Below are 61699 nucleotides of genomic sequence, written 5' to 3'. Positions count from 1 at the left end.
ATCAGAGAAAAACAATGCAATTAAATAATGCAACTAACCGTATAATCACGCAGAGCTAAACACAACAACACACTCAACGATTCAAACGCAGGAGAAAACACTTCTCATTGTCCATCACTGAGGAAACAAGCCTGAGGGAAAGTTGCTCGTTTGAATATTAATGTAATAATATAATAAATGACAATAATTTATTTTAGTGCTATAAACTATTTTGATAATGTGTTGGGCTTCCAATCAGATCTGGTTTCTAAAGTTATTTTACTAAAATATTTCTGTTCATCTGTTCATATTTGACTCTAGTGGGCGTGGCCTTGGACGACAACAAGCCCAGTGCATTATGGGTGTTGTAGTTTTCCTGTCTATTTGGCAAACCGATCTAGATTGTTTTCACCTTTCTACTGTATAGGTCGTCACGTTTTATTAATAAAATAGATTAATAAAAGAGTGTTTGTGCTGCATTTGACACACATGATGACACACATATTCCATAAATGATTTCCATTAAGCTATAAAAACATTATTTATGAACATAATTTTTTTTTTTTTAAAGTTCTTGGTTGTGTGAACGTTATGTTTGTTACATTAAGGGAACGTTACATTGTATCGTTCTTCAAACATTATGGAACATTACATTATGATATGAAAAAAATCTGTAAATAATGTTTTTGTGCTAAACATTATTAAAGACCAGATAACTTTGCATTAATAGAACGTCAGTTCAGTGTATTAATGAAGAACGTTAGTTTCATGGCTTCGAGAAACCCTTGGCAGAGCGTTAGTGCTGACGCTGAGAAGAAAGCATCAGTTTGTGGGCCGTGGAACACGAGCGAATCACAGCGTCCGAATTAGTGGACAGAGAACAGCCGAATCCCCCAGACAGCCAATCAGAACAGACGGAATCCCCACGGGCCAATCAGCACCCACGGAATCCCCACGGGCCAATCACACGTCTCAATGATCTGAACAAAGCTGCAGCTGATTAACAAAACAAACATTTACTTATAAACACACTTATACAGCTTAAAAAGAAGCAAATGTCCATATAGTTACAAAGTCAAACTGAAACATTATTATTGTTCAGGTGTGTGCTCGTGTAAAGGCAGCTCGGCAACGTCTCCACGACAGTTTATAAAAATAATACAATGTCCAGTAGAATATTATCATATTCCATTTGATGATGAATGAGATTTCCATAGCTCATGGTCCCTGTGGTGCAGCTGCCTCACGGGACACTGGGCCCCCTGGCGCAGCTCTGCCACAGAGCAGTAGGTCCCCTGATGGAGCTGCGTGGAAGGAACTCTCAGAGGATCTCCAGGGACCATCTCTGATTCATTTTGTGTGGGTTGAATTCATTGAGAATAATCTGGCTTTTGTCGAACTGCTGACCTCCTGTAGAGAGAGAACGAGGGTGTCTTTTTAAAATGTGCATTTCGGCTTACATTAGTAATACTGGTTTAAAACTTTCAAGAAAGTCGTATATCACACCGACATCAAAACCAGCGTTTGCTTCTCTAATTTTACAACACTTTTTTTTTTACACATTTTGATACCGCTAATGATGTATTATTTAAATGACGAATCCTTAACTTAATTGAAATGCATTTTTATTATTATTATTATTATTTCACTGTAAAAAATTATGTTCTCCTTCAATATTTCTTGTTTTCCAGCACAAATATCTCAACTTTCTTAAATCAAGATATATTTACTGGAGAAGCAAAATTACGTTTATTAAGATGTGAAAAATGCATGAAAATGAAGTGAGTTATGTTTTCTCTATGAATTCAGTTTATATTTCTGACTCCATTGTCAGATAGTTGTTCTAGTTTTAAACACAAACTCATTTTCATGCATTTTTCACATCTTAATATCTTCAGTCATTCTACTTCTCCAGTAAATGCATCTTGATTTCAGAATGCCTAGATATGTGTTTTTCTCAATAAGATAATAATTTTAATAAAAAAGTTATGATTTTTATCATGCTATTACAATTTAAATATGACTTTCTTTTGCATTGAGTGCTTAAATGACAAATGTCAATCATAATGGCACTACAAATCATTTCCTTTATGCAAAGTCTCTGAATTATGAATGATGACGAGCATTTCTTCATGAGATTCTGTTAAATGTTTAATCATTTGTAGTTACGTTAGTTTCTCTCATTGTTCATTACTTTCCGAAGCGCCTGTCATCTGTTGATCTCAACATGTCACACACACACACACACACACACACACACACACACACACACACACACACACACACACACACACACACACACACACACACACACACACACACACACACATCTCTGAATAAGAGCATCTGCCGCATGAATATTAAAGCGCTCGTTCTGTGTGTATCCAGCAGGTGGCGCTACACGCTCATCTATTTATTCATCTACTGATGCAAACACACATTTCTGAGGTTAGCATAACTCATGTGGATTTATGAGAGCACTATATTAAGAGTAATCTCTTCCAGCAGAAACTCACCCGTTTTTTTATTTTCCATAGTGTCATTTAAGGAAGTTACACAGAATATTTACTGAGTTAATGCCAGAAATCACACGGATGTCTCTGTCAAAGGAATGTAAAACTACTTAAACCTGATTAACACAAGAAATGCTTTCTCACTAATTTCTCGGTTATTAAAAACAAAGGAGTTTACAGTAAAGCTCTTTCAATGGAAGTGTATGTGGAACCGGTTACGCTGAAATAATTCAAATACTAGTAACGAAAATATGAAAAGTTGCATTGGCACTAAACTTATTAACTGGAAACTAAACGCTTGTGGAAGTTTTCTGGCCCCGGTGTGAGATGGTGTTGAGCGCTCTCTGACTGACCTTTGACCTCCAGCACGAGGTTCGGTGCGCTGTGACTCCGAATGACCCCGTCGCTCGTGATGCTCCAGATCTGATGAGGTTTGCCGAACTCTGAAGACAGAACCGCTCGCGACCCGGGCATCAGAACACCAGACGCCACGGACACACAGCAGTCCAGCAGCCACTGAGACACACACATCCATGTATATATTTTAAAAATATTTACATGTTTATATACATTTTTATTAGGGCTGTCAAAAAATTAATCGCGATTAATCGCATCCAAAATAAAAGTTTGTGCTTGCATAATATATGTGTGTGTACTGTGTATAATTATTATGTATAAATACACACACATTCATGTATATATTTAAGAAATATTTGCATTTATATACTGTATATACATTTATATAATTTATATTATATATAAATATTTTATATATAAATATAACCAATTTTTCTTAAATATATACATGATTGTGTGTGTTTTTATATGTATAAATAATTATACACAGTACACACACATATATTATGTAAACACAAACTTTTATTTTGGATGCGATTAATCGCAATTAATCTTTTGACAGCCCTACTTTATATTTAAATATAATTTATATTATATATAATTATAAATACTTAATATATAAATATATTTTTTCTTAAAAGTATACATGCATGTGTGTGTATTTATATATACAGAATTATTATACACAGTACACACACATATATGATGTAAACAAAAACTTTTATTCTGCAAACGATTAGTTGCGATTAATCGCTGTGCATCCCTAAATAAAATATGAGCAGAACTCAGTGGATATTTGACAGGTTTTATCCATCCTTCTGTTAGACTGTCTCACACACACACACACACACACACACAGGTTTTGTCCGTCCTTCTGTTAGACTGTCTCACACACACACACACACACACACACACACACACACACACACACACACACACACACACAGGTTTTGTCCGTCCTTCTGTTAGACTGTCTCACACACACACACACACACACACACACACACACACACACACACACACACACACACACACACACACACACACACACACACACACACACACACAGGTTTTGTCCATCCTTCTGTTAGACTGTCTCTCTCACACACACACACACACACACACACACACACACACACAGGTTTTGTCCGTCCTTCTGTTAGACTGTCTCTCTCACACACACACACACACACACACACACACACACACACACACACACACACACACACACACACACACAGGTTTTGTCCATCCTTCTGTTAGACTGTCTCTCACACACACACACACACAGGTTTTGTCCATCCTTCTGTTAGACTGTCTCACACACACACACACACACACACACACACACACACACACACACACACACACAGGTTTTGTCCATCCTTCTGTTAGACTGTCTCTCACACACACACACACACACACACACACAGGTTTTGTCCGTCCTTCTGTTAGACTGTCTCACACACACACACACACACACACACACACACACACACACACACACACACAGGTTTTGTCCGTCCTTCTGTTAGACTGTCTCACACACACACACACACACACACACAGGTTTTGTCCGTCCTTCTGTTAGACTGTCTCTCTCACACACACACACACACACACACACACACACACAGGTTTTGTCCATCCTTCTGTTAGACTGTCTCACACACACACACACACACACACACACACACACACACACACACACACACACACACACACACACACACACACACACACACACAGGTTTTGTCCATCCTTCTGTTAGACTGTCTCTCACACACACACACACACACACACACACACACACAGGTTTTGTCCGTCCTTCTGTTAGACTGTCTCACACACACACACACACACACACACACACACACACACACACAGGTTTTGTCCGTCCTTCTGTTAGACTGTCTCACACACACACACACACACACACACACACACACACAGGTTTTGTCCGTCCTTCTGTTAGACTGTCTCACACACACACACACACACACACACACACACACACACACACACAGGTTTTGTCCATCCTTCTGTTAGACTGTCTCTCACACACACACACACACACACACACACACACACACACAGGTTTTGTCCGTCCTTCTGTTAGACTGTCTCACACACACACACACACACACACACACACACACACACACACAGGTTTTGTCCGTCCTTCTGTTAGACTGTCTCACACACACACACACACACACACAGGTTTTGTCCGTCCTTCTGTTAGACTGTCTCACACACACACACACACACACACACACACACACACACACACACACACACAGGTTTTGTCCGTCCTTCTGTTAGACTGTGTCTCACACACACACACACACACACACACACACACACACACACACACACACACACACACACACTTCTGTCAGACTGTCTCACACACACACCTTCTGTCAGACTGTCTCACACACACACCTTCTGTCAGACTGTCTCACACACACACACACACACACACTTCTGTTAGACTGTGTCTCACACACACACACACACACACACACACACACACACACACACACACACACACACACACACACACACTTCTGTCAGACTGTCTCACACATGAATTATGTTGAATATCTGTCAGCTGGTAAATTTAACTACACGATTAGATAATACCAGTTTAGCTCAACCAGTGACCAAGCAAAGCTTCATTGTGTTCAGTGTGTGTGTGAAAAGAGCATTCGCAGTTACAGACAAAACATGATCAGCTCAAAGTGGCCCGATCAGTTCTGCTCCCAAATTTGTATTAATTTTACACAACATGAAGAATTATTGGGTATAATATGTCTCAGTTTACTTTAGTGTCCTGCACACAATAGTGAAAAATGATATCTGGTGTCTGAATAATTTTAGGTGTGCCTGTATGCTGTATATATATATATATATATATCTCTACCTTGCACTGCAAGCGACCGTCCTGATAGGCCCAGATCTGATCGGCTCCGCCCCTCTCCTCGCTCCCCTGGATACGCATCAGTTTGATGTCATCGAGTGACCCGGTGACTGACATCATAAGCCCCGCCTCTTCGTTACGCAAGCGGAACAGCGGCTGCTTCTGAACGGGAGAAACTGTGTGTGAGTGTGTTTACATCAAACCAGTCAAGTCAAGACTCCTCATCTCTACAGCGCTGTAACAATATAGAGTCTCACACACACTCTCAGTCACGTCAGCTTCATCTCTACAGCGCTGTAACAATATAGAGTTTCACACACACTCTCAGTCACGTCAGCTTCATCTCTACAGCGCTGTCACAATATAGAGTCTCACACACACTCTCAGTCACGTCAGCTTCATCTCTACAGCGCTGTCACAATATAGAGTCTCACACACACTCTCAGTCACGTCAGCTTCATCTCTACAGCGCTGTCACAATATAGAGTCTCACACACACTCTCAGTCACGTCAGCTTCATCTCTACAGCGCTGTAACAATATAGAGTCTCACACACACTCTCAGTCACGTCAGCTTCATCTCTACAGCGCTGTAACAATACAGAGTCTCACACACACTCTCAGTCACGTCAGCTTCATCTCTACAGCGCTGTCACAATATAGAGTCTCACACACACTCTCAGTCACGTCAGCTTCATCTCTACAGCGCTGTAACAATACAGAGTCTCACACACACTCTCAGTCACGTCAGCTTCATCTCTACAGCGCTGTAACAATACAGAGTCTCACACACACTCTCAGTCACGTCAGCTTCATCTCTACAGCGCTGTCACAATATAGAGTCTCACACACACTCTCAGTCACGTCAGCTTCATCTCTACAGCGCTGTCACAATATAGAGTCTCACACACACTCTCAGTCACGTCAGCTTCATCTCTACAGCGCTGTAACAATATAGAGTCTCACACACACTCTCAGTCACGTCAGCTTCATCTCTACAGCGCTGTCACAATATAGAGTCTCACACACACTCTCAGTCACGTCAGCTTCATCTCTACAGCGCTGTCACACTATAGAGTCTCACAGCAGATCTAGAATAAAGTTATTGTCCAGATAAAGTTAGTTTTGATCGATTCACTTCCGTTGTAAAGATCATCAGTGATTAACTTAGCGGCCGCTAACACGACACCGATCAGAAAACAGAAACTTTAATGCGTTCTGGACGTTTATCCGCACAATAACAGTCAACCAGTGCCTGAGCCTCGAGAACACACACCTTGAAATAGGATCCACGGTTCAAGCGTTGAATAATTATAAAATGAAAAGTTATAATCTCCGCGTAAACTTCAAAAACGTGAATCTGTCAAAACGCTAATGGCACATGCGCATTATGCTGGGTTGTTTCAACCCAATTTTGGGTCAAATATGGACAAAAATTTAATTTAAAAATGTAACCCAACGGTTGGGTTTGTCCATATTTGACCCAAAATTGGGTTGAAACAACCCAGCATTTTTTAGAGTGGAGCGTTTTAATATATATATATGTGCGCAGGCGTGTAGTCTTTCTTTACAAATTGACCTCAACAAATTACTTGTTTACTTGTTTCAACCCAATTTTGGGTCAAATTTGGACAAACCCAGCCGTTGGGTTACATTTTTTTATTAAATTTTTAACCCAACGTTTGGGTTTGTCCATATTTGACCCAAAATTGGGTTGAAACAACCCAGCATTTTTTAGAGTGATGTCTGGCCCTAAAAATGTATAATACAGAATTATTTATTACATATATATATATATTATATACAGAACTGTAATTATTTTGATATCGTTTCATCTGTACTGGGGTAAAGGGGAGGAGGCCTTCAGGGGATTTTTATAAACTATAGTGAATAAACTGATAATGTGAGAAATGTTGAAGGAGTCGGAGTACTTTTTGGTTTGTCTGTACATCATAATGATAAGCAGACACTTTTCTAGTCCCGCCCCCTAATGTGTCATCACTGCGGTGGGCGGAGCCTCTCACCTGCATGAGTGGGCGGAGCGATCCGATTCGACGCCAGGAGGAGAGTTTGGGCCAATCAGGAACAGCGCCAGGCTTCAGCAGGAACTGAGAACCTCTGAAGTTACTGGCCTCGTACAGAACCCACCTGTCAATCAACACACACACACACACACACACACACACACAGGGTCAAACACACGTTTGCTAACGGATGGTGAACACTGACACACACTGTACGCCCGTCTCTAAGCACACACTCGGGTTATTTTGAGGTTGTGGTCAGTTCAGGCTAAATATACAGTACGTCCTCACATGCTCTTTCTTTTCTGGAAAGAATTTGGCAGTTCTGGAAAAAGTTTGTAACGCTTAGCGAGTCTGACGTCTGCAAAAGTGGATATTAGAGCTTGACATTACCATGTTGTGAAGCTAAAGGCACAAAACACACTAGTAAACAACATTATAACACACAAATATCAAGTACAATAGTTCTGGTTATTATTGTGTGTCAGTTTAGCGTCCCTGTTGTTCAGCTAGTGACTCCGCGAGCGGACGGTTCTGCTGTCGGAGAGAGAGCGCAGGTTCACGCGCCGGCGCTGAATGTCACACGCGGCTGAAGTGTTTCACACACACTGAATGTGTTTAGAGACTCCATAACTGACAGGTTTCCCGCTCGCCCGCGGGTCAGGCCGTATATAAACACTGGATCACTGTGGTCATGGAAACCAGTAAACATGCGATGAGTGGAGAAACACACACACACACACACACACACACACACACACGTTCAGAAACCGCTGGACGGAGCGAGACAGAGAGGAACCGAAGGCAGGAGTCTCAGTGTTTTAAAGTGAAGCAAAAAACTAAAGCTAGTGTGTGTGTGTGTGAGAGGGTGAGTGTGTGTTTGTGTGTGAGAGAGAGTGAGTGTGTGTTTGTGTGCGTGTATGTGTGTGCATATGTGTGTGTGTGTGTGCTTGCTTGTGTGTGTGTGTGTGTGTGTGTGGGTGTGTGGGTGTGTGTGTGTATGCGTGCGTGCGTGTGTATGCGTGCGTGCGTGTGTATGCGTGCGTGTATGCGTGCGTGTATGCGTTCATGTGTGTCTGTGTGTGTGTGTGCGTGTGTGTGTGTGTCTGTGTGTGTGTGTTTGTGTGTGCGTGCGTGCGTGTGTGAGTGTGCGTGCGTGCGTGTGTGTGTGTGCATGTGTGATTGTGTCTGTGTGTGTGTGTGTGTATGCGTGAGTGTGCGTGTCTGTGTGCGTGTGTGAGAGTGTGTGTGCGTGTGTGTGTGAGTGTGTGTGCGTGTGTGAGTGTGTCTGTGTGTGTGCGTGCGTGTGTGTGTGTGTGTCTGTGCGTGCGTGCGTGCGTGCGTGTGTGTGCGTGCGCGTGTGTGTGTGTGTGTGTGTGTGTCTCACATGCCGCCCTCCACCAGTATCGAGGAGACTCGGGTCCAGCTCTCCGTCAGCTGCAGGTTCACAGAGCTCGACTTCAGGACAGTTCTCCGTCCTCTGAGTCCCGGACGCTCGAACAGGGCGATAGACGGCAGAGAAAACTCCTGACACACAGAACAACAAGTTATTATTTCAGGAACATTTCTACAGTCTTATTTGAGATGTTGGTACATAAAAGCTCCAAATATTATCGAGGGCCTATTATGGGTCTCGCTGTAGTTCTCAGGCTCGACTAGAACATGTTCTCCTGCTGGAATGTTGATTATTCTCCTCATATTCTCCAGTGTTGCGGCTCCTCTCTTCCCAGTCTGTCAGTAACGCTCTGTTTACTTCCTGTCTCTATGAAGCCCCGCCTTCTGTAAAGCACACTGTGCTCTGATTGGTCGGCTGGAGCAGTGTGTTGTGATTGGTCGAGCGCTTCGAGTGTGTTTGGGAAATGTCCCGCCCCTTACCATAACCGGCAGTTTAACACACTACTGACTAACTCAACCAGGCCCCGCCCCTTTATTCTGCATATTAATTATTATAATGAGGAATATTGTGACGTGTTCGTTCCCGGAAGAAACTCGAGACTACAGTGGAGGCGTTTCAGGAGTTCAGAAACACTGACTCTGATATAGAGAAGAACTGGAGCTTTCTCATGATCAACAGCAACACACACACTGAACACAGATGAATATGTGCTCTTCAACTCTTCAACTCAAATATGACTTTAGATGTATTTTAGACTCACATGTCCAATGTGTTGGACAGACAGCACTGATGCGTCGGGTTGTGTGAAGCCCATCGTCCTCAGATCTGGATACACACCTTCTTCCAGAACACACTGATGTCCAGAGAAAAACTTACAGCCAAACGCCAGCCAGCTGCACACACACACACACACACACACACACAGAGAGAGAGATGTTCATATAAGGGCAGAAAACACACACGCACACACACACACACGTTCATATGAGGGCAGAAAAACAAACACACACACACACACACACACACACACAAACAAACAAACAAACACACACAAACAAACACACGTTGATATGACGACAGAAAAACACAGACACACACACAAACAAACAGATACACACACACACACACACGTTGATAGGACGACAGAAAAACAGACACACACACAAACAAAAAGACACACACACACACACACACACACTAAAACACACACACACAAACAAAAAGACACAGACACACACACACAGACACACGTTGATATGACGACAGAAAAACACAGACACACACTCACAAACAAACACACACACACACACACACACACACACACACACACACACACACACACACACACACAGAGATGTTCATATGAGGGCAGAAAAAACACACACACACACACACACACCCATTCATATGAGGGCAGAAAACACACGCACACACACACACACACATGTTGATATGAGGGCAGAAAACACACACACACACACACACACACATTCATATGAGGGCAGAAAACACACACACACACACGGTGATATGAGGGCAGAAAAAACACACACACACACACACACACACACACGTTGATATGAGGGCAGAAAACACACACACACACACACACACACACACGTTGATATGAGGGCAGAAAACACACACACACACACACACACACACACACACACACACACACACACCTTCCAGTATTAACCCTGCAGGAGCGCACGATGAACTCTTCAGGCATTCTGGGTAATGAGTCCTGCAGAACTACAGACGTCCCCCTGAACCCAGGCTCAGAGAACAGCTCGATCTGGAGCAAACACACGATTACACCGCATTATAATCATTACAATAATATTAACAATAATACAAATATTTATCTTTACAAACCTGGAAGTGGCAGGAGTTCTCTAGATTTTCCTGAAACATAATGAAGCGTAAAAGCAGAAACACGTTAATATGAATATTACGTCAACATGAAATCTAAACATGAGCATGTTCTCTTTTATTAGTCTTGCAAAAAATGCTTTTATTTATTATATTTCCAATACTTTGCATTTAACAATAAACTTCTACATGTGTGTTCAGTAGTCGCTGTGCTTCAGTTTAAATGTGCAACACTTCATGTTTTTACAACCAAATTACATGCATCTCATTATTTTAAATTACAGTGGAATGTTTTCTTCAACATCTCGCGATTTCGGGGCACGAGTTCCCGAACACAATGCATGATGGGATACGCTTTCGGTGTTGCTCTGCAAAAAATTTTTTTTTCTTACTCAGTATTTTAATCTAGTTTTTTTGTTTGCGTCTGTAGATTCCTCATAAATTCAACAAAAGTTGGCGTTAGAAAGCTCTCTCTCTCTCCTGTACAATGCTGTCCGATCCAAATATGGTCATTTCCTGTTTATCAGCAGCCAATCGTGAAAGTAAAAGGGCTGAATGCGCAATCTCATTGGCTGATGATAAATCTTTAAAGCCCGTTTTCTCTCAAAATGACTTTTCTCTCATTCTCCAAGTCAGAAATCTCCACTTCAGTCACACCGATATACACCAAACCCTCCAGTCTTGTGCCTAGTTATATTATGAGGACATTTACTGAGGGATTTTTAAATATATTATTTCTAGCCTGATTTATATAACATTTTATTCCAAAAAACATGGCGAAAATCTATTTTTTAAGGCTATTGACAGTATATTCTGATTTACAGGATAACAAAAGTAGATATCCATAAATCCCTCTGTCATTTTTTCCCATCTAATATGTGAACACAATGAAAAAGTAATTTTGAACCTGTCTTTATCCAATACTCAATTTTTTAAATATATGCAAATTAGCGCATATTTACATTTACATTTACATTTACTCGTCTTAATGTAGGGAATCAACTGGGAAAGTTTCATGGTGATATCTGCTAGTTAAAACTTTGACCCTATTCACCTGTAGTGTCTCGCCTTAAATCAAGATGCGTTTAGTAGATGAGGAAAATTACGTAAGATATTAAGTCTTGTTTTCTCCGGGAATAAATACAAATTAAGAGAGTTTTGCTTAAAAAAAAGCTAAATTATCTGCCAATGGGGGAAGAAAAATAATCTTGTTTCTGTTTGAATTAATATTATTTTTCTGACCCCATTGGCAGTTAATTTAGCTTGTTTTAAGCAAAACTCTCTTAATTTTGATTTATTCCCAGAGAAAACAAGATTTAATATCTTATGTAATTTTCCTCATCCAGTAAATGCATCTTGATTTAAGAATGTTTAGATATTTGGACTGGAAACAAGACAAAAGTACTGAGTAAGAAGAGCATGTTTGCAGTGGGATATATATATATATATATAGTGTGGGTTTAGTGTGCATTTATGAGACATGGGAAAGTTTTTTTCACGCACTCTCAAGTGGCCAAGAGCACGTGTGTGTGTGTGTGTGTGTGTGTGTGTGTGTGTGTGTGTGTGTGTGTGTGTGCTCTCACCAGAGTCACCGGGATCACGGATGAGATCCGGCTGTCAGTCGCGCCCCAGTCCTCCGGGCTTCCGTAGAGACCTTTCTCCAGAACATACTGACGACCGCACAGCCCGGCATCCTCGAACGCAACCCAACTGCAACACACACACACACACACACACACACACACACACACACGAGGGGTTAAACACACAGCCCAGTATTCACATGTTCTTCATATAAAAGAGTTATGGTGTTAAGAAACAGCTTTCTGTTAGATTTTGGAATATGCAGAAAAAAAAAAATCTATGTTGGAAAAGTTTTTTTGGAAAAAAAAAAGTTTTTTATTTTGTTTTACTGTGGTTATAATTTCCACACTTTATTGCACTCTCACACACACACACACACATGCTCACAAGCACACGCACTCACACACACACACACACACACTATCTCTCTCTCTCTCTCTCACACACACACACACACACACTATCTCTCTCTCTCTCTCACACACACACACACACACACACACACACACACACACACACACACACACACACACACACACACACACACACACACACACACACACACACACACACACTATCTCTCTCTCTCTCACACACACACACACACACACACATGGATTGTGAAATGCGCTGCACGAGTACAGACTCTCTGTCTCCACCCACTTCTGATTATTTGCCTAAATGCACTTCTGTTGTTGATCTTTTTTTCCGCAGACAGAATTTTTCCTCCGAACGACGACGAGCCCGAGGCGTTAGTGTGTTTGCATGTGGGCGAGTGTGTCACGTGACCTGCCACCGGGTAATTATGCATAAACCGGTTCACTACTTCTGTGGAAGGAAGTTTTCATGGGACTCGACACTTCTTCACTCAATTTGAAAGTATGTTTAAGAGCTTTGTTTAATTAATAAAATGTATATCAAATTAAAAATGAATAATTGAATAACTAAGTCCATAAAGTGATGGAACCCCTAAGAGGTTCTATATATGAAGCGTGTGAAAAATGAAATAAATGAATAATTAAATAAAATGAATAAATAAATGTCATAATCGGAAAATAAATAAAGAAAAAACGACTTGATAAAATAAATATGATGAATTTTTTATCAAATTTATTTTTGTATTATTTTCCCCATAATTTATCATTTTTTTCTTTTATTATTTAACGTATTTTTATTATTTTTAATTTATTTATTTTTCAATTTATTTTGCATATTTATTTATTTATTCATGCATTAATTTATTTTTGTATTTATTTATTAATTTCCATTTTTAACATTAATTTATTCATTTTTAATTTCTGTTTGGTCCTCCATATAGAATCTATAGAATAATTAATCTGAAGTGTAAAAGTCCTTGCACACGGAGTCTGAACATTTCGCACGTTAAAAAATAAATATTTTGGCGTTTTTCATCCTTTTGATCCATCCAATCCGAATGACGAATACGAAATTTTCGGACTCAGTGTGCAAGGACCTTAACACACCAGACACACACACACTTCTGTTTCGGTGTTTTTAGCATCATCATAATGCTGACTGAAGTATCCAGCAGACTCACACTCCTGCCAGGACCTCGATGGAGCGAGTGTGTGCGCCGTACTGTGTGTCCGACGCGCTCTCCAGCGGCTCCTGGAGGTCCAGACTGACTCCGCGCTCCGAGAAGTCCAGCTCACTAAACATCTTCATATGAGGCGAGGAGAAATCCTGCAAAACAAGACGATTCTTCGGTCACCACTGGAGGATTGTGTCGGGTGAGAGAGGTGAAGGTGCTTCCGGGTATTGTGCGTCCAGACCACACAAACACTGCAGGTATGCGACGGAGATTGCGTAATGACAAAACCAACATCAAAAAATAACACTGCTAAAAATGAAGTATTTCTGTCTTGTTTTCCAGCACGAATATCCAAACATTCTTCAATCAAGATACATTTACTGGAGAAGCAATGACTGAAAATATGAAGTCTTGTTTACTGAAAAATGCATCAAAAGTTTTTGCTTTAAATTGTTTATTTTTCTGACCCCATTAGAAGATATTTGTTCTTGTTTTAAGCATAAAATTGCTTAACTGATTTTTTTCAGTAAACAAGACTGAATATCTGAAGTCATTTTGCTTCTCCAGTGAATGTATCTTGATTGAAGAATGTTTCCCAGGTCAAAAAACACTTTAATTTTCTAATAATCTCCACTGCATCTCTTTTCTCTCAGTCTCTGAAACGCTTCATTCGGAGACTCAGTCTCTAAGCTCCGCCTCTCTGAGAGCTGCTCTGCTGTGATTGGTCAGATTCAGTCTCTCTAAGCTCCGCCTCTCTGAGAGCTGCTCTGCTGTGATTGGTCAGATTCAGTCTCTCTAAGCTCCGCCTCTCTGAGAGCTGCTCTGCTGTGATTGGTCAGATTCAGTCTCTCTAAGCTCCGCCTCTCTGAGAGCTGCTCTGCTGTGATTGGTCAGATTCAGTCTCTCTAAGCTCCGCCTCTCTGTGAGCTGCTCTGCTCTGATTGGTCAGATTCAGTCTCTCTAAGCTCCGCGTCTCTGAGAGCTGCTCTGCTGTGATTGGTCAGAAAGCAAACGCTCATTATCATATCTGGATCTCAGCTCTTGATCACAGTGATACGAACAGTAACGATGGCGTGGGTTTTACCGTCTCAATCTCAGAGAACAGCGTCTTCTCGACACGAACAACGCGAACCAAACTCTTCCAGTCTCAGATACACTACAGTGTTTGAGGGCGGGGCTTAGAGATGCTGATCAGCCAATCAACACCAGAGGCGGGGATTATCCAAATTAGTTACATAGAAGTGAATTAGCTTTTATTAGTTAAATTGTGACCGGAAGCGAGACTGGAATCACTGACGACTCGTTTCACGAAGTTGAAAATCACTTCTTTCTTTTAGGAGACAATAACTTTATTTGATCTTTGAAACTTTGCAAAGCTTTTACATTCACAAACATATTTGTGACCCTGGAGCACAAAACCAGTCACACAGTTTTTAGAAATTGAGGTGTATACATCATATAAAGCTGAATCAATAATCTCTCCATTGATGTGTGGTTTGTTAGGATAGGACAATATTTGGTCGAGACACAACTATTGAAAATCTGAAATCTGAGGAGCAAAAAAATGTAAACATTGAGAAAATCTCCTTTAAAGTTGTGCATTTATGTTCACGATTGTGCTGCATTCACTCACAAAAATACATGTTTTATATATTTACGGTAGGACATTTACTAAATATCTTCATGGAACATGATCTTAATATCCTCATGATTTTTGGCATAAAAGAAAAATGTATAATTTTGACCCGTAAAATGTATAGTTGCTATTGCCACAGATATACCTGTGCGACTCCAGACTGGTGTAGTGATTCAGCGTCACGTTTTATTAGTCTTAGTTAACGATAATGAACTTTCTCTCTAGTAAAGAGACTCACCATGAAGACGGGCCTCAGAGAGAGCAGCTTCTGCCCCGTCCCGCCCCAGTCGCTCCAGTCTAAATACTCTCCTTCCTCCAGGATGAACTGGTGCCCGTCGAAACCCTCGCGCTCGTATCCAACCCACCTGAGAAGAGTCGGGAGTAAAGCATTCATCACGTGTTTAACCCTCTGGTGCTCTTCATCACCAACAATTTTACGTTTTATTTTATTTTTTACTTCATCGGAATGGTACGAAACTTGGTGAAGGTTTTGGCACTTGCTGTGTGAACACACACATAAATCACGGACATGATCTGAACAGGTTTAATGATCCTGTAAACACACTTGTGCTGCTCGTGGTCAGAAATGACGATTGTAAATGAATGAGAGTTTCCTCTAGTGGAAGCGTTCGGTAATGCAGCCGAACAACATCTCACTGAGATCATTACTGACATCTCACACTCACATCTGGACACCACTGGCGCACATTTATGGATTAGATTTTCTTGCAGTTTTAGAGTAAAACGTGATTTTGAAAATATATATTTTGTATAAAAATTTAAAATAGTATTTTTGTGCATTTTTCATAACAATACACGTAAAATTGTGTTACTTTTTAAAAGTTCACTTTTTAAAATGTTTTTCACTTCTGCAATAATCTGCAGGTGTCGTGTTTACAACGAGATCAAACTTCAGTCTGTCGCTCTAAAGCGTTCAAGATTTACAGTTTAACTTGGAAATGTAATTATCATGTCTATGCTCAAAAAGTGAATAAATGGATTATAAATACAGTGGAAATATAATTTAGTATAAAAAAATCCCCTAAAAATACAAAATATTAAATAAAACACATGATCAAACTAAAAAGAAAAGAAAAATTCGGTCATTTTTGACCGGCACGCGAAGAGCCCCACATTTGTACAGGCGAGTGTAAGAGAAGCGCTGAGTGTTCAGGACTCACAGGCCTCCGAGGATCTTCAGGGATTCCACACAGCTCAGTCCGTGATCGTCCGGGTCGGAGAAGGAAAACACGTCTCCCTGCACCTCCACACAACGGCCCTCCAGACCGGCGTTCTCATACAGCACCGCCTGAGGAGAGCCAGAGATCTCGTTCACATGCACAACTCGTGTCTCCGTCGGACTGAAGATATTCTGATGATGAATCTGAGCGCGGTGTTTACATGAACGCTGAACATGTGGTCGGGTTGATGTTTCGGTTTCGGTTTTCAATCCGATCAAGTGTTTACATGTTCTCTGGACAAATAATCCGCTAGTAATGGGACTGACGGCTGATCGCACTGAAACGCCTTCATGTAAAAGCACATTAATCGATCCCCAATGAAATCTCGATCGGATTGAAAGGGTCGGATTATTCCTTTTCTAATCAAGATCAAGAGGACGTGTGAACACTTGATCAGATTAAAAACATGTGCAATGACGTAGAATAGCGTAATGACGTAGAGTAGCGTAATGACGTAGAATAGCGTAATGACGTAGAATAGCGTAATGACGTAGAATAGCGTAATGACGTAGAATAGCGTAATGACGTAGAATAGCGTAATGACGTAGAATAGCGTAATGACGTAGAGTAGCGTAATGACGTAATGACGTAGAATAGCGTAATGACGTAGAATAGCGTAATGACGTAGAGTAGCGTAATGACGTAATGACGTAGAATAGCGTAATGACGTAGAGTAGCGTAATGACGTAATGACGTAGAATAGCGTAATGACGTAGAATAGCGTAATGACGTAGAATAGCGTAATGATGTAGAATAGCGTAATGACGTAGAATAGCGTAATGACGTAGAGTAGCGTAATGACGTAGAGTAGCGTAATGACGTAATGACGTAGAATAGCGTAATGACGTAGAATAGCGTAATGACGTAGAATAGCGTAATGACGTAGAATAGCGTAATGACGTAATGACGTAGAATAGCGTAATGACGTAGAATAGCGTAATGACGTAGAGTAGCGTAATGACGTAATGACGTAGAATAGCGTAATGACGTAGAGTAGCGTAATGACGTAATGACGTAGAATAGCGTAATGACGTAGAATAGCGTAATGACGTAGAATAGCGTAATGACGTAGAATAGCGTAATGACGTAGAATAGCGTAATGACGTAGAGTAGCGTAATGACGTAATGACGTAGAATAGCGTAATGACGTAGAGTAGCGTAATGACGTAATGACTTAGAATAGCGTAATGACGTAGAATAGCGTAATGACGTAGAGTAGCGTAATGACGTAGAGTAGCGTAATGACGTAGAGTAGCGTAATGACGTAGAGTAGCGTAATGACGTAGAGTAGCGTAACGTAGACGGCACAACGGCACATATGTTCATCGTCTCCAAATTATGACCAGAAATGGATCAATATTAAATCTGCTGTTTAAAACAAAAAAAACACCAATGTTGGAGAATAATTATTACGTGCAACATCGGAAAACTCTGTATATTCGTGAGCGCGTCAAAAATCTATTCCGATTTGAAGGTTGTGGCTTATAATCAACCCGATCACATGTTCAGCGTTCATGTAAACACTGGACTCAGAATCATCATCAGAAGGAATTCAGTCTGACTGGAAAAAAATTTAAACATAACGCTTGAGAAGAGACTGAACCTCCAACACACCTTCACTGCGGTCGGGTTCTCTACTTTCGGAAGGCCCTGTGAAAGAAGCACATGTGAGCGGAGAAACAGCATGAAGATGTGTGTGTGACGCGAGTGTGTGTAGGCGTACCATCCGCAAGGGCCTCAGAGAGCCCACAATCGGCGACGGGAAACCCCAGTCCTCGGGAAACGGATATTCTCCGGCCTCCATCACTGCCAGCATTCCCTGGAAACCTGGATCACTGTAAACCAGCCACCTGTAGACGAGAAACCACACCTGTCAGTCATCAACCGGCCAATCGCAGAGCGCCGTTGGCTACGGTGGCTTATCTGGACAAATGTTGCAGCTGAAAATCACTTTTGAAGTGCTGGTTGGAAACATGCACCTCCCCCCTACCAAACAATCTTTTATTTTTAATTTTTGTTCCTGCTCACATTCCACCCATATTACTTTCATCTGTCATTCTGCTGTTTTCCTGAGTAGTCCAATTTTCTATGGTAACATCTCTGTAATTTCCTTTGTAATTCTCACCGCCCTTAACGAGTTCTAATCAATTACACTATCTCTCACTCAAATCTTTATTATGTTGGTTTGACAAAGTATTTTTCAAGCTACAACCACCAAACTTGGGTCAGACCTTCAGACTGTTCTGACTCGGGTTGCTGCATGTTTCCTAACCGATCCGACTTACGATTCTCGTTAAACGGACAATCAAAACTAGGAAAAGTCCCATAGGCTTTCATTGAGGAGGTCAAGACTTTTGCACAATAAGACTTTTGAGTATTTAAGCTATCTATCACTAGCAAAGCATGACCACTATCTTAGCACAACATGTTAAAACATGCTAGCAATGTGTTAAATCATGCTAGCAACCTGCTAATCATGCTAAAACATGAGAAAGCATGTTAGCACATTGTTAAAACATGTCGGCAACATGCTAAATAATGTTAAACTCATGCTATCAACATGTTAAATAATGCTAACAACACGACAATGTGTCCACAGTTTTTCACAAACTTTACTCTAGTCATTATTCCCCTTTCTTATTGAAACCAACAGAATAAACGTTTTAGTGGCTTCTGATATTGTTTATATGGTGCTGTGTGACTAATGCCTCTGACTCAAACACCCTCATAAAGCATAACACACTTATGAATCATCAGGAATCTCATTATTATGTTTTCAAAGCGATCTTCCACAACACTGCCACTCTTTCAACACACACATACTTGCACTTTCTAAAGAAAATCAGAGTAGCAGAGTAAGGTATTCTGTGTTGTTTTTAGCATGCTGCTAGGTTGATTTCTTAGGTATTCCTTTAGCTTTACAAAGCATCACAAACAAGCCAGTTATTCATAGTACAGATGAGCGTCAACTTGACCACACACACCCAACAACAGTGTCCAAACACACACACCCCAGTGAACGTTCAAGGTCTGAGCAGGGCGTGTTTGTGAACTTACAGACCACTGTGGACTTTGATAGAGCCGGTGTCCTGAGGAAGACTGAAACTGCCCACTTCCTCAGTGGCATCCACATACTCCGAGCTTCTGCCTCTGCCAGTGGGCTCGGTGAACAGCTCGATCCGGGGAGGAGTGTAGTCCTACACACACACATACAGAAACAACACAGCACTCAATCCAGTTACTTTTGACACTTCAGAATAGGGCTGTGCGAATAATCGCTTACACTGATTTGCCTTATCTTGATTATGAAATGGCAGATGCTGAGATTATTAGTTATGCGCAGCTTGTCAGTGATGTACGGCTCAGTAAACGAGGCGCACTGTGAAAGCACTGCGAGTGTGAGTCGCTTATAACGTGCGTTTGAAAAAGCAACACGTGTCAAACTTCTTTCCAAACATGAGAAGCATTTATGAACCTCTTGTCCAACAAAAGACAACATTTATTCCAGCTTTTACTCCAAACTCACTTCATAAGGACAGTTGAGCTCATCCTTGTGTGTGTGTGTGTGTGTGTGTGTGTGTGAGAGAGAGAGAGACAGTTGAGCTCATCCCTCTGCGAGATGATGTGCTTCTTACACAGAATAAGGCAGTCGTGTGTTTATTAGTCATGTTTAATCAAAGCATTTACATCTTCTGTTTATTCAGCTACAGATAGTATGATGCCCTTAGGGACTTCCTGGAATGACCTGTGTTATCGTACTCCTGCGGGGCATATGTGGTGTGTGTGTGTGTGTGTGTGTGTGTGTGAGACGCCCTCTGGTGTTCTGGTGTACCGATCAGCCGCTGCACTGACAAGATGCGCATAAAATAATCGCAGCCTTTGCCAAATAGCGTGCGGTTTCATTGCGATTAATTGTGCAGCCCTACTTCAGAATGTTTTTAAAGAAGATACTCTTGAGGTTTCTTACTCTGATAGCCAGACGAATTGAGCCAATGACCATAGGGACAGATGATTCTTCGCCCTCTTCCGCCCATTGATTGGGCAGTTCTTTGACGCTTTCCTCTTCCAGAGCGATGCATCGTCCCTCAAACCCTGGTTTCTCATACAGTATCCAACTGCAATAGGCCAAAGTGCACAATTAAATCTAAACTACTGAAAGGCACATCATCATGCACCGAGTACTTGATCTCCATCCGTATTTGCTGCTTACCATCCTCTGACCACTTTCACAGATATGACACTGGACAGTTGCACTTGTGTAGCATCAGGTTGATGCCTGAAGAACTCAAAGGACTGACCGTTGAACTGATGGTGCTCGAATATCACAATCTGATGGAAACAAGATACATTTTAATCATCCCAGCACTTTGGATCTAACTCTCTGTATGGGGGCGTTTTGAATTATTGCCCGACTGGTACAACAAGTTACAGTTGATGTACATATTTAAAGCATTAATGAAATTCCATAAAACTTGGCTCTTGTTATGCAAACATAACAAGGCAAACAGCTTCTAATATTTGAAAATCTCTGTTAGGTCATGACTTTGAAATGTTGGCAAACCTTTGCAGGACGCCGATGGATTCCACGATAAGTTGGAATCTGAGAAATAAAACACCATGGCCCTTTGTGGTTAGGAGAATAATGCAGGTAATTGTTTTGAAAGACAGTCAAAAATATGATGCAATGATGTGCCAAAGATTTTACCCCTTTGAACATGTTAATGCATGCATCAATAACACACTGGCGTGCAGTTCTCTGCAGCTATGAACAAATACATTTCTGGGATTTACAAAGAAAACAGACATTGGTGATGGACACATACATTTGGGAGTTCTCTCTGAGGTTTAGCTTGAGGAATTTGGGCTTCTGGAACTTGAGGTGCAGGTGGAATCGTAACGTCTTGGGTTTTCCCGTCAGCTACGCCAACAGCCGTATTCAGATCCACTAGACCAGGTATGGAAGCACTTTCTCTAGCCACCTAACCACCCAAATACACACAAACACTCAAATATGTGACATGTTTTACACTATGAGAAACACCAGCTGGGTATATGAACATATAAATGTGTGTTGTGATGAATGAATAAATGAGGAATGGCTGACCAGTGGGTCGATCGTATTTGATGATCGAGTGTTTTCAGGCTCCTTTGGAAGAAATTTCTCCAGGAAACTAGGCAACTTGATGTCTTCAAAGGAAGGAAAAGGTGGAGGAGCGCTAGCATCTGTTTTCAAAGTGACAATAGGGTCTACTGTGGTTGTTTTCAGGTCAGGCATCAGGGTTGGTCCATCAGGTTGCAGAACAACATCAGAACCAGTCTGGATAGTGCTGAGAAGTGGTGGTGTTTTAATGTCTTTTAACTTGTTGACTTGGTCAGGTGTCAGGGAAGGTCCATCATCCTTAGTAGGTTTTAGAACAACCTGGGAAGTGGTCTGGGTACCACTGGGATGTAAAAGTGCATTAGAGTCTGTTAACATAGTAACTGTGGGATCTCTCAAAGTTGTTTTGAGGTCAGGTGTCATGGTAGGTCCATCAGACTGGGTATAACTAAGTGTAGGAAGATAATTAGTGTCCGTTAACATTGTGACCTGAGGGTCTGATGAAGTTGTTTTCAAGTCAGGTGTTTGCACAGCACCATCTTCCTTACTAGGTTTCAGAACAACCTGGGAACCAGTCTTGGTATCACTGGGAGGTTCATTAGTGTCTGTTACCATAGTAACTGTGGGATCTCTCAAAGTTGTTTTGAGGTCAGGTGTCATGATAGGTCCATCATTCTTGGTGTGTTTTAGAACAACCTGCGAACCAGACTGGGCACAACCAGGTGTAGCAGGAGAATTAGTGTCTTTTAACATTGTGACCTGGGGATCTAATGAAGTTGTTTTCAAGTCAGGTGTTTGCATAGGTCCATCTTCCTTAGTAGGTTTCAGAACAACCTGGGAACCAGTCTTGGTATCACTGGGAGGTTCATTAGTGTCTGTTAACATATTAACTGTGGGATCTCTCAAAGTTATTTTGAGGTCAGGAATCATGGCAGGCACAACATCTTTGCTGGGTTTTAGAACAACCTGGGAACCAGTCTTGGTATCACTGGGAGGTGCTTTAGTGTCTATTACCGCAGTGACAGTTTGGTCTCTTGAAGTTGTTTTGAGGTCAGGAATCATGGCAGGCACAACATCTTTGCTGGGTTTTAGAAGAACCTGAGAACCAGACGGGGTAGAGCGGCCATCATTCTTTGCAAGGACTTTCTCTATCATGACCTGTTTGGGTGATTCTGCAGTTGGTGCCAGCTGTGATTGTGGAGCTGACGTAGACCCAGGAGCATCGCTGGGTGATAACAGCCCATCTGAAGGACACTCAGTGGGGCTTAAAAACTCCATGCGTCTCCCTTTGCGAGAGCCAAGAAGGCTAACAATGGAGCACCTCTCCAAACGAGACTTTGTTTTCAGTGGTTCTGTTTTACTTTCATCTGACCCCTTCACTTTTTCTCCCTCTTCCTTTTCATCCTCCTTCCTTGCTCTCTGGAAGATCAGGGACCTAGTGAGGATGCTCTCCCGCTTAAGTTTAGTCAATTTGGGTTTGTAGTCCTCCTCCTTGGCCTCTGTGTCTTGGCTCTTGGAAACTGAACTGGGAGCTAGATCCAAAATAAATTCCCTCCTTCTCCTCAAACCACACGCGAACTCCTCCGGATCAAAGGGTTTCTCGTTCTCGAAACGGTCTTCTTTGATGACTGGAAGGGCAAATGGAGGGGCTTGCGGGCGATGATGGTTGTGTTTGCGTTGGGGAAGATTGAACGGCATTGCTAGCCTTTTCACATTTGCAATTAAGTCATTTAGGTCAGTTCCTCCTGATGTATCCAGGTTGGTTTTTCTCACAGATGCGGTGGGCTTAGGTTTTGGTGCTGAAATCAACTGCTTCTTCTTTATAGGACCTTGCATATCCACATCAAGCCAGCTAGATGGAGAGTCGCTGTTCAGGGAGGAGCTTCCAGGTGCAAAAGGGAATTTTGGAAGGAGGAAGGGTTTGGGGATAAATTCCTTTTTTCTTGTGGCTGGATCTGTAGATTTGCAAGAGGGAGATGGGGATTTCTCACTGGCGGATGGCAATGTGTGGGAGATCTTCTCTTTGGTTGAGGCATCAGGAGGCAAGGTCCTGTCCTTGAATGATGATTGTAAAGCCGTATTCTTTTCATTAGTTAAGGCAGGCAAAGTGGAGGTTGGCTTATTGGTTGAGGCTTGTGGTGATGAGGTATTTTCATTAGCTGAGTCTGATGGAGTTTTCTTTTCTTTGGATGAAGGAAGTGGAGTTATATTCCCTCCATTGGTAGAGGGTAATGGGAACGGTGGTGATACTGGTTGTACCGGTGTCCTCTCATTTTTAGCAGTCTTATCATTGGAGACTGGTGAATCGGTTGTGGCTGGAGGTGGAGCGTTTTCTTTAGTTGAAGACTTTTTATTGGTTGAGGCTGGCAAAGTGGAGGCTCTCTCATTGGTTGAGGCTGGCGGAGGTGTAGTCTCTTTATTAGTTGAATCTGGGGGAGTTTTAGGTGCTTCGTTAGTTAACACTGTGGTCTTGTAATCACCTGAGCCTAATAAAGTGGAGGTCGATTTAACGGTTGAAGATGGAGAAGGTGTAGTCTTTTCATTTGTTGAGCCTAAAAATGTGGAGGTTATCTCCATGGTTGATTGTGGTAGAGGTGTGGTCTTTTCTTTAGCTGATGCTGTTGGAGGCGTGGTGTTTTCAGTAGTTTTGGCAAGCAATGTGGAGATTGTCTCGTTAGTTGAAGCTGGTGGAAGCTTTGCCTTTTCATTAGTTGATGCTAGTGGATGCATGGTCTTGTCATCATTTGTCTTTATTTTAGGTGAGTCTGATGGAGGTGTTGTCTTTACATTAGTTGAGGCTGGTAAACTGGATATTATCTCATCAGTTGAGGCTGGTGGAAGTGTGGCTTTTGGAGGTGTGGTTTTCTTATTGATGGAGTCTGATGGAGTTGAGTTCTTTTCATTAGTTGAGGCTGGCAAAGTGGAGGTTGTCTTATTGGTGGAGGCTTGTGGAGATGTGGTATTTTCATTAGTTGTGCTTTTATTAGCCGAGTCTGATGGAGTTTTATTCCTATCATTAGTTGAGGCTGGTGGAGGTTTATCACTGGAGCCTAATGAAGCAGAGATTATCTCAAGGGTTGATGCTGGTGGAGGCATAGACTTTTCAGTAGTTAAGGCAGGCAAAGTGGAGGTTGTCTCAAGGGTTGAAGCTGGTGGTGGAGGCTTTGCCTTTTCATTAGTTGATGCTAGTGGATGCATGGTCTTTTCATCAGTTGTCTTTCTTTTAGCTGAGTCTGATGGAGGTGTTGTCTTTACATCAGTTGAGCTTGTTGGAAGTGTAGCTCCTGGAGCTGTGGTTTTCTCATTGATTGAGTCTGATGGAGTTTTGTTCCTATCATTAGTTGAGGCTGGTGGAGGTTTATCACTGGAGCCTAATGAAGCAGAGATTATCTCAAGGGTTGATGCTGGTGGAGGCATAGACTTCTCAGTAGTTAAGGCAGGCAAAGTGGAGGTTGTCTCATTGGTTGAGGCTTGTGGTGTCTTTTCATTAGCTGAGTCTGAAGTTGTGTTCTTTTCCTTAGGTAAAACTAAAGTTGTGCTCTTGTCATCACTGGAGACTGTCTCATTTGTTGATGCTGGTTTAGAGGTAAACTTTTCACCGGCCTGGCCAGACTGCTTGACAGATCCTTCATTGGCTGTGGATGAAGAGGAAGTGGGCTTCTTTTTCACAGAGCGCAGAGATCGATTCTCACTATTGGTTGGTATTACAGGAAAGGTATTATCTTCTGTCTCTGCAGAGTTTGTGTCTCCATTTACTGTGGATGTAATGTCTGTACTAGTGATTTTACTCTTGGTTTTGTCTGTGCCTCTGTCTTTAGCTTCAGTGCTGGTCTTTTGTTGTTGTTGTAACTCCCTTTTACTGGAAGCTTCTCGGCTCTCTGATTGGCTCTGTGGCCCGTCTCTTTGAGGACCGCCTCTCTCTTTATCATTTTGTGTTTTTACCAGTGCAGGGTTCGTTATTGCCAGTGCCCTACTTGTAGAAGCATCTTGTTCTTTAGTCTGATCATTCAATTCAGTAGAAGAGTTTTTCTCTGTATTCTGAGTTTCTTTACCCTGACTGGTTGCCATAATTATCGTGCCATCTTGTTTAATCTCTTTGGGCTTTACGGCTAAGCTGTCCTTTGGTTTACCTTGTTTAGTTGTCTTCGTTGTGATTTCACCATCTATATTTTGCTCGGTTGGCTTTGATGTGTTGACTTCACTGCTGTGTTTGTGTGTCTCAGTTGTTTTCAGTTGTCCAGTACTCTGATTGATAATCTCAGTCAAACTATCTTTTTCTTTACTCTTATGGTTTTGCTTTGATGGTCTTTGTGCCTCGTCTGATTTTGGGTCATTTTCAGGGGTATTTTTCGCTTTATGCACACACGTAGTGGTGTCCTTCTCAGGTAAGACTAACATATCCGTCTCACTCTCTCTGTTCCGCATGGCATCTTTCCTAGAAGATGCATTGCTGCTATTGGCTGGCACAAAGACATCTTTAGAGTTGGCCGCTTTCAAGTCCTCCGGGGATGGTGGTTTCTCTTCATTTGTCACAGATGGATCCAGTTTCCCTGACTCTCTAAACAATGTGTTTACAATCGTGTCTCTGTTCTTCCGCCCCTCTCCTTCTGAGCTCTCTTGAACAGGCTGCTTTTTGTTGCTGTTTTTCTTTTGCTCTTCAGTTTTTGAGTCAATGCCTGTCCGCTCTGTGTTCACTTCATTCGAGCGGTTCCCGGATGCCTTGTAAGCAGTGGTCTCTACCTGTGTTTCAAAGTAACTCCTATTCTCTCCTTCCTTCTCATCCATGCTTTTCATTTCTTTGGGGCCTTCTGTGTCCATATGTGGAGTCTTTTGTAACTCCTTTGAGTCAGTGTTTGATGTTGCCTTCGTGCTTTGCATTAAATCTCCTGCTTTCTCCAACTTTGGAGAACATTTAGGCTGTTTGCTCGCGACCTCGTCACCAGAAGTGCTTTTCACACACTGGTCTGTGGTCTTTGCAACATCTCCTGTATCTATAAGAGGTTTTGGGGTTGTATTAGACGCTGTGTTCCTCTTGTTGTCCTTGACCTCCCGTTCACCTTGACCCATTTCTTGTTTGTTCTTGCTGGTGGGGCTGAGCGGTTCTTTGCTTCGTCGTTTTTTAGATCGCGAGCCAGTCCGGTTTGGAGACTTCACCTCCAGGGTCTCGTCAATAGGAGATGAAACTGTTTGTGCCGAACAGCTCGCTTTATCCAACTCTTTATTCCCAATGTTCGAGTCACTAGTGCTCTCTGACAATGCAGGTTCGCTTTGTGTTGCATTGTGGGATTTGGAGTCTGTTTGATCAATGGGTTTGGGTTCTTCGCTGGTATTTGCTGTAGATTTTTCAAAACTTCCGGAACAAGATGCTTCATTACGACCAGCTGTTTTTGAATGTCTTTCGTTCAATGCATGACCAGACGACAATGTTAACTTCTCTCCCCTCTGTCCGGCAGTGAAATTCATTGCTCTCTCTTTAACGGTTTGTTTCGGAGCTGCAGAACTGGATCGCGGTCCGGCATCTTCTTTGAGTCGAATAGCCCCAATTCGAGCCGGAGAAATATCCAGATGACGCAGGTTCGTGGAGCTACTGACAGCTTTGGGCGCTCCTCTTTCAAAGAGACTGATTTTGTCTGCGATTCGTCCCTTTTGTTGACTGGACTTCACATTAGCGTTGTCCACTCTGTCCTCTGGACATCTGTAAAATAACAAACAATAAAGGTCAAAAGGGCAAATGTGCTCTTTATGATGTTTACTTTATTCATATTAGCATCCACTCCCTTCATTAGTTGTTTACTCATTGTGTCTTTCTTTCCTTGTTCTCTATCATTGGCTATGCCTCCTTGTTTCTCCTCCTTTGTTCTTTATATCTTTGAAGCAAACCACAAACCCAAAACTGCATGACTTCCCGTTCTTCAGCACATTTGCATTTTCGCTTTTATAGAAAGTGACTAACAAAAACACGTGCCTCAAGACATTATTTCAAAAGTTGCAAAGATTATTAGATAATTCAAAGCATGTTTCACTTCTCACTCCCCTTTACTTTGAAAGTGAGTTTGCTTCAAAAGCAAAAAAGCATCAAAAAAGTATAATGAAAGTCGTTTATATGACTCTTGCGCAATATTGCATATACAGTGTGAGGATGAGATTTGTGAGCTGCAACAGAGAGAAAGACTAAGTTATTAGTAAGTAGATAACAGTAAATCAGTAATAAATGGTACTATAAATGGTCTGTTTCTCACCCAAAACTATCCTATGCAGAGTCATATGGACTGCAGTTATGATATTGTTTAGTGCTTTTTACCTTTTTAAAAATCAATGATCACTTTCCCTGAATTAACAAAAAAACAAACCTTCAAAATATCTCCTGTTGTTTTCAGCAAAAGTAATGAATCATATGGGTTTTGAATGATGTGAGTCATTACATTTATTTTTAAATTTTAGGTAAACTGTTCTTTTAGAAGTTGCAAAAGAACAAAGCTGACATCTAGAAAAACTGGCATTTAATTATGCAAGCACTTAATTGTTACGAAAATGCCTATGTTCAATGCAGAAAGCTCTTTGAACACGGCCAGGAACAGTAACCAACAGGAATTACAAGAACCTGACGATAATGAGCACATATTTCACAACGTGACGCATTCTGTTTTGTCCTGATTTATCTCTGAGAAAGTTTCCCACGTTTAGTTAAAGTTTCATTTTAAACATAAACTGGTAACACTTTACATTAAGGTTCATTAGTTAACTACATTAGTTTGCATGAACTAATAATGCACTTATACAGCATTTATTAATCTTAATATCAACATTTACTAATACTATAGTTAATGCACTGTGAACAAACAATGAACAGCTTTATTTTTATTTACTAACATTTACAAAGATGAACAAATACAGTAACAAATGTATTGCTCAATGTACAATAATAACTAAAGTTAACTAATGAACCTTATTGTAAAGTGTTACCCATAAACTTTTAAAGTGTTCACAGATCAAATAAACACAAAAGGGCTTTTAAAAGTATATAGTGTTAGTGTGTTATTTCTGTAAGAAGCTAAACAAACTGGTTAAACTGGTAAATTTACCTCGCTTTCTCATCAGATCTCGGCCATTTCGGATCCGCAGTGCTTTTAAGCGTCACCTGAGGATCTTCATTTGAGACCAGCAGCTTTTTAGCAAAGATCTTCTCGCTGTGAGACACTTTGATACTCCTGCGTTTGGACTCGGCGCTCTCGGTCTTTCTCACCACAGGTTCCTCGTCCATGTTTGAAGCGGCCACAGGTGAGCTCGGGGAATCAGCCTTGTCCTCGCTCAGGTGTGTTTCCACCCATTCTCCCCGGACGAAATCCTCACGTCTACATGAGTGTGCCGCTTCTGAACCGGTGCATTCCTGAACGCTGTCTTCCGCCTCCTCAAAAGCTGAGTCAGCACATGCCGACTGTGGGCTGGTTGCCAAACTGGTTGCTACAGGACTGTCAGGCTGAGGATTGGTTGGGGATTTAGTTTTAGCCCCGCCCACATCTCCATGAGAGCCACGCCTCCTCCTTCCAGATCTCCTGCGTGCCATTTGCTCTGTGTTATCTTGGTCGGAGAAGTCAGGTGTTGCTCTGCTTCTGCTACTCTCTAACGAATGACTTCTTTTTACAGCGGTCTTGTCGTCTTCACTTCTTCTCTGCACTCGGGACACCTGGGTTCTCGGATGTTTGGCATTCCTCCTCGGGGAAGGGCTGTTCTCTGCTGGAACGGTTTCATCTACTGCAGGACTGTGTGTCTCATGTGTTCCTCCGTCGTCCTCTTCAGACGCCTGTGTTTCGGAGTCGGGATCATCTCCGCTCAGAACCGGGCCGCTCCAACCCCACGCCAACCAGCTCCCGATGCGACTGAACACCCCTGGGCTGCGCTCCTGTGGACTCTCAGCCTACAAACACACAAGCACATGCAAAATCATGAGGATTGCTCTGTAACACACTTAATGTAGTTCAGGCTCGACTAGAACAGGTTTTCTGCTTGAATGTTGATTATTCTCCTCATATTCTCCATTGTTGCGGCTCCTCTCTTCCCAGTCTGTCAGTAACGCTCTGTTTACTTCCTGTCTCTATGAAGCCCCTCCTTCTGAAAAGCACACTGTGCTCTGATTGGTCGGCTGGAGGAGTGTGTTGTGATTGGTCGAGCGCTTCGAGTGTGTTTGGGAAATGTCCCGCCCCTTACCATAACCGCCAGTTTAACACACTACTAACTAACTCAACCAGGCCCCGCCCCTTTATTCTGCGCATTAATTATTATAATGAGGAATATTGTGACGTGTTCGTTCCCTGAAGAAACTCGAGACTACAGTGGAGGCGTTTCAGGAGTTCAGAAACACTGACACTGATATAGAGAAGAACTGGAGCTTTCATGATCACACAGCAATATTAAAAGCAAAAAGACACATCAACTAAATACTAAGATATTCTCAGATTTATTTTTCAAATAAAATTTTCACTCAGTATGTTTATCATGTAATTTGTAAGGAAAAATTGTAATGCATAAAAAAAAAAATCCACAAAATTGTAATGCATTAAAAACAATTCCACAAGAAAACCCCACTATTAAATTCTAATGCTCGAAAATTAGATGTCCAAAAAATATATAAATTATGTTTTACATATTATTCATAATAATATTATATTATCATATAAACTTAATATTTATAATAATATAATACATATATAAATAGTATTACACAATATTTAATTTACATCTCTTAAAACAGAACACATCAACTATCAAGTCTGACAGAACGACACAATCTGTTAAACACATAACGCTTAAATCAAATGTCATAATAGCACATTATGATTATGAAGGTTTATTAACAGTAAAAAAAAAAAAAAAAAACATCACTGCCATTAAAGATTAATTTTACCCTTTTTGAAGGAGACCCATATATTGTCGGCTATATTTTGGCTTATGGATTCCAATTAAATTTTTTCAGCAACTAATGGGCAGTTCATGACTTTTTATCTAATAAACTAAAGCAAAGAGTGCCATAGAAGTGCAGTCAGTCTGAGAGAACATAAACACGTTCCCCATGCAGAGAACAGGGAACGTTCTGCCAAGGTTCTCTCACAGTTACAAACAAACATTCTTCCATTGACGTTAATAGAACGTTCGTTCAAATGTATCTCTTTAATAACGCTCTCAGAACGTTAGAACAAAAACATGGTACGTTTCAGTTAGATGTTTATCTAACGTTAATCTAACGTTCAGGGAACATTCAAAAGTAACGCTCTTTGTTTGAAGAATGATACAATGGAATGTTCTGTCAATCTGTCAACATTCACATAGCCAATAAAATGCGTTTTTTAAACAGAGAAAAACGTTTTCATAACTTAACGTCACTTAAAATAGCGATACTTTTGTTACCTAACACAGATTTGGAAAAAAATAAAAACGGAGAAAAATATGAATAATAAAGAAACGGGGAAAGTTTTCATATTCATCATCAAATGTCATTGAGTAGAAGTTTTAAAACTCACTGTCCGGATCGCGGGCGCGCGGAACACCCAGAGAAGCGCGTCTTTCGTCCCGCCAGCGAGAGTCGCGAAATAATCCAGCCCTGCGACTCAATGAAGCCAGATCGATAAAAGCGATCAGGAATGAACGTCCGGATCAATTAAAGAACGCTTGAGGATCGTTAATTATTAGTGATCTGCAGGACGGACGCGCGCAGGAGCTCTTCTGTGACGCGCGCGCGCGCTGAGAGACGGAGAGAGGATTGAGTTTCAGAGGATCAGATGAACCCAATCCAACACAATGAACAAGAGAACGGTCGCAGAACACTTCAGTTTTCCAACCTCCCAAAGTGAGTTTACCACAGTGATGCTCACAGCTGCTCTCACTTATTTTATATTATAAACGTTTTTAAAATGTGTTTTTATGATCATGCATGCTTATTTTTATTTGTAAAAACATGTGCAGCACATTATCTCCTTAAAATATTTTGTAAACTGTTTTAATTTAAGTGACTTTAAGTTCTCGTCACTATAAAAATGAAACTCTTATCAACTTTCTTCCAATGTTAGTTATTACAAAACCTAGAGAGAACGTTCCTGGAAAGTTATTAAAATAACATTAGGGCAATTAACCTTCCAATTTCCAATGGAGACGCTCAATAATCAAGATATTTAGGCCAACTATACCAATTATAAGTATAAAATAACTAATTTATTTTCAAACAACTTCTACCTATATAACATTAGGAGAGCCCAATACTCACAGTGTTGAAAGTGTCAGAGATGAATGACAGAACGCACTGATGCTGAGTCTCGCGTAAAGAAACAGAAAGCTCTAACGTTTGCTCTAATTATTTACCTGCTCCCACACGCACGTCACACCCACACCTGTCCCGCTCGTGCACAGACCTGTTCACTTCACGCGATCTGGAGCCATTCTGACCATGCATGCAGTCAAGTGTGTAAACAGTGAGGAACTCACCATGATCCAGCGTTGCGTTCAGCGTTCACCTGTGAGGATCCATCGGTCGAGGAGCTGTTGCAGGAACGGTGGACCGAGAACTGAGGACACGATAGGTATCAGAACACGACAGGTATCAGAACACGACAGGTATCAGAACACGACAGGTATCAGAACACGACAGGTATCAGAACACGACAGGTATCAGAACACGACAGGTATCAGAACGCCGAACGCGACAGGTATATCGACTGTTGTGCAACGGCTTCAGTCTGACAAACACACACACACACGCTGAATTATTCATGCACTCGAGGCTAACACACACACCCACGGTTAGACTCTGGCCTCTAACACTTTAATGAGCCGAGAGGGTTCAGGAAAACGCATGCAAAGAGTCTAAGCACACACACACACACACACACACACACACACACACACACACACACACACACACACACACACACACACACGCTGGGGGAACATGCTTTGACTGGATGTTATAGGTTTATGGGTCATCATTATGGTGAGCAGGGCTATAGTTAACACTTGTTTAAATGCTAGCTGCTAGCATGAGAAACTTAAAGGGTAAAATGCCCTTTTCACAAGATGTAAAATAAGTCTCTGATGTCCCCAGAGTGTGTGTGTGAAGCTTTAGCACAAAATACCCCACAGATATTTTTATATATCATGTTAAAGTCACTTTTTGAGAGTTTGCAGAAACGCACCGTTTTGTGTCTGTCCCTTTAAATGCAAATGAGCTGCTGCAGGGGGCGGGGTTTCAAGAGCTCCTGTGTGTTAGCGGCTGAGATTACCTCTCTCTCTCTCACACACACACACACACACTAAAATGATGATATGACGACAACTGTTCTGCCTTTAATGTTTAAACGGAGTCAGACAAAGATGGAGAGACTCGAGAAGAAGTGACACATGTAGAAGCAACAGGACGTCTCTGAATGGTTAGTTGATGAATTTATGTCGCTGTTGTGGAGTTATCTATCTTCAATTAGCATATTCTGTCATGATAATCTATAAATCGTGTTCCGGGGGCGGGGTTTATGTAAATTCTAGTGTTGGTGATGTCACTAACCCGTGTGGTTCCTACCAGCCGTTTGTTGTAGTTCTTTTCTTTAAAAGCAAATATCTCCCTTTGCTCTGAACTTTGAGTGTTGTAACTTTGCAGATGTTGTTTATGATCAAACATTACACACTAACTACAGTTAGAAAAGTCAAATCATAATCAACCACCCCTTTAAATGTATTTAGTAGGCTAGTTGCCATAGCAACAAAAAATGGCCAAAATTCAGAAATCTTTATAAGATATCACTGAACATTTATTTAAACCGTAGCAAAAGTCAATTTCTTACTTATGTTAATTTTTCATCTCTGTTTTTTTCTGTTTATTTAAAATTAGACGAATCTGATATTATGTTAATATTACATCTGTTATTTAATAGTTGAGACAGTTCTTTAATGCAAGACACTATGAGATTAACATTAATGCATTCGTACAGTTGAAGAGAGGAACATTCATGCGAGTGTATAATGACTTGTACAGTTTCCGTAGTTTGACTCAACGGCAGCCTCTGTCTGAAGCCGCTCACTCGGGTCTCTGGGAGTGTTTTGTAATGCCTGCCGTGACTCACTTTAACCGCACATATTCAGTTCCTGCTCTCGGCAATGGAATCCAGATGGCAGAGCAGATTCTCCACGTGTAACCAGCACACACTCACCATCCTGAGCAACAGACAACACTGAAGGACACACAGAATACCATAGCAACCGCCTCAAGTACCATAGCAACCACCTCAAGTACCCTAGCAACAGCATATCAACACCCTAGCAACCACCTCAAGTACCATAGCAAATGTATAGCAACACCCTCTCAAGTACCATAGCAAATGTATAGCAACACCCTAGCAACCACCTCAAGTACCCTGGCAACACCCTAGCAACCACCTCAAGTACCATTGCAACCATATAGGAACACCCTAGCAACCACCTCAAGTACCATGGCAACACCCTAGCAACCACCTCAAGTACCATAGCAATCATATAGGAACACCCTAGCAACCGCCTCAAGTACCATAGCAACCACCTCAAGTACCCTAGCAACAGCATAGAAACACCCTAGCAACCACCTCATGTACCATAGCAAATGTATAGCAACACCCTAGCAACCACCTCAAGTACCCTGGCAACACCCTAGCAACCACCTCAAGTACCATAGCAACGATATAGGAACACCCTAGCAACCACCTCAAGTACCATAGCAACCACATAGCAACACCCTAGCAACCACCTCAAGTACCCTAGCAACCGCATAGCAACAGCCTAGCAACCACCTTAAATACCCTAGCAACTGCATAGCAACTCTATCTATCTATCTATCTATCTATCTATCTATCTATCTATCTATCTATCTATCTATTCAAAATCCTGCCTTTTAAAACTTATACTTAACTAAATCTAAAACTATTTCAAACTTAAAACCTTCAAACTTCAATTGTTTTTCTTTAATTTCTGGTCCGGTTTTCTCAAGCCAACACTGCTTTCACATGCAGATCATCCACGGCATTTCATTTAAACTGAACTTTGTTTTACTGAAGCATTAATATTCAAGCAATCTGAATCTGTCCAATCAGAGCAGAGTGTTTGTAGTAATACAGTTTTATGCTTCATGAACAGCTGATAGTTGGGTCATTTATGATGTCCTCCTCTGAGCTCCACAGCCGGAGAGAGTCTGTGCACTGGGGGTCAGCAGCGCCTCCTGCTGGAGGAAGAGCATCATCACGGGTTCATCATGTCAACATGCCTTTTTGTTGTTGTTTGTGTGTAAGTTTTGTGTCAAGCAATGAGAAATATAGTGTTGTTTTTAGTATAATTTAATATACTATTGTAGTATTTAGAAACATTCAAATTAACTTTTTTTATATTTTCAGTTTTCATTTTAATATTAGTTTACGTTTGAGTAATATTGTCGTGTGTGTGTGTGTGTTTGGGTGCTATCTTTAAATTCAGAAATCCCTCACTATGTATCCCACTCTGTTTCCATAGTAACACACTGTTAAATCTACAATCTGTTCTGAGGATGGAGTGTATTGTTCATGGGAATGTTCATGATGTTCCTCTGAGAAGTGCAGTGTCCTCGCTGCGCCGTTACCTGTAATCTTGCTTTATTATAGATGTGTGTGTGAGACACTCACTCTCAGATCTCCCAGAATGCTTTGCTCAGGAGCAGTGAATGTGGTTCTGTGTTATTAGAGTTAATCACAGTCAGTGTTCTTCTGGAGACTCTCTCACCGCTCTCCTGCTGAGGACAGGTTCTGCCTCTTACACACACACACACACACACACTTACACACACACACTTACACTTACACACACACACACACACACACTTACACTTACACACACACACTTACACTTACACTTACACACACACACACACACACACACACTCACACACTCTCTTTCTCTCTTTCTCTCTCTCTCTCACACACACACACACACACACACACACACACACACACACACACACACACACGGCTAAAGTGAGCTCCATTATAGTTAATATTTTTTATTTCATCAGTGTAGTGGAGTGTGTGTGTGTAAGAGGCAGAACCTGTCCTCAGCAGGAGAGGGGTGAGAGAGAGAGAGAGAGAGAGAGAGTGTGTGTGTGTGTGTGTGTGTGTGTGTGTGTGTGTGTGTGTGTGAGAGAGAGAGGAGTCAGTGTGGGAAAGCAGCAGTAAAACGCTTCATGACACGTTCAGACTTTAACACCTCCATGTAACGCCTGTGTGTGTGCGTGCACTCTCTCTCTCACACACACACACACATTAATAAAGACTCACAGAAAACAGTTAGACACACACTACATCAGTCAGCTTTTATCAGAACTATCTTCACTCATTCATAATTTCTCAAGTAAATAAAGTCAGTTCATAACTGCAGAGAGATGATCAGTTCACTGCTCTACTGTGACCCTGCACACCTGGACCGGTTCAAGATCATCAATAGATTTGCATATGTCTCTCTCCACGCTTCATATCACTGCTGTCCAGATGACGGGTCTCATAGATCTGATCTGTGTATTAATATTGGATGACGTCATAAGCAGAATGGGCGGGCTCTAAGCTCTTCGGCACAGCTGATTGGCTGTCTGAGATGATTGGCGGCTCAGAGTTCACATAGTTTGGAATGTTGAAGCTGGACAGGAAGTGCTCGTCTTCATCTGTCTGGCCCCGCCCACTCCGCCTCCCTCGGCCAATCACAGCGCCTCTGCCGGCTCGGGCTCGTTCCTCCTCGTGGATGTAGAAGTGAAAGAGGGAATGGGACTCGACGTGACCTCTGACCTCCAGCACGCACTCACCTAGACCATCATGCTTTTCACTCGGATCAGGGATCCTGTGGAGGAAGACGGGGTTTTTGGAAATATTTAATAATCTTGTTGCAATTTTTACACAAAATTGTATTCTTGAAGTCAACCGTACAACCCTGTAATAATTAATCATATATTTTTTCTTTGTCTTTGCTGTGAAATGTTTCCCATTTTGGCATCATTTAAAACTTTTATTTTACATTTTTAATTGAAATCTACAATTTTTATTTATATTTAAAAAATCAAATGTAATATTTTTTTTATATTATATTTTATATTAAAATATTTCCTTTTTTTTAATATTACTTTTTTATATAGTAGAAAATTAAATCCTGTGTAATTTTATTTTTATTTCAGTATAGTTTTAATAATATTTTAATTAGATTTTATTTTTAGATTTTAAGTTTTTGCAGTTTTTTGTGTTTTTGTCATTTTATTCGTTTTTTAAAATATTGATATTTAGATTTAATTTATAATTTTTTTTTGTAAAAAATCAGATAATAATTTTAGTGCTTTAACTTCAGCTTATTGCCAAGGCAACATTTACATTTTTTGTTTAGTAATATTATTTAGATTAAATTTTATTTCAGCTTTTAGTTAACGATAATTACCTTGTGTGTTATGACCTGATGAATTATGTGAATGCACACTTTATTGAGTTATGAACTGATTGCCTGTAATATATGCGTCAGCTGAAGTGTTTCTGCTCATTTGAATATGTGATGACACTCACTGTAATCAGACTCATCAGCACTGGCTGTTTCTATGGAGACGCACACAACAACACAAGCTGCATGTTGTGTGTTATTAACGCAGGCATGAATTTATAGTCACAATGAGGCACTCTTTAATATCTCACATTAAAATATGAAATAAACTATAGCAAATTAGTGATTATCAGATGTGTGTATCACACTTGTCCTAACAAATCCTATAGGCTACATATTTATTTTATATATATTTGCTTCCACAAAGCTGATTGAACTGTGTGTGTGTGTGTGTGTGTGTGTGTGTGTGTGTGTGTGTGTGTGTGTGTGTGTGTGTGTGTTTACTCACAGACGCGGGGCTCCTGTTTTAGTAAGCAGAGTTAAAACAAAGAACATAAAGATGACGAACACAGCGAGTCCGACCCAGAAACCAATCACTATAGAGTCTGACGAAATAAAACATCATTAGAACAAACAAACACATCCATCCATCCATCTATCCATCTATAATCCATCCATATATCCATCTATAATCCATCCATCCATCTATCCATCTATAATCCATCCATATATCCATCTATAATCCATCCATCCATCTATCCATCTATAATCCATTCATATATCCATCTATAATCCATCCATATATCCATCTATAATCCATCTATCCATCCATCCATATATCCATCTATAATCCATCTATCCATCTATCCATCTATAATCCATCCATATATCCATCTATAATCCATCCATCCATCTATCCATCTATAATCCATTCATATATCCATCTATAATCCATCTATCCATCTATCCATCTATAATCCATCTATCCATCCATCCATATATCCATCTATAATCCATCCATCCATCTATCCATCTATAATCCATCCATATATCCATCTATAATCCATCCATCCATCTATCCATCTATAATCCATTCATATATCCATCTATCCATCCATCCATATATCCATCTATAATCCATCTATCCATCCATCCATATATCCATCTATCTATAATCCATCTATAATCCATCCATCCATCCATCTATCCATATATAATCCATCCATATATCTATAATCCATCCATCCATCTATAATCTATCCATCCATCCATCCATCTATAATCTATCCATCCATCCATCTATAATCTATCCATCATCCATCTATAATCTATCCATCCATCCATCCATCTATAATCTATCCATCTATAATTCATCCATCCATCTATAATCTATCCATCCATCCATCTATAATCTATCCATTCATCCATCTATAATCCATCCATCTATAATCCATCTATAATCCATCCATCTATTATCCATCTATCTATAATCCATCTATAATCCATCCATCTATCCATATATAATCCATCCATATATCCATCCATCCATCCATCTATAATCTATCCATCTATAATCTATCCATCCATCCATCATCCATCCATCTATAATCTATCCATCTATAATCCATCCATCTATAATCTATCCATCCATCCATCTATAATCCATCCATCCATCCATATATCCATCCATCTATAATCCATCAATCCATATATCCATCCATCTATAATCCATCCATCTATAATCCATCCATCTATAATCCATCTATAATCTATCCATCTATAATCCATCCATAATCCATCCATCTATAATCCATCCATCCATATATCCATCCATCTATAATCCATCCATCCATCCATCTATAATCCATCCATCCATATATCCATCCATCTATAATCTATCCATCCATCCATCCATCCATCTATAATCCATCTATCCATCCATCCATCCATCTATAATCTATCCATCCATCCATCTATAATCCATCTATCCATCCATCCATCCATCTATAATCTATCCATCCATCCATCCATCCATCCATCTATAATCCATCTATAATCTATCCATCCATCCATCCATCTATAATCCATCTATAATCTATCCATCCATCCATCCATCTATAATCTATCCATCCATCCATCCATCCATCCATCTATAATCCATCCATCCATCTATAATCCATCTATAATCTATCCATCCATCCATCCATCTATAATCCATCTATAATCTATCCATCCATCCATCCATCTATAATCTATCCATCCATCCATCCATCCATCTATAATCTATCCATCCATCCATCCATCCATCCATCTATAATCCATCCATCTATAATCCATCTATAATCCATCCATCTATAATCCATCCATCCATCCATCTATAATCTATCCATCTATAATCCATCCATCTATAATCCATCCATCTATAATCCATCTATAATCCATCCATCTATAATCCATCCATCCATCTATAATCTATCCATCTATAATCCATCCATCCATCCATCTATAATCTATCCATCTATAATCCATCTATAATCCATCCATCCATCCATCCATCTATAATCTATCCATCCATCCATCTATAATCTATCCATCTATAATCCATCTATAATCCATCCATCCATCCATCCATCTATAATCCATCCATCCCTCTCTCTCTCTCTCTCTCTCTCTCTCTCTCTCTACAGTGAATGATAACTCACATCTGTTTGCTCTCAGTCCCTCAAAGGACACCGGCTCCTCCTCATCATAGTATTCATAATGCCATTCATAATCTCCACCGGCCCGACTCTGGTTTGAATATTCAGTCATATTTCAGCAGAACTCGTCCAGAATCATGAAGTTAAATCAAGTCCAAAAGCATCGTGAAGAAATCAGGATAAGCGGATCATTAAACAGGGACTCCGGTAAGAAGATGAGCATCTGAACCATCTGTGTGTCTCTCAGTCTCTGTTCACACTGAGGGAGAGAGAGAGAGAGAGAGAGAGAGAGAGAGAGAGAGAGAGAGAGAGAGAGAGAGAGAGAGAGAGAGAGAGAATTGAATTTGACAATCCTTTTATTACAAAATTCTCAGACTTCTTTCCAATATCTTAGATATAAAAAACATTCACAAAACAAGTCACAAAACAAGTCACATACTTTCCAATCTTATTATATAAAATAAAATCTCACATCAACACTTCTGAAATAACCAGTTCATTATCAACTAATGAACACAGCACATTATCACAGCACCACTCAATTTCAAAAATATTCAATGTATTCATTAATTTATAAAAATTAAACTCAATTACAAGTCGTGATTTTACCATTTTTTTAAAAGCTGATACAAGTTCTTGTTCTCCCTTCTGTTCAATTTTATTTCTCCTAGTTATGTAAATGGCTAATTTTGCAATACCAACAATAAAATTAAGCAATTGACATCTATGTTTTTTCTTAATAGTATACATACAACCAAGGATAAAATCCTGCTTTGCAAAACATGCCCCAAAAGATTCAAAAAGAAGCTCTAAAAGGCTAAACAAAAAAGAAAGTCTCTTACAAAACATAAAACAATGAAACACAGTCTCCCTTTCAATGCAAAAAGGACAATTCTCACTTACATTTGGGTTCAACATTGCCACAAAGGAATTAACTGCTATAGCCCCATGGAGTATCCTCCATTGAAGATCACCAACTCGTTTAGGTAAAGGAGGTTTGTACAAAATCCTCCACACTGGTGTTGTTGTTTCAGTAATCTCCAATGTGTCTCTCCATACAGTATCACTTCTATTCTTTAACCATTTAATATTTGTCACCTTCACAATACTTCTGTACAATGTTTTCCCTTTAACTTCAAAAAAATCCATTTGCACATCAATTTCCTTCAACAAGGGATTAATCTCATTAGATAAAAGAAGATCAGGTACAATACATATATCTGGAAAAAAATCTTCACAATCTGGAAATATACATTTCTTATTGTACTCATCAAGTAAAGTTCTTTCTTGTACATTCAAAGCCCCCTGCAGTTTATCTAAAAAACGTTGAATGTATCGTGCAGACTTTACCTTTAAAAAGGCTGAAACTGCTTCTACATCTTTAAAATCAGGACCTACATTATTAATAATGTGTTTCAACTGTAGAGATCCACTTCTGTACAACACATCCTTAAGACCCGGTATTTCATCACCAGATACGTCGAGGCGTGCTCCACACACGATGGGCTCTTCCAGTAGCCAATACAGGGACATTAAGGGCTCCATCCATTGAGGCTTAAACAGACTCCATGTTTTAAAGAGACTTCGATAGAAAGCAGGAGTTCCTCTAAAATCAAACTTTTTAGAATCCATTAAAAACAAAACAGTGTCCAGACCAAGTCCACTTATTCTTCGTAAAATGCATTGAGCCACTGGTCTCCATACCAGTCTTTCAGATCCCAGCATAAACTTCTGCAAAAACTGAAGACGATAAGCAGCACATCTACTTGCCAAATGCACTAGACCTTGGCCTCCATCTTCTTTAGCCAGAAACAAAACACTCTGAGGGATCCAATGCAGATTGTCCCAAAAGAAGTTCACCATTTCTGCTTGAATTTTTGCTAAGAGACCAACAGGAGGGTCAACGCATGCAAGTCTGTGCCACAGGGAAGAAGCCGCAAGATTGTTGATAATGAGTGTGCGTCCTTTAAAAGACAACTGAGGAAGCAGCCATTTCCATTTTTTCAAACGTCCCGTTACTTTATCTGCCATTCCTTCCCAGTTCTTCTGCATGAAAGACTCATTGCCTAAGAACACACCAAGGTATTTTAACCCATCTTTTTGCCATACTAAGCCTCCTGGTAAAATGGGATTTCCTCCTTCCCATTTCCCAATCAACAAAGCATCACTTTTTCCCCAATTTACAGTTGCTGATGAAATTTCTTTAAAATCATTAACAATTTGTTGTAACAATTGAACATCATCACTATCATTTATAAAAGCAATAACGTCATCAGCATATGCAGATAAATAAAAAGCATTATTACACTGTGGCAATGTCAAGCCCTTTAACTTGTTTCGTAACATAGAAAGCAGTGGTTCTATAGCCAGCACATATAACAGCCCAGACATGGCACAACCTTGTCTAACCCCTCTCTGTACTTTAAAGGGGGCACACAAACTACCATTAATTTTAATCACACTCTCAATTTCACAATACATTACTCTGATCATATCAATAAAACGTGAATTAAAACCAAAAGATTGTAAAGTATGCCACAAATAAAGGTGTTCAACCCGATCAAATGCCTTCTCTTGGTCTAGAGAAATAAGGCCAATATTAATACCAAACAGCTTTGAAACTTCTAAAACATCTCTGATTAGAGTTATATTATCAAAAATCGATCTATTTGGTACACAGTATGTTTGATCGTAGTTTATCACTTTCCCTATTACTTTACTCAATCTTGTAGCCAATGTTTTGGACAGGATTTTGTACTCTGAGCACAAGAGAGAAACAGGCCTCCAATTTTTTATATTTTGAAGATCACCTTTTTTGGGCAATAGAGTGATAACTGCCCTTCTACAACTAAGGGGAAGAGAACCATTTATAAGGCTTTCATCAAACACTGATAAGAGATCTTCTCTTAAGATGAGCCAGAAAGTTTTATAAAATTCAATGGGTAACCCATCGATCCCGGGGGATTTCCCATTCTCCATACTCATCATTGCTGTATAAAGTTCTTGTTCTGTGAGAGGTTGCTGCAAACTTTCATTGCTCTCTTCATCAAGTGTTGGTAGACCTTCAAAAAAACTGCTAGTAGTCATCTTTTCATTTATCAAATCAGCAGTATATAATTTTTTATAAAACTGTACAGCAACTTCTCTTATCTCAGAAATTTGAGTTACTTCCTGTCCTGTATCAGAGACCAAAGAATGAATTATTCTGCTTTGACTATTTTTTTTCTCCATACTGAAGAAAAATTTGGAAGGTGCATCCATTTGTGTGACTTTCTGGAAACGTGAGCGAACCAGCGCTCCCTGTGCCTTAATGTCCAACAGGTTTGCCAATAACGTTTTCTTTGATGTCAGAGCTTCAATATGTTCTTTTTTGCCTGTAGATGCAGACAAACTGTACAAATCAACTATTTCAGTCTCTAAAATATTTAATGATCGAGTTATTTCTCTCGTAACATTAAGAGTATATTGCTGGCAAAAATTTTTAATTTGTATTTTCCCGCAATCCCACCACTGTTGTAAAGAGCTGTATAAATACTTTTGTTGTTTAAAAACATCCCAAAAAAAAGTAAAGGAATCTTTAAAATGTTTGTCATCAAGCAAAGATGTATTAAAATGCCAATAGGCACTGCTTGACTTCACATTACTCATTAATACAGAACAAAGAACCGCACTATGGTCTGAAAATCCGACAGGATTAATTTGACAAGATTTAAAAATATTGAACTGGTGTTTAAAGCTGTAAAACCGATCAAGACGTGCCAAAGACAATGAATTATCTTTACAATGAACCCATGTGTATTGTCTTAATTTTTTATGCATATTTCTCCAAATATCACAGAGATCAAAAGTTTGAACGAGTTGCTTGATAACTCTTTGAGATGCAGCATGTGGTTCTAAATGGTTTCGGTCTACTTTATCATTCTCAGTACAGTTAAAATCTCCACCTAAAACTAAGAAATCATCGGTATTTAGGCTTTTCAGAGTAGAGTTGACTAAATTTAAAAACAAAACTCTGTCTACTCCACTATTAGGAGCATAAATATTTAAAAACACCATAACAATTTTTTCAAATTTAACACTAACTTTTAAAAAACGACCTTTTTCAATTTCAACAAATTCATAAGATATTGGAGTCATACTTTTAGAAAATAAAATTGCAACACCTCCACTAATAGAGGATTTATGACTAAGAAAAAAGTGACCTCCCCACTCTCTTTTCCAGTCCACCTCATTTCTTTGATCACTATGCGTTTCTTGTATAAACATGACATCAACAGACTTCTGATTCATAAATTCATACAACATCATCCTTTTGCGAACATCTCTAGCTCCATTTATATTGAGAGTCCCAATTTTTAGCTGACTCATACTTTTATTTAGGTTCAACAAGAAACTAAGATGAGAAAAAACAGAAATTGTATATATGGTCAAGAAAACCAAACTTATGGATTTAAACCATAGCATTCTTCTCATCTCTAGAAATTTGTTTTTTTAACTTGTTTACAAATTTACGTAAACGGTACTTTTCGAGATCTGGGAAAGCCCCTTCTCTTATCAAATATTTGGTGTCCCTCACAAATTGTGCACGATCAGGAAAAAAATCCTCAATCTGCACGCCTTTTAGCCCTTTCGTTTCCCGAAGAAAAGCACTAATGTCTTCAGCTTTGTACACAACATTTACGGATTCATTTTGAGAACAAGCGGAAAACTCTGAACACACAGAAACGTTAGAATCAGAATCATCATCATCCGAAGGCGAAACTATGATTTCACCTTCAGCAGCGTCACTTTTTTTAATTTGTTTACTGGTTCCATCGTTTCGACTCTTTCTTCTTTTAATTGGAGTTTTGAAAGCTGATTCAACTTCCATATCTACCTCACAGTCATTCAATCTCAGGTCTTCCTTTACAATTTCTCTGCCTTGTTCTACAAACGCAGAAGGTAATGTACTCAACCCCAACGCGTTCTCTGCCGCCACGGACTCCGCCACAACACCGCCATCATCAACCGAAGAACCAGACGCTCGCGTCCCCGCGCTGCTCGCTCCCTCCACCGGCTCGACTATCGGTGTATTCGCAGCCCAGATAGCAGGTGACTGCGAGCCGGATCCGTCTTTAAACCGGCAAATCCGCGTCACAGTCACCTCCGTTTCACTGCTCTAAAATGGGTCCAGCCCGGGACCGGTTTCAGTGGGCGGGAACAACAGTCGCAAAACAGATCCGGGCCGTATCCGTGGAAATGAGCGCGCGAAACGTTTTTTCCCCCCTGGAGTTTAGGAGAGGGGGCAGCAACAGTCGGTACTCGGTATCCTACTACAAACAAACACTTCACCACGGTAAGTGACACAGTGTGGTCAAACTGTTTTATTAATTATTTAAATTCTTATATTGTGTACTCGTTAGTTACATTTTAAACTTAAGGTTTGAAGTTATTGCTCCTTAGATCGGTATTGAATGAATCGTAATGCTAACTCTTATGTTATCAGATGGCATGCTATTGCTAACACGAAGACGATCCAGATCCAGACGATTGTAATTATGTATTGATGAATTTTAACTGCTTTAATTTTTACTGTTGTAAGTTTTAACTGCGGCAATGTTAGTGAAAGGCTAGCGTTAGCTTAACCTAGATAAGGCCTCCCGCAGTCCATCACTTTACCCTAACGTCAAGGTTTCATTTGTTAACATTAGTTAATATTAATTAGGCTACCATGAACTAACAATGAACAATACATTAGTTACTGTAGTTACTGTTACTGAAAACAGTTGTGCTGCTTCATATTTTTGTGGAAACAACTAAGTTTAACCATTCAAACATTTGTGGTAAGATCAAAAAAGAGATAAATTAATACTTTTATTCATCAAGGATGTCTTAAATCGATCAAAATTGACAGTCAATGACATTTCTAGTGTTACAAAAGATTTATATTTAGTAAATGCTGTTCATTGAGCTTTCTATTTATCAAACAATCATGAAAAAAATTATCACCATTTCTACAAAAATGTTAAGCAACCACAACCGTTTTCAACAATGATGATAATAATAAGAAATGTTACCTGAGTACCAAATCAACATATTAGAATGATTTCTGAAGGATCATGTGATATCTGATTCTTATCAATGTAAATTAATATTTAAATAATTGATGTTTATCCCTTAACTGATCTACATTATAAAATAACTATCAATCAGTACTCAGGAGCTTGGAGGTGCAACTCATTAGTTGGAGGTTTATGTTTATTGCACTTTTTTTTCTCAACAGGAGCTGTTAGGAAAAACCAGTCTTCTACCAGTGCAGCAGAGAGTGGAATAGATTCTTGCGGCATCCGTTGAATTAATCCGGCCTTTGACCGTGAAGGTGTCCGGAAGGAACGTTCAAGAGCCAAAGAGGCCTTAATTAACTGAGGTAAATTTCAGATAGAAGAAGCTAGTGTTGGGTCCGAGTCCACCTTTGTCGAGTCCGAGTCGAGTCCAAGTCCTTAACAACCGAGTACAAGTCCAAGTCCGAGTCCAAAGAGGGTCGAGTCGGACTTGAGTACGAGTCCTTAACATCCGAGTCCGAGTCGAGTCCGGCCGAGTCCACAAAGATTTAAATGATTTGAAAGTGACCTTTCACAAAGACCCGCCCCTCTTGGTTACTGTTGCTACGTCCGACAAGCCATTCCTCTCTCACTCTGTTCTCGGTCGGAGCAAAGAAGACACTAACAATGTGCCAACAGACAAGACAGAGCAGGGTACTTTTGGTTTGAAATAAAGTCTCAGCTTTCAATTTTTTTAATTTTTATGAAATTCAAATGATAAATACTGTTTTGTGGTGCTTTAATGTGTAGGCCTCAGTTCAAGCAGCACGTGAACTGATAATCTCTTCTAGTTATAGCACAAATTTCTAAAAAAGAAATCAATACACACTATTTTTCAAGTTCAAGTCCACTGCCTTTAATCTACTAACTGATTTGGTTTGTTTGTCGAACAAAAATAGCGTGTATCTGCATTATAATTGGTCAGATCACCTGTCAATCAAATCCCGGCGAAAGGTCTCAACACTGAGCTCTTAAATTAATATTTTAAACCTTACAAAATGATTGCAATGTATAGTTACAGTCATACGTTTACCTATTGTACATCTTTTAGAATCTGCAAGGTAATGCTTAATAATGCAACACGATGCATTAAGAGCCAGGGGTAAACTTTTGAGCAAGATGATGATGTTTAAATTTTTCTTATTGTGTTGTACATGCTAATATCTTATTTAGCCTCTGAAGGGTTGGACTAAATTAATGAATGCATTTTTAAACAAATAAGACCCATTTACACCAATGATCCAGTTCAAAAGTTTACACCTCTTGGCTCTTAACGGATGCTTCCTTCTTGTGCATCACTAAATGTTTGCAGGGTTTGTAATAGTTGTATGAGTCCCTCAGTTGTCACCAGTGTGAAAGTATGGATCTTACAATCATAGTCACTGCTAGTAAGGAGTCAAATATGCAGAAGATGCTGGAAAAGCAAAGAATGTGCAGGAGCTAGATGATTTTTCCTCAACCATTAAAAAAAAAAAAAAGTTCTGGATCATTCAGGTAATGACACAATATTAAAATCGAGCCTATTTAATTTGTCTTTATTTTGTGTTTGTATTTTATTTAGGCTATTAAACATCTGTTATGTGAAAAAGCTTTTTCAGGGCAGTACTAAATAGAAACAATGTGTATGATCCGTCTTATTAAAAAACATAAAAATAACATTTTGGAGATTCTGCAAGGAGTATGTAAACTTATGACTAAAGTATAAATGCAACAAAAATGATAACATTATTAGACGCCAAAATGTTGCTATGGTTATCACGTTCTTATGTTGCTAGGCTATGTGTCAAATCATCGCAATTTCATGACTCAAAGGACAAAAATTAAGTGGATTCAATCCCAGATTTAAATGCAGTTATCACTATTTATAATTTACAGTGTGAACGTAACCACTGGTCCTCTAGAAGTATGAAAAACAAAACTATTTAGATTGTCAACAGGCAGCGCTCCCTTTAAGCCATCACTTATCGCGTTCGGCACTCTCCCTAAAACTCTCGTCATAAGCACTGACTGAAGTTGTCCGCACTGCACAGTGAATATCTTATTAATATTGCGTCTAGAGAGACTTTGTTGTTTATGAGGGGATTTGCGAAAGGATAAAGCTCGTGCTGATTCTAAACATACATTTTGAGCGAATTATTCGCATGCGGACTCTAAAACGCCTCTGATTTGCCACTGTGTTTATGCACTTAACTGTGATTGGCTACAATACTCAACGCTGAAACAACGTTGTTTCGTTTCGTTTTTGAATAAAAAAAATTCACAAAATTTAGTTTTGTGTCATCCAGTGCCCGGACTCGACTGGACTCGGACATTTTTCCGAGTCTAAAATGTCCCGAGTCCGTGTCAAGTCCGAGTACAAATTCATTCGAGTGCGTGACAAGTCCGAGTCCATTCAAAATTGGACTCGAGACCGGACTCGAGTCCGAGTCCGAGTTCGAGTACCCCAACTCTAGAAGAAGCACAGTACAGTACAAAACAGCCGTCGGATTATTTATTTAGTGCGACATTTACATGAAGATCTAACAGCTTTCTTCTTGGTCTTTTTGTTTTCCTTTTTAGATGCCTCATGGGAATTAAACAGCACATATGAAGTGGTTTGTAATACCATGGCCTCCGACCTGTCCTGATTGGTTCTTGATGTGTTTACGGTTCATTATAAAACTATTTTGGCAACACTTTACAATAAGGTTCATTGGTTACCTTAGTTAACATGAACTAAGAATGAACAATACTTAAGCATTTATTAATCTTAGTTATATATTTTTATAATATCTTTATATATCTGTATTTTTGTTATCTAACATTGACAAAGATTAATAAATTCTGTAACAAATATTTCACAAACAAATTGTTAGTTCAAAATGCTCATCGTTAGTTCATGTTAGTTAATACATTAACTAATGTTAACTAATTAACCTTATTGTAAAATGTTACCATTGTTTTGTATGCATTTTTTTCCATTTCTTTGCATATTTCTGCTGCCTCTTTGATCAATGCCACATTTTTGGGGGATAAATAATAAATTCATGAGGCTTATGTCACTACACATGAATACCCATTCAAAAATATTCTTTAAAATATACATTGAGAAAAGTTCTGAGATTGTTTAACTATTTGTGTTTCACTGTTTTAAAGGGAAAGTTCACTGAAAAATGAAAATTTGCTGTTAATTTCTTCCCCCTCAAGCCATCCAATATGTAGGTGACAGTTTTTGTAGTTTTTTTTTTTTTTACTCTCTAACTGACTGTAGGCATTGACTTGCATTATATGAATCATCATGGACCACAATTTCAGCTAAAAATCTTCTTTACTGTTCAACTGAAGAAAAAGTCACCTAGATCTTGGATGGATTTAGGGTGGCCCAAATTTTAGCTTCATAAATTTATTATAGAGATGCCTGTAAATTAACAGCAAATTTTCATTTTTGGGCAAATTATCCCTTTAAGCTTAGTGCATATTATGCAAGTATAGAGTAGAGCGGGATAGTTCACCCAAAAAAGAAGATTCTGTTTATCTATAATTTACCCTCATGTCATTCCAAAACCGTAATACTTTCATTCATCTTTTGATCTTTTCACGTAATTTGAGAGATTTCTGTCCCCTCTGTTGACAGCTATGCAACTACTATTTTGATGCTTGAAAAGTTCATAAAGAGATCTGAAAACTAGTCTATGTGAATTGAGCGGTTTAGTCCATATTTTCTGAAGAGACTCGATCGCTTTATATGATGAGCAGATTGCATTTAGGCCTTTATTCACATATAACATTGATCAGTGAACATAAACAGAAGCTCAACCGAACCTGCTTGACACGCGACAACAAACCTCTTGTAGCTCAAGAGCTCAAACGTGCTGCGTAACACGAGAAAGAACCTTATTGGTTCTTGCACGTCAAGCGAACATGCTTGAGCTTTCGTTTACCACAACTGATGTGTGAGTTAATGAATGTTTATATGTGAATACAAGCCCAAATTCAATCCGTTCATCATATAACGGGATCGTGTCTCTTCAGAAAAGTTTGGACTAAACCACTCGATTTATATGGATTGGTTTTATGATCTCTTTATGAACTTTTTAAGCATTTTTAAGCATGCTTGAGCTTCCGTTCACCACAACTGATGTGTGAGTTAATGAATGTTTATATGTGAATACAAGCCCAAATTCAATCCGTTCATCATATAACGGGATCGTGTCTCTTCAGAAAAGTTTGGACTAAACCACTCGATTTATATGGATTGGTTTTATGATCTCTTTATGAACTTTTTAAGCATCAAAGTGGCTGTTGCGTAGCTGTCAATGGAGGGAGTCAGAAATCCCTCAGATTTCATTAAAATATCTTAATTTGTGTTCAAAAGATGAACGAAAGTCTTACGGGTTTGGAACGACATGAGGGTGAGTAATTGATGAGTTTTCATTTTTATGCGAACTATCCCTTTAACGGCAAGTAGAGACATCAGTGTTTTATATAAACTTTAAGTACTTGTGCAAAAATTATATGCATAGTGGCACTGTTTTGCATTGTTTTGTGTATTTGTTTTAATATGCTAAATAAAAGAAGATGGATCAAAATATTAAGCCCTTGAATACGTCGTATTTACTGTCCAATTTTTTTTATTTTTTTTTTGGAATGCATGATTATTGTGAAGTAGTGGCTGTGAGTTAGTGCTAACACTAGTTTATCAGGTGGTATTTTAGTGTAAAAAAATGTTCAATACAGTAATTGTCTTTACATCTAAATCAGTACTTTAAACTTTCAAGCATTTCATGTTAAAACCTAACAGAAATAATATTAGTGGCATAAGACCATAAGATATTAGATCATGTATATGAGAAGATTCTTGAAATTCTAAATATTTATATTACTAGTGAGTGTGTGTGTGTACTGTATACAAAATAAGCTGGCCCTGATCCGGCATGGTTCTGGACCAGATCCAAAACAGAGCTGGACCAGATCTGGCCCATATTCGGGCCAAATCTCCATAAAGAAATCCGGAGCTGGCCCAGTTCTGGTCCAGATGAGGAAGAAACGGATCCGTGCCGGTATTGGCCCGTTGTGCTAAAAGACACCGGCCCAGGTCCGTTGCGCGGATCTGGCCCAGAACTTACGAAGTGTCTGGGCCAGATCTGGGCCAGATGATTTTTGCCATCTGGGAGGGTTCGTCGCTGCGCTGGTTTCGGACGCGCTATTTTCATCGACAGTGCTCACCGCTTTATCTGCATCAGTGTTCTTCACTTTATCAGGGCAGTTACGACTGAGGTGCCCAATTTTTCCACAACCAAAACATTTGATCGTCGTATCAGATGATACGAAGACAGCATAATCAAAGCCTTCTATTTTAAATTTAAAAACCAGGTCAAGTTCATCTTCGCCATTCTTCAGAATCATAAACACCTGTCTCCTAAAAGAAACGAGATGTTTCACTAAAGGCGATTTACATCCGAGCGGAATTTTTTTGATGGGGGAAACTATCTTTCCATATCGTGACAATTCCTGCACGAGTAACTCATCTTTCACAAACGGAGGGACGTTTGAAATCATGATTTTCTTGGCGGGAGTGCTCAGAGGAAACACCGACGTAAGTGAACCCTTGATTACAACACCGTTTTGCACTATTTCGTTCGCCTTCTCAACAGTGCTAAGAAAAAGCACAAACGCACTGTTCATTCGCGAGGCGGACACAACGTTTTCATGACCCACAACGTCTCCTACAGCCAAACAAACATCTTCCACATTAGCGTTTGAATCAATTTTCACTCCATGACGCCGAGTTAAATTTTCAAAAACCATTGTGTTTGGAGTCGCCATGCCTCCCAGCAAAATGCTGGAAGCAGACTATCCTCACAAAAAAACAAAAAACAAAATTACCCCAAATAAAAAACACAAACAAAACACTTACAAGAAAAAAAGTTTGAAAAAGCAATCCTACCAGCCACAGACGGCTACCACTCATGCATCCACACTCACCACGCTCCGCCCACTCACTCCCAGCATGCACTCGAGAGAGAGAGAGAGAGAGAGAGAGAGAGAGAGAGAGAGAGAGTTACACACAGCAAATCACGTTTAATTTTCTTCTTCTTCTCCTTTATTCTTCAGATGTTTAGCAGAATGTTCATGCTGCTCTTCTCATACATCTAAATAATCTATAAATATGTCTTCAGAAGCGACATGTGAGGGACAAACCCAAGCAACAGCAAACAGCCGTGTGAACATCATAAACCAGCTTCATCCTTTCTTCATTAATAAATCAGATTTAATATCCTGTGATTCACGACACAGAGAGGATTGTTGAAGAACATTAATACAGGAGGCACTCTTCATGACGCATCTTATCTCTCTGTGTGTGTGTGTGTGTGTGTGTGTGTGTGTGTGTGTGTGTGTGTGTGTACTTTACTCCGAGCGTTTGTCTCACTCTTGAACTGGAGAATAAAGTTCATGAACCCGCTCGTGCGCACGAGTCTCAGCGGGAGCGCGCGCGTCACAGATCGGCACGCGTCATGTTTGTGTTTGAGAGCAAATGCTTTGGATTTCACTTCACACTTTAAACCAGTGCTAAATATCTCATGTGATTAAACCACACACACACCATCTCATTATCACCAAATCATCATATAAAAAGAGCCACACCTGTAGATGAGCAAGAACGTTATGAAAGTGAATGTTCCCTGAGCGCTCAGATTGTATTTATTGGGCACATATACGACCGTTAAGGGGACATTTGATCATTTTGGAGCCACTTTTGAACGATTTCTAAACATTCTGGAACAAGTGTGGCTGGAAACATGTAAAAACGTTTGGCAAACGTCCAACTAACTAAACTTTACTGTTATTAAAGAGAGTTCTCAGTGAACGTGTCAGCTCGCCATGTGTTCGGCGGGAGTGTGACATCATCACACCTTCACCAGCGCGCGTGTCAGACGCGAGGCGTGAACGCACCGTTTGGCACGAGCGCGCGTGCGTGTATATAAAGGCTCCAGACTTCAGTCCGAACATCATTCTCTTCCGCTTCTCTGTCCACCAACATCATGGAGAAGATCTCTCTCACTCGCGGAGTATTACACGCCGACACGAGACCCTGGAGACCGTGGGTCAATAAAGCCAGCAAAGGACGCACAGCTGCCACTCATAAGGTACGAGATGAGATAATCAATAATATTGAACTCTGATTATTGTATGAGCAAAATATCAGATACTAAAAAAATCTGTCTTCATTCAACAGCCTTATGACAGACCATCAGATGAGCAACTCTGTAAAGTCTCCATCACACACCCTGTGAAGTAAGTAGATCACGTGATGATGTTGATATGATCACGTGAAGATGTTGATATGATCTGCTTCTCCACAGATTATGAACTCACTGTTTAAACTTGATTTTCTCCAGGTTGTTCTGGCCCAGATCCCAGTGTTTCGATCACTTGTACCAGGAGGCGGAGCTTCTCCTGAGGAATTACCCGGTCCAGGCCTCCATCTGCCTTTATGAGGACTCACACACTGAGGAGGAGGAGGAGGATGAAGAGGAGCTCCACTGAAGACCTTCATCACTGCGCACATCTTATATTTATATATGGACTCCAAATTCTGATTCACTTTATTTAGTTATTGAATGTAAATACTTGTGGATATGTACAGTGTATAAAATTGCTTCGTTTGTAAGTTTAATAATGTATTTTATATATATATATTTTTTTAGTATTTATGATAAATTATTCTACATGTAACTTATTTCATTGAAATAAATATTTAAATATTCAAAACTTTGTTTCTGATCGTTCTTTGAATCACAGTGTTGCAAAGAAGTCTAAATAAGTGACTGAAGTGAACTTTAGAGTAAAAATGACAATATAAAAATATATAAATCTTATGAAGATCTGTTTATTCCTGCAGTTTTCTATCGGCTGTGAGAGATATTGACTTTACAAGAGCAGTTACTGTATAAAAGTCCAAAATATATGCTCTGAAAATGATATTTCTGAAGATTTTACAACATTTTTTCTTGGTTTTGCGAATGTTAAGTGAACATTCCATTCTTCAAACATTATGGAACGTTAATTTTGAATCTGAACGTTCCGAAAAAAGTTACATTTAAAAACTGCTACATTTAAAAGTTAAAGTCTGAACGTGTCATGAAGCATTTCACTGCTGTTTCCCACACTGACTCCTCACACTCAGACACACACACACACACACACACACACACACACACACACACACACACACACACACACACACACACACACACACACACACACACACACACACACACAATGGCTAAAGTGAGCTCCATTATAGTTCATATTTTTGATCTCATCAGTGTAGTAGAGTGTGTGTGTGCATTGAAGTGTTGTTATGGGAGTATACTGGTGTGTGTGTGTGTGAGAGAGAGAGAGAGGAGTCAGTGTGGGAAAGCAGCAGTAAAACAGTGAAACGCTTCATGACAAGGCCATGTAACGCCTGTGTGTGTGTGTGTGTGTGTGTGTGTGTGTGTGTGTGTGTGTGTGCGCGCGCATTGAGGTGTTGTTACGGGAATATAACGTGTGTGTGTGTGTGTGTGTGTGTGTTAATCAGGAGTGTTATTGTGTCCATTAAGGATCTGTGTAGATTCACACCATGACCAATCAGAGCTGAGCTGTGACCGGTCATGTGTTCTCATGTTCACCATTATATATATATATATACTGTATATTTTGATGCTTCAACTTAAACTTATTTCTGTTTATTGCCAAGGCAACATATTTTTTCATATAATATTTATATTGTTTTTTAATATATTTAGTTAACAATAATAACCCTGGAAGTGATATGATTCACTTCTTAATAAATATTGTTATTATTCAAAACGTAGTTATCCTGTGTCACACAAGAACAAACTGTGTGTGTGTGTGTGTTCATTGAAAAAAAATCCAGATTTTTTTTAATGCTGTTTATTTAATGATAATCAATAAAGCAAAAGGCGAATATGAAGCTGTGTGTGTGTGTAATGTTCAGACATCCTCACATTAATTCACTTTCAACATTAGATAAAAATGAAAGAAGCAAAGCTTAAAAGTGACATCATCCAGACATCATTTCTGTGGGTCAGAACTCTAGACTTTAAACACTTTAAACACTTTAAACACTCGCCAGGAATAAAGTGTGTGTGTTCAGCTGATTAACTGCAGTCTGCTGCATTATTATCTGGTTTAGCTTCATTTTCATTTGCCTCGAAATGAATAGGCAGACATTTGTTCAAGATCTTGATTTTTTCACAGCCAAGAATCACATGTTGATTTTCTATGAATTTGACAGCCGTGACCTTCATCTTAGTTTCGACGTGAACAGTGTAGAAGCTGAAACGCTGCTTGCTGATGCAGAGGTTTTTGCCTGGATATATCTTTCCCCCTGCTGAACACACAGCTAACACTTTATCCAAGTCTGAATTGAGAAAGAAGCTCTGAATCGGCCGGTCCCAGGTGCCAATTTTGGTAATGAACTCGTGCCATTCTTTGTTGATGCTTTTCTCACTTTTATGTTGATGTTGTTTATTTGGCTGTTTATTCCCTGGCATGCCGGTGTTTAGGTGGTGTGTAAAGAAGGTGTCATATTGAACTCGATCCACCGCATTCACACAGCGCTGCTCCGGCTTCGGCGGCGGCTCCGGCTTCCACTTACTCAGACTCAGACCCGGCTGGAGTGTGAGACTCAAGATGATCACGAATAACAGCATTTTCAGGATCTGGGGATATTTTTGTAAGATAAACATTTAGATTCGGAGATTGCAGATTCACTGTTGTCACAAACCATACAATAGTACATTTTTAGTTGTTTAATTGCAATACAAAGAAACACTTTACCATGAGGTTTCACTAGTTAACATTAGTTAGGATATGAACTAACATGAGCAATACATTAGTTACTGTACTTGTTCATCTTTATTAACGTTAGTTCAGAATACATCTGTTCAGTGTTTGTTCGTGTAAGGTCACATTACATTAACTAATGTTAACAACTTTTGATTTTAATAATGTATTAGTAAATTCTGAAATAAGAGTAAATTAATTAGTTCACCCAAAAATGTAAATTCTGTCATTAATTTCTCGGCCTCATGTCGTGCAAACCTGTTCATCTTCAGAACACAAATGAAGATCTTTTTAATGAACCCGAGGGATTTTAGTAAATTATATGTTTCCCGCACAAACAAACACTCTTGTCGCTTCATAGAATGAGAGTTAAACCACTGGAGTCACATTGAGTTATTTACTGATGTCTTTCTCATCGTTCTGGACCTTGAATGTGTAAATTGTGTTGCGATGGAGGGACAGAAAGCTCTCGGATTTCATAGAAAAATATTAATTTGTGTTCTGAAGATGAAGGAAGGTCTGATATGGATGGGGAACGACAGTAATAATTACAGAATTTGGGTGAACTAACCCTTTAACATTAATAAATGCTGGAGAAGTATTGATCATTTTTAGTTCATGTTAACTAATGAAACCTTATTGTAAAGTGTTACCAAGAAAATCTCTATTATGATCTATTCCAGAGTAACAACTATTAAGACACATGTAAAAAGAAGAAAAAAGAAGAAATGGGTAAAAAGAAAAAGAAATGTATATAAAAATACACAGTAGGTAGACAAAAAAGACAACAGACAATACAATACAGATATACAATTACGAGGGAATGTGAATAAGAGAGATATGAGAAAGAAATAAAGATCGAAGAATACATTACCATGGAGTTGATGTTAGTTGTGTCTTAGTTTGAGCGTTTGCTGTATCGGTGAGTTAGTGTGTCTTATATACATACAGTAGATAATGATCTCACATGTGATACGAGGAAAAGTAGAAGTAAGTGGTCAACTAATGTCAGCAGTTTTAGCCACTTGTGAAGAAGCAAAAATATGTAACAAAAAATATTAAAATATTATACAGTTAAGCCCAATTATGGTAATATATCAACTGTGTTATTAGACTGTTATTATGCCTACTTTTAAATCCAAATACTTATGTTATAGGCTTGTAACTGAGAACGATAAGTGAGTTCAGGGTTTTCCTCTTTCACATTTTTGAAAACATAAACAACATACAAACATAAAACTAAGAATCGTACATAAAATTTTACCCAGCACTCATTAAATGACAACAAAAGCTACTTAACAAAACATGCACACGTTTCCTTTACATTTGTCGATAAGAGGTTTTTAAAAACTTTTAAAGAGGGAAGTGTTTCTATCATTATTATACTCTACAGCTCGTGCCCTGACCAGGGAGCATAGGACGAGAAGGCGGTTTACCAAGCTCTGAACGTGGAACCTTTAACATCAGTTTAGCACTAGATCTAGTGCTATTCACAGGTGTAATAAGATAAAACACAACAGATATAAATTGGCAATTTGCCTAACAATACCGTAGCAATAAACATCAACAAGTGTATTTTTCTCCTTTGAAACAAAGAAGTCCAACCCACCAATTCGTACAAGTTACAATGATGAGAGAAAGAGGCACTCGTCGCAAATCGTAAGGCAGCATGGTATACACAATCTAACTTTTTCAGTGAAGATGAACTTGCATATACATCACATCACCGTAATCTAATACGGAGAGGCAACAACTTTGAATAATTCTCTTTCTTGCTTCAAAAGGGAAACATTTCTTTAAATGAAAGAGAAAACACAGTTTTGGTCTAAGCATTTTCAAGAGATTTTCAATATGTACATTAAAACCTAGTTTTTCATCTAACCTAAATATTTATAACAATTTACTCTTTCTATACAGTCCCCTTCTAAAGTTAAAACTGGGAGATCTGTTTTGATGAAACAACGGGTGAAAAGCATATAATTCATTTTTTTTTTCGTATTTAAAACCAATTTCAAACTTGACAATGACCGCCGCAAAGACCGAAAACAATCTTCCAGAAACTCTGTGACTGTGGCATCAGCACTAGCTGGGGTTATCCCACATTAATATAAATAGAAAATAAAATTGGTGCTAAAACAGAACCCTGTGGGACACCGTTTTTAATAGTTTGTTCTGCTGAAATAAAATAGTCAACTGAGACACACTGAGTTCTTTCTGATAAGCAATTATTAAACCATTTTAGAGCTGTTTCACTAAAACCCACACAACCAAGTCTCTGCAACAGAAGTTTATGATCTACTACAGGATCAAATGCTGTGGAGAGATCTACAAATAAAGCTGCACAGTGCTGTTTACTATCACTTACTAAAGTCTGATAGGAATTCATTAAAAAAAGTTAAAAACTGTTTTACTTGATCATTTACAAAAGATTCAAATACTTTTGCCATCCCTGACAACCTTGAAATCGGACGATAATTATTAATCTATCACCACCTTTTAACAAACGTAGATTTCCATGCACGGGGAATAACATTTGAAATTAAACTTACATTTAAAATAGAAGTGATAGGCTCTGTTATACATTGTAAAAATTTCTAACCTCCCCAACTCAACATTTTCTAGTGACTGGTCACATCTAAATTTTTCAATTGGCCCAAGTGAAATTCTGCAAATTGATCAAATTAAATTTGCAGAATTTCACTTGGGCCAATTGAAAAATGTAGATGTGGCCAGTCCCTAGAAAATGTTGAGTTGGGGAGGTTAGAAATGTTTTACAGTGTAAGATCTGCAGCAATATTTAAAAAGTAAGGCTCTATTTTTATCAGACCCCGCTGATTTTTTTACAATCCAAGTTTGATAAGACTTTATAAACTTGTGTGGCTAAAAAAGGAGTAAAAGTGAACAGCTGAGAACAACATGAAGCGTTTTCCACATTGCCTTTTATATTATGTTCCTTTAGATGGCTAAAATCTGAAATGAAGTCAGCAGAGATAAAATGGCTGTTAAAGGCTTTTACAATATTTTCTTTGTCCCGGATTACACTCTCATTTCATTTTAAACAATCCGGCAGACTGGAGGAGGGGTTTTTTTTTACCACAAATTGATTGGGTCAACTTCCAGAAATTAGTCGGATTGTTAACATTTTCATTCATCGTATTTATGTAATAGTCATATTTAGATTTTTTTTTACCAATTTTGTACAATTATTTCTTGTCCTATGATTTACCCAGTCCATGTTATTATTCGTTTTCTTTGCTTTAGCCCATGCATTTTTGAAGATATTGACTCCTTAAACCAGGGATGATCTCTACTTCTTACTCTAAACCTTTTAAAAGGTGCATGTTTGTCACATATAGTCAAAAAATACATTTAAAATACTCCTCCCGTGCTATATGTGTCAGGGATAATCAGAGGACCCAAGAGCAAAGGCAGGTACAGAAACAAAGTTTATTTCAAAAAAGGAAGTGTGCCGTCTGGTGGACACAGAGCTGGAGAAAACACATGTCAAAAACTTGGCTGGTGAAACACAACAGCGGTGGTCCCCAGGCTGAGGAGCAGCAGTCAGTGTGAGGGCGACTCAATCCCTAGGCCAGGAGTTGAAGACACAGGCAGCGGTGAGGTTGGAGACCACGAGCAGCTGGACGGCTGGCCAGAGAACAGAGATAACGTAGGCCTGCTAAACATACAGGAGCGAGCCCTTTACAAACAACAATAATCTGGCAATGAAGCAGGGAGAACGGTAACTAGAAGTAGTGGACAGAATTAGACTACACTGTAAAAAATTAAACCGTGATTTTTACGATAAAAAAGAACTTTCCCGTCAAAAATACGGTAGCAACGTTATTGGTTTTACAGACTTAACTTAAAATTTACAGCAATAAACCATATTTTATTATCTGATATAATGTGAATTTACCGTCCTATTGAAGTATTAATATCTGTTTTGTACCTTTGTAATACACTGATAACCACCAATCACAGCAGTGATGAGAGTCACATGATCAATTAAAGCTCATCACAAGGATCTCTTCCACAAGAAAGTTAATACTATTATATAGAAGCTGCACAGTGTCATTCACACAAACATTAAACACCATCATCGTAACACATGAAATTAAAAAAAATGCAATAAACATTAATTTAACAACATTAAATGTCACATAAAACCCTAATGTACATAACTGATTAAAAAAACTAAGAAAACTATGAAGAAACATAGTTATTTCAACAAAAATACATCAAATGTGAAGTGTCACGCAGGGAATTGTGGGAATGTCAAGTTACGGGTTTTCACCGTAAATTATACAATGAGTTGTTCTTTTTCACTTTCAAAAACTGTAAAATTACATGAAATGTACCATTAGATCGATCACAGTTATTTACCGTATATACGGAAACTTTCTGTTAACCAATTAACAGTTTTTCACTGTAGCCTAGCATTTTTACAGTCTTTTACTGTTAAAACCACAATCATTTTTTACAGTGTAAAGAGAAAACGTGTGGTGACAATCAGCGCAGGTTCATGCACACGAGATGATTATCAGCTGGGGGAAAACAGGTAGAAACGAAGAGAGAGAGAGAAAGATCAACCCTGGTTCATGACACTATGAACATCGGGTATCTCAAACAACATAGAAATCACTGTTATAAATATGTTGCAGAAAGTTTAAAGAAAAATGTTTAAATTGTTGTTTGAAGATAAAACATGGTTTAATCTTTGGAATCCTATTTCTTACACAAACTATTGCACAGGGATCATAACAACATTACAAAAAACTCCAACTGCAGAGAATCTATGAGGAGCATTAGTTTAAATAACATCAAGCAGTGGATTTATGATTTAAAGATTACGAAGCACACATTCAACTTTTACAGCTTGTTTTTTGTTTCTTGTGCTGCATGTGCAGTTTAAATAAAAGCTAAAGCTGAAGTCTCATTAGGGGCCAAGCTCCGAAGGGGATAGTCCAACTTTTTAGGGGATATCAACTTTTTTTAAATTACCAATTCTCATACTGATTATTATGGTCCTGCATGGACAAGAACAAAGCCTTGTACTTTTGTGTAGTGTTTTTTCTGTTTGTTTGTTTGTTTTATTATTTAGTGGAAGCACATCCAGCTGAACGTTCTCAGAACTTTGGCTAACATTCCCTACAAGTTTGGTTAATATTGTAAAGAAAACATTTGAATGTAATGTTCAAAGAATGTTTTAAGGATTTTTTTCTCACAATACATGTCAGTCGTGTTTGAAATTACTTCTGTGGTTTCATGTTGTGAGAATATATTTGATTAAATTATATGATAAAATTAGCCCATGTTTTTTGTACAAACACACACTGTCTGTGAGTTGCTTTGCAGTTACAGGAAATTACATTGAAATAAATGTGAGTTTAAACAGAATGCATCCTGAGAGTGATTATTTGGTCCAGAAACAGTATAAATCGTCAAAATTAGACCTTAAATGTTGAAAATATGTCCACAATGACCACATTTGAGCTGGTTTTTAAGCTTGTAAGGAGGTTCCA

The 61699-nt window shown here is 39.4% G+C and overlaps 3 protein-coding genes and 1 long non-coding RNA gene across 6 annotated transcripts; 2 read left to right on the top strand and 2 right to left on the bottom strand.

Moving 5' to 3' along the window:
* Positions 1-976: 976 nt before the first annotated feature.
* Positions 977-35426, bottom strand: crybg1b (crystallin beta-gamma domain containing 1b; the record flags this gene model as incomplete). The annotated part of the gene is made up of 24 exons (XM_079622969.1): positions 977-1389; positions 2846-3008; positions 5779-5937; positions 7799-7922; positions 9186-9325; positions 9955-10087; positions 10880-10992; positions 11073-11102; positions 12653-12779; positions 14212-14357; positions 16080-16206; positions 17023-17150; positions 18697-18732; positions 18806-18932; positions 20140-20279; positions 21050-21197; positions 21293-21411; positions 21644-21682; positions 21906-22061; positions 22187-27875; positions 29263-30095; positions 32436-32518; positions 32683-32733; positions 35387-35426. The coding sequence occupies 24 exons, from the start codon at positions 35424-35426 to the stop codon at positions 1301-1303; spliced, it is 8940 nt and encodes a 2979-aa protein (XP_079479095.1). The 3' UTR covers positions 977-1300.
* A 751-nt stretch (positions 35427-36177) lies between these two features.
* On the bottom strand, positions 36178-52358 carry mrap2b (melanocortin 2 receptor accessory protein 2b). Of its 3 annotated transcripts, none has more exons than XM_079623309.1 (4): positions 52270-52358; positions 40267-40522; positions 38073-38169; positions 36178-37042 (listed from the first exon to the last, which is right to left on the bottom strand). In XM_079623309.1, the coding sequence occupies exons 2-4, from the start codon at positions 40373-40375 to the stop codon at positions 36730-36732; spliced, it is 519 nt and encodes a 172-aa protein (XP_079479435.1). In that variant the 5' UTR covers positions 40376-40522; positions 52270-52358; the 3' UTR covers positions 36178-36729. The 3 variants fall into 3 exon arrangements, with proteins under 3 accessions (XP_079479435.1, XP_079479437.1, XP_079479436.1); XM_079623311.1 differs by having other exon boundaries at positions 36222-37042; positions 52308-52347; XM_079623310.1 differs by lacking the exon at positions 52270-52358 and adding an exon at positions 45219-45511 and having other exon boundaries at positions 36373-37042.
* LOC307004205 lies at positions 45466-49884 on the top strand. The gene is made up of 3 exons (XR_013798937.1): positions 45466-45598; positions 46526-46669; positions 48903-49884. It is a non-coding gene; the product is annotated as an uncharacterized lncRNA (long non-coding RNA).
* A 981-nt stretch (positions 52359-53339) lies between the features above and the next one.
* On the top strand, positions 53340-53914 carry LOC307004203 (protein ripply2-like). The gene is made up of 3 exons (XM_079623308.1): positions 53340-53470; positions 53560-53618; positions 53723-53914. The coding sequence occupies exons 1-3, from the start codon at positions 53366-53368 to the stop codon at positions 53868-53870; spliced, it is 312 nt and encodes a 103-aa protein (XP_079479434.1). The 5' UTR covers positions 53340-53365; the 3' UTR covers positions 53871-53914.
* The last annotated feature ends 7785 nt before the right edge of the window (positions 53915-61699 follow it).

This window comes from Phoxinus phoxinus (assembly GCF_949152265.1).
Source record: "Phoxinus phoxinus genome assembly, chromosome: 9".
In the NCBI taxonomy this organism is placed as follows: domain Eukaryota; kingdom Metazoa; phylum Chordata; class Actinopteri; order Cypriniformes; family Leuciscidae; genus Phoxinus; species Phoxinus phoxinus.
This window is presented reverse-complemented; position numbering and strand designations above follow the sequence as displayed.

Coding starts and splice junctions, on each gene's coding strand:
- mrap2b (XM_079623309.1), bottom strand. CDS start 40,375: ATGACTGAATATTCAAACCAGAGTCGGGCCGGTGGAGATTATGAATGG. Junction 38,170..40,266: donor GGGACTGAGAGCAAACAGAT/GTGAGTTATCAT, acceptor TTATTTCGTCAG/ACTCTATAGTGATTGGTTTC. Junction 37,043..38,072: donor AAAACAGGAGCCCCGCGTCT/GTGAGTAAACAC, acceptor CTTCCTCCACAG/GATCCCTGATCCGAGTGAAA.
- LOC307004203 (XM_079623308.1), top strand. CDS start 53,366: ATGGAGAAGATCTCTCTCACTCGCGGAGTATTACACGCCGACACGAGA. Junction 53,471..53,559: donor GCACAGCTGCCACTCATAAG/GTACGAGATGAG, acceptor TTCATTCAACAG/CCTTATGACAGACCATCAGA. Junction 53,619..53,722: donor TCCATCACACACCCTGTGAA/GTAAGTAGATCA, acceptor GATTTTCTCCAG/GTTGTTCTGGCCCAGATCCC.